Source organism: Melopsittacus undulatus, chromosome 5 (assembly GCF_012275295.1).
Source record: "Melopsittacus undulatus isolate bMelUnd1 chromosome 5, bMelUnd1.mat.Z, whole genome shotgun sequence".
Lineage (NCBI taxonomy): Eukaryota > Metazoa > Chordata > Aves > Psittaciformes > Psittaculidae > Melopsittacus > Melopsittacus undulatus.
In genome coordinates, this window is record NC_047531.1 from 76,041,635 (window position 1) to 76,095,896 (window position 54,262).

At 42.8% G+C, this 54,262-nt stretch overlaps 1 protein-coding gene and 1 long non-coding RNA gene across 2 annotated transcripts; one reads left to right on the plus strand and one right to left on the minus strand.

Moving 5' to 3' along the window:
• The first annotated feature begins 428 nt into the window (after window positions 1-428).
• Window positions 429-14,158, plus strand: LOC115946337 (uncharacterized). The gene is made up of 4 exons (XR_004080431.2): window positions 429-705; window positions 3,545-3,827; window positions 4,422-4,566; window positions 13,089-14,158. It is a non-coding gene; the product is annotated as an uncharacterized lncRNA (long non-coding RNA).
• Window positions 14,159-22,999: 8,841 nt separating this feature from the next.
• Window positions 23,000-27,539, minus strand: LOC101870495 (zinc finger protein 239-like). Its single transcript, XM_034063172.1, has 2 exons — window positions 27,438-27,539; window positions 23,000-26,963 (listed from the first exon to the last, which is right to left on the minus strand). The coding sequence occupies exon 2, from the start codon at window positions 26,950-26,952 to the stop codon at window positions 25,972-25,974; it is 981 nt and encodes a 326-aa protein (XP_033919063.1). The 5' UTR covers window positions 26,953-26,963; window positions 27,438-27,539; the 3' UTR covers window positions 23,000-25,971.
• Between the last annotated feature and the right edge of the window lie 26,723 nt (window positions 27,540-54,262).

Below are 54,262 nucleotides of genomic sequence, written 5' to 3' on the forward strand. Positions count from 1 at the left end.
TGTTACAGTGTATGTCCAGGGAGAGGTGGCTATGACAGAAAGGATTAGGAAAATGCAGAACGGGGAAAGTCCTTCAGGTAATATGGCTAGAGATGCTTTCCTATGTGAAACTAGGTATAAACCCGCATTTATACAACATAAGCTGAGTTAATAACAGTAGCTCCAAGACAAAAACACATATTGTCAAAGACCACATACATGCTGAGAAGAGCAGTTACAGACCAAAATGGGCTTTCTGTCTTGGGAATTCCAACTAGTCTGCAGTGACCTATTCACAACTCTTTGTTTGCTCTTACAGAATAAAACCAGGAGAAAAATAATTCACTTAAATTAGACATCTTTATAATCCTTATTCAACCTCATCCTTTTGTTTTGATTTTTTTTCCCATAGAAAAAGCAGCAGGGACTCTGTCCAAATGCATACCTATTTGCCATGGAGTAAAAGATTTACCTCACTATGAACTGCGTGCCAGTTACAATGAAGATCTACATTGTCAGGATGGATTAAAAACTAATGGCCCATTTAGTGTGTTGTACAAATTTCTCCCAAAATAATAGCAGTGGGATTGCCTGATGTGCAAATAGGGCCATTGTCCTTGCTTGCTAAACCCCACTTCCTTACAGGTGCTGCCAGGAAAATATAAACAAATGGATGAGACTTCAGACTGACAGCCAGAGACAAAGGCTGCTGTGAGAGGCACAAGGGTAAGGGCTTGTCTGGAGAGTCCCTGCCTGTCAGCCACTTAAGATGCAAAAGTGTATTTTGTTTGCATACAGTCATTTAGCCTGATGCTGCCCAACAGTTCTCTTGATTATAAGCTACTGCCTGTTTTAAAAGGCAAGAAACTAGTTCTTTCTTTGAAGATGAGTGCTTGGTGGAAGCTGTTGAGTTTTCCCAGTTACAACCACAGCTCTTTCGCTGAAATCTGGACTGTTGTCAAGGGAAATGACTGCTCATGCCAGGGTTTCAGAAAGGTGTGGGCTTCACAGTGCAGATGCTGGTTTCCTTGGCCTTCCCTGATTTTGGTTGAGCTGGAGCTAGGAATGGCAAATCTCCAATAGCAAAAGGAGGCAAAATAGCCTCACATATTACAAATATTGTCAACTGAGCAGGGGGCAGGACAAACTAATGTGAATGGCTCACAGCATTAGGTACAAACCAAAGAAAGAAGACAAAGATCCACACAACATAGCTTCTGCACAGGATTTCATATGATTAGCTACAGCAAAATACAACATAAAACTTCAGATTTATTGCCTTACATACTATTTGAAAAGGCAGAAGGAAATAGCATAAAGCTAAAGTCCCATTCAATGTTACATCCTTTTTTTTTCAAGATTAATAAAATATGGACTTCTTTTAAAAGCAGGAGGCTTCTTTGAATAAATTAAATATATAGCTCATTTTTAAAAAAATTAAATATATATCTTTTTTATTTTTTGGGGGAAAAGGACCTATAACTAGATGGGGTATATTCTCTGAAGCTGCTGCCAAACCTTTAAAGATACATACTGTGGTCTAAGTTTTTACATTTCTAGAAAGATTTTCCTCAGCCAAAATTGCAAAAGTTAACATTTGATATACCTAATGCAATAGGATATCACATTCCTTCCTGTTGAATATATGGCTTTTCAAGCCCTATTCCCACCTGATTAATATGTGGACATCTACATGGGAGTGTCCCTGCAGCTAAATAACATGAGCTTGAGAAGCACTTTTTTCCCAAAATGTAGAGCTTAAAGTAGTGCAGGGAATAGATGGTTAATGACCGAGAACAATCACGAGAGCATTCTGTGGTACTTTACACTGAATGTTGGTGTATGTGTCTTTTACTGAGTAAGACTATTGCAGTAATTTTTGGTCTGTTGTACACACACATAAGGAGGTCCATGGGCTACCTAAAGAGGATCTACAAAAGGGAGCTAAGAAATACAAAGGCAATATCTGTGAACAAGGATCCTAAAAAACCCCAACAGATGAAAAATGGTGCTATATATTATTAAGGTGCCTCCAAATGGACTAAAATGCATTATGGAGAAAAACAATTTGTACTGGGGAATGAGCAGACAGACAAGGAGAAAGATAGGAAAGCTTTTAATGGGCTTTGCCTCTACTCTGTCATCAAAGTGTTAATTCCTGTTAATCCAGAACACACAGCGTTGGTCTTGCTATCCAGAAATACCACAAACAACTTCTGAAAAATCTTAATGAAAGTCAGTTATGCAAACATTTCCAAACAGCTGTTCTTTTACGCCAATTGACACAGGAAATTTCTAGCTCAGTTACTTTTTTAAGGAAATCTTTCTTTCGGCTTACACTTCCTCCTCACCGAGATGCTCTATGAAAAGGATATTCCGGTTATTGCTTGTTCCTGGCAGGTGCCTCTCACAGCCTGAAATCCTCTGTTGTATCTCCCAGGGAGGCTTTAGGAGGCAGCTCTTGGTTTCCTGCAGTGCTTTCAATTTCTGTGTGTGTAATTCTGCAAGAGGAAAAAGCTATTTTTTCCCCAAATCCTGTGTTGATCTCCAATACACTTGGCCTTCAGAGATCTGCAAGAACAGCTGAGAACATTGCAGGCTGCAGTGCAGGGGAGTAGCAGCTTCCTGAGGATACTGCAAAGTCTGGTCCAGACAGTGAGGCTGCAGCTGCCTGACTGTGATCCAGTTCTTAAAAGCCCCATCTTGGTTATTGCCTCCCCTGAATAGGAGACTAATTTGCTAACAGCTTTGCTCTTATGTGCTTTTTCTTCCACAGCTCTGGCTACATGGCTGTAATTCATAGCCTGGAACACTTCAAAGGTGTAATTTCCTCTTTTTACTAATGCAGTACTCTTGATCTATGTCTAAGAATCATATTCCTCCTGCAGACTGGCAGGATGGATGGCCTGTGAACTTGGCCTCTTGGGATGGAGGAAACCAGTGGAGATCAGCATCAGCAAAGAGGCAAAAGGGAATTTGTCAGCATCATGTTCAGCTGCCCTTCCTGCATGGTGGCAGCAGAGGGGCAGAGAGGGCAACTGTGCAGAAATTAACTGCTTGAATTAGGCACAGCTTATTCGTTGTGCAGACCTGAATCAAAGTCCTGATGCCGTGTCTTGGTGCAGTAAATTGTTTCCCAGCCCACTTCATACATGTGTCTCTCACATACACATGCACTAAATGCTGGATTGGAGTCTCTTACCAGCCTTGCCCTTTACCTGGACTTCACACACTGATGTTTCTCCCCCTTCCTTGGAAGTAAAAAAAGGCCTATACAGAGAAGATCAGTGACAGTGGCTATTTTCCCCTTTTCTCTTACCCCAGCGCCCTTTGAGAAGCCTAGTAAAAGGCTACTGGGACTCTTATGATAATTCCACTCCTTTTGCCAAGGCAAGAACTTGAGCAGAGCCTTTGTACTATTCTCATATATGGCTTTCATGGCAATAATATAAGTTGGGGGGTATGTGACATTCAAAGCCCTCTGTGATCAGCCTTGCTGACCACAAATAAATCAATTTGCTATCAGAACAACTAGGAAATTTCATTCCTCCTTTCTGTTCTCCAGGTTCAGGTAGGACAGCTATCCTGTGGTTGTTTCTTCAGGCTTTCTGTGGAAATGGGAGCTACAGAAATACATCACTGTAAGGGAAATGCGGAATACAGACAAAGTCACACCACTGCAGAAAATTTTATTGTAATACAGAGCTGCTCAAACGCTGAACTATAGTTAGGACCTCAGCACGGAGAACAAAAATGAAAGCAGAAGCATGCTGCCTCCGAGGGGCTTGCCAAATAATCTTCTGGTTCAACCTGAAAGGGAGGATCTTGCTGCGTAGGAGCTGGATACAGTAAGTACTGCACATACCCATGTGCAGCTTTTCACCCTTACAGGCAGTTGCAGCATCTCAGTGTGTACAGTGCAGGTGGGAGGATGACATTCTAAAGCCTTCCCCTGTGCTCCAAACAGCAGCACTGCCTCTGCCACAACCCCATCCTGCCCATCCATGCTCACTTGTAAACCACAGTGCTGGGAAGCTACTTCTTCCTAGCTGAGATCCTCTTATGATAATGTCCGTGTGTTGTTGCTTGTGGTATAGGTCAGTAGTAATGACTCAGACCAGCCCTTCACTTTCCTTCCTCTTGTTGGCTAGACACAAAATCCAGCCCACAAACAAATTAATCTGTCCCATGCACCAATAAAGATGATTCCCTGTTAATTAACAAATTGCACACAAAAGTCCCTGGCTTGTATTAACAGACTCTTGAATGCCGGTGAAATCAAGCACTTAAAAGTTCAAGAAGTCTGAATTCTCCCTGCAACCTTGACATAGGTTTGTGGGTTTTGGTTTCACTATTTTGGTGGATATAATTACATATAATAGTGTAACTTCTAATGAGATAAACAAAGTAATTCTTCATCAGCATATACTTTTTTTTTGTAGGGGAGGACAAACAAAGATGAAATGTGCTCCACATTCAGTGTCTTCGCATGTGGGGAGTCCTTGAGGTGGAGATCTCCAAGCCTCTATATGCAATAACATAGTGCCCCCTGTTGGGAAGCTGTTCCTGTCTCCTGGCTGTGTTCAGGTGAGATGACATTAACACAAATAATGGACTGTTTCATGTGATCTTGTACACTGATGAAGTCCGTATAGCATCACACCAACAGGTTTAAAAACACACCTTTTCCTCCCTCAGATATTTTTTGTTGGGCTCGAACAAGCAGTTGCACTGGGTGCTTATTAAAGCTTTCTATGAGAGTGTTCCAGAAAGATCTACTGGTTTATTATCTTTTCAGCTTTTTAAAAGCAAAATCTCTGTGATTTCAGCCACTTGAGATGAGAGCCCCTCATTCAGCTCAAGGCACATAAGTCAAACTGGCTCACATCAGCAGGGAAGTGCATGGGGCTGCAGACTGGTTGCTTACTCTGGATCTGTGGTGGTTTCCTTAGCCCAAAGAAACAGTCCTCAGTCTTTGCCTGGACAGAGAGGGGTTATTGGGCACAGGAAGCAAATCCTACTACCTGGGATACCCTCTCCTGTACTGCAACAATTATTTCTTCCATTTCTGACAGCAACAGGAGAAACCTCTTTTCTCTGGGTTTTGCCTGAACCCTCTCCCTCCCCTACACTGCAGAAGCAGGGCCAAGGTTGGCCCTTTATCTCCCCATCGTGCCACTCTCATCATGCAGTCCGAACCATACCCTCACCCTCCTTCAGAAATTGCAGTGAGATTAATGCTATGGTTCTCCAAAACACCTGCATGGTGTTGGCCCAGGATAACACCCCTTGTCAGGGACTACATGGAGAGCACTGCCCTGGTCACATTCATTTTCTGTGGGACCAAACCCTTACTGTAACCCAACTCTCACTGAGTTTCTGATCCTCAATATCAAGTGACCTTGCTAGGCCTTGAAAATCTTAGAATCATATAATAGTTAGGGTTGGAAAGGACCTTAAGATCATCTAGTTCCAACTCCCCTGCCATGGGCAGGGACACCTCACACTAAACCATATCACCCAAGGCTTCATCCAACTTGGTCTTGAACACTGCCAGGGATGGAGCATTCACAACCTCCACCCTAACAGTAAAGAATTTCTTCCTTATATCCAATCTAAACCTCCCCTGTTTAAGTTTCAACCCGTTAACCCTTGTCCTGTCACTACAGTCCCTAATGAAGAGTCCCTCACCAGCATCCCTGTAGGCCCCCTTCAGATACTGGAAGGCTGCTATGAGGTCTCCACACATCCTTCTCTTCTCCAGGCTGAACAGCCCCAACTTTCTCAGCCTGCATGTTCTTTTTGGCCCATGGTAACACAAGACCAAAACCCAGCTAGGCCACCCCTGGTGGCTTTCCTGAAGGCCCTAAACTTAACATGAATCCTATAATGGCCCACAAATTTAATAACAGAGAATGAGGTTACTGAAATCACCACTTCAATGGTGAGGTGGTATAAAACCCATTTTATACCAGAAGAGGATTTCCCCAGGCCCCTCACTCACCTCAGTCATGAAAAACTAAATCCCATATGATGGGTTGTAAATATGGATGTGAGCTTGCAGATTAAAATACAACAGTCCACATTGGGGTGAGGAAGAGTTGTTTGTCTGGAGCTATGATGCTGTTGTTGGAAGGGCAGACTGAAGAAGGATTGTTTTCTATGAGCACATTTTTCATGAAGTAAGCTTTTGTCCTTAACACACAAAAGACCCTTTTTTGTGATTCACACTGTGTGGTATTTTTAGTTTTCTTTGCATTTAATTAAGAATGGCACAAGAATAATACTGAAAAGTAAAACATAAAAGCAGAGTGACCCTATAAAAAGAGCGGGGTTTTTACCTTAGAAAAAAAACCCTTGCTACATTACAGGCTAAGCCTCTAAAGTAAACTGGTTGAGGTAGAGACCATATGCTTGTCCTGTGTTGGCCATGCATTTGTCACAGTCAGAGTCTCTTCTATCTCTTCTGAAATTTTCACATCTGCTGGTGAATTCCAAAGCATCTAAGAGAACAAAAAATCAAAGACCAAAGACAACAAGTTGCTTGAAGTGTAGCTTATCAGAGCTATAAGTTGGTAGACATGAGATCTAGATATTTGACTTCTGTCAAAGGACAGAAGTTGAGAGAAACAAATCCTTGTAAGGTCTTATGTAGCCTGGGATCTGAAGTACTTACAGGGTACAGCTAACAGTGACTAATGAAGTGCAAATAATGATTCATAATAACTCCAGAATATGTTGTACCATGCTTTTTCAGAACAGAGGAAGCATAAAGTTAACTTCTTTCCTGTTTTGGGCAGGTGCTTTCTTTGCTTACCCAGCACCCAGATAACTTTCTTAACACCCCAAAGATGCCATTTGATGTCCTGCTGACTTCACTCAATCTGCTCCTTTTTTTATCTCTTTCTCTATCACTACTTCAGGGTTCCGCCTTCCCTGGACCTCCTCCTCCCTCATTAGTGATTCTCACAGAACCAACATGACCTCCCAAGGCCTATCTTCTTAATAGCATACTCACACCCAGCCACTGTTACTCCACTGCACTGGATCACTGTCAGATTCTCTGTCGTGTCTGGGATTGTGCCACATATTCTCTCCAAGACTCCCAACAGTGGCTTAGGTATCTTCACCTTTATCCCATCTGTGGTGCAGGAGTGAATGCCTGTCTTGCAGAACTCACAGCACTCCACTCAGGTGTTGATTTCTTTCTGATGTGTGTTCATTGATGCTGAGTAAGGGATGAATCCTGGCTCCAGCTCTTCCCACATGGAGTACCCAGATCAGGCTTCCCTCCAGTGTGAACCAGCTGATGCTGTCAGGTCAGAATTCCTATCAAAACCCTTCCATGTTCACAGCACCTAAGGGGTTTCTCTCCTATCTGGACTCTGTTGGTGAATGTAAAGGTCAAAGTGTGTTCATTTTCATATGAACTTTTAGATGATAGGTCTCCTTACTTTCAGCTGGGGCAACACTATCAGCTGGAATAGTGGGGTAAAAACTCATCAGATATGATTATTCCCCCAAACACTGCATGAAGAACAGCATTTATGAGAATGAAAATCATGAACCAATACATGTAGCACTGTGCTTGAGCTCACAAGATATGTGGATATCAAAACACTGGTGAGACCAGTGTCTCACCAAATCACCCAAATCTCTATAAGCCAGAGTCACCAAGCTCTACCAAGCCTATTTAGTCATCCCATTGTCACTGCAGCTTATTTCCCAGCAGAGGAAATGACTTGGCTGTGTCAAGGTAGTTCACATTATCTGCATGGGATGGACTGAGGATCACCTCCTCATATTGTCCAGGGACTGCCAGCAGACTGCCCAGTCAGCATGTAGCCCTAAGCAGGTGTGCCATTAGCATTAGCTGGCTGGCTATCCAAGCTTTTCAGTTACTTAGTGGCAGTGGCATCATTTGATGGTGAAAGGCCAGATTGAACTCAGTATCCGATTAGACAATTAGCATTAGACACCCATGCAGCATTTCAGGAAACTCCCCTCTATAATTCTGTGTCCTTTAGGTAATGCAGCTAAGATGTCCAAATGGATTAATATCCCCTGATGGACTGGGAATGTCTGCGTGCCTCGGTATACTCTGTATGTTGATATTATTCTGCACCATGATGGGTATCACAAGAACAACACAATCTGGTTTATCGCAATGCCTGAGGTATCCTATGGCCCCATAACATCAGATGGGGGAGAAATGACTGCGGGCATTTCAGTAGGAGTAACAGTACCCCGAAGAACACAAAAGTGGCCAGTGCTTTTCTGCAGGACACAACCCTGCAGGCTGCTACATGTGAGCAGGAGATAACAGGGCAAAGCACGAAGGAGGTGTGATGAGGTTAACTCATATGACAGAAATAGTGCTAAAAGACCTTGCTGGTATTTACCTGCCCCAGAACTTCAAGACAATTTCTTTGAGAGGTAAGATCAAAGTTTGCTATCCAAATGTTATTTTCAATTTAAATGCTTGCATTTGTAGTAGTGTTCTCAGGATTTGTAAGTCCAAATGCTGAACTTTTTATTTATCACCCATACATTTAATGATCCACATGATATGTATGGATGGACTCCTACTTTCCAAAGTCTGAGAAATAGCACGGTAGTCCATTCTTTACTGAGAGAGCACTTCTTACAGTGCTGATGTCTGATTAACTTCTTACAGGTTCCGGTGAAGTGGGTTTCACAACCTCCCCAGCTAGTAATCTATTGCAGCTCTGCCTTACTCAGAGACAGCTTTTGTAACATCCAGCCATTTTCTTTTGTCCTTTCTTCCTTTCTTTCTTGCAAATTAAACTGATTAGATCTTATCTTTGTCCTTCTAGCAATGCAATCGCTCACTGCCTTTCTTCACAACGACCTCTCATGCACTGCAACTGCATTATCACGTCCTGCCCTCCTTCCAGCCATTTCCTGTAGACTCAACAAACCCAGTTCTCCAGCTTCTTCCTGGGAACTGTTTTCCAAACCTCTTATCTCTTCAGAGGTGCGCACTGCCTGGGCCAGCTGAGCTGCTTGCTGTTGTCCTGTGTGGTTTCAGTGGTGGATTCCTGCTTCACTCCGCCCTGTAGCCCACCATCTGGGCACCCTGTTCCACAGAGCAGGGCTGGGCTGGCTGAGATACAATGGGATGGGGTGGGATGGGAGGGGATGCCTGCTGGGGCCAGGCGAGGGTGCTGCGTAGGTGCTGGGGCTCTGCTGTGCCAAGTGCTGGGAGCATGGGTGCCAGGGCCCCGGGCCCTGCCGAGCATAGGAACTGGCATGTGCACTTCACTCCTCTTCCCTGCCAGGAAGCGGCCTCTTTGGCTTACAGGCTCATCCTGGATTCCCAGGTCAGAAAAGTCACCAGCTCTCTCCTCAGGTGCTCTCAAATCATAGGAGCACATAATGGTTTGGGTTGGAGGGGACATTAAAGATCATCTAATTCTAACCCCCGTGCCACAGGCAGGGACACCTTCCACTAGACCAGATTGCTCCAAGCCCCGTCCAGCCTGGCCTGGAACACTGCCAGAGATGGGGCAGCCACAGCTTCTCTGGGCAACCTGTGCCAGTGCCTCAGCACCCTCATAGTGAAGAATTTCTTCCTAACATCTAATCTAAATCTCCCTCTTTCAGTTTAAAGCCATTCCCCCTTGTCCTGTCACTACAGGCCCTTGTAAAAAGTGTCTGTGCATCTTTCTTATATGTCACCATTACATATTGAAAGGCCACAGTAAGGTCTTCCTGGAGCCTTTTCTTCTCCAGGCTGAGCCCCAACTCTCTCAAACTGTCTTCAACAGAAGTCAATTATATTTCTGATTAATTTCTGGTAATTCTCTTAGGAGGCAGAGTTCCCCATGTTCTGTGGTATGTAAGCATTCGAGGAACTTCTAGAGAGAGCGGGCTACAGAACCCAATCCTCTCTATCCTAAGAGCACCAGCTTCCAGGTTCATTTGGAGTTGGCATAGACCTACATTTAGCTATTGACAAACCTTGTATCAGCTACTTCAGTAGACAGCAATGGAAATTCTGGTCATGTGCAGCGTTACAGAACCGAATCTTTACTGTCTAAAGACCTCAAGCAGCATATAGTTAGCTTTTTATTACCAATGTTCCCATTAATACTTAGTTAGAGAAGTGGCACATTCTGCTGTTGGTTATTAGCACTCGCTCTTCCCAGCGCTCTGTCCCTCCCAGTAATCCTTATATCCTTCCCACATTCCCTACAGATTCAGTGTCCCTAAACCAAATATTTTGATCTGCTGCCTGGACAAGATATGACATAAACTGCCAAACAACAAGGGCCAGTGTCTCCCTGCTGATTCTCACATGGGGGTACCAGTGAGAGCTCTCTGCTGTACCCATCAACTGATCTCTGGCTATAGGAGCTTGCTCATTTTTGATTCCTCTGTGTGCATGTTAACTTTGAAATGAGCCAGTTCATCCCTAAGTGACTGATTGGGGACTGACAGTGGGATAAAAAAGCCTTACTTCTTCAAGAAACTACAGAAAAAAACTTCCACGAGCCTGTCAAAAGTATATCATAAAATTTGATCCCCAAGTCTGTAAATATGTATTTTAATAAAGATCAGATAGAGCGTTTGAACTGCCTTCTGATTTTGAGACTTCAGTCTCACTCTGAATATATCTAAGTGGAAAGCAAATTTAGGATGAGCAGACTGACCCAGTGTTCACAGGGAAGAGGGTGTAGGAAAACACTTTTTCATTCTTTTTTCTCATTTCATCTAAAACCTCTTGAGGGAAGGGGTGGGACACAAGAGCTTTCCCTGCGTGCTGCAGCAGCTCTCATTAAATGCTTCTCTTGAGAAAGCTGGAAAAGAGCAGGTGAGCAACCAAAGGCACCAGGCAGAGCTATTGCTCTCTTTCTGTCAAGGGCCTGCTTCCTTTGGGTAGTTTCTGCAGAAACTGGGGTGCATTTGAGGCAGGCAATCTGGGTGAAGACTGGGGGTGGTGTTTGTTTGCTCACCTCTTAACAGCTGCAGTATGGGTATCTTCACCTGGAAGTGTTCAAAAACCATGTTGACAAGGCCCTTAGTGACATAGTTCAGTGGTGGACTTGGCAGTCCTGGGGTAATAGTTGGACTTGATGATCTTGAAGGTCTTTTCCAACCTAGATGATTCTATGACTCCATGATTCTATGGTTCGGGCTCCCTTCACAGTCATTGGAGGGAAATGGACACTGTTAGGCAGTGATTCATCTGACCTATTTTAGATGTTCACCCTAGAAGTAGATGAATCATGCCCTAGAAATGCTTCTTGAATATTTGAATAAGGAGCTTTTCTTGTTTTGTTCAGTGGCTTATTCTCAGTTTGTTATATTCAAGATGCCTTGCTCTTAAGTAATATTTTTTTTTTCTCTTCATTTTTAGTAGAGAGTTAATTTTTACTCAAGATGAGGATGTGCTGATAAGACATCTTCCTCTGAGAGCTGGGGTTTCAAAAAATCAGCAATTTTACTCCTGTGGTTTTGTGGCTTCTCTCTGTAAAGGGTGCGTGAAATAGAAATGGTGAAGTATTAAAACCAAAGAAGATAGAAGCCCAGAGGGGAAAAAGATGAGCAAGTCAGAATCTGAAACAACACAGTCAGGAAACACAGATGATGTGGTTTCTGTAAAAAGCTTGTTTGTTCAGTTATAGAGGAAGGGAATTTGTGTATGCATAGCTGCAGTTTAATTAACTGTAGGAATCACTGTGTATATGCAAAAAGGAAGATTTATTTTTTTATAGACTACCCAATATCATTTTATTACAATGGACACTATAAAATGTAGAGATACACTCTGATAGATTTCATGTGTTTGTGTGTGTGTATATATATTGTTGTAGACTCCAAATCTATCTGCATAAGGCAGCAGAGGAGCTTGACAGAGAAGGGTCTGTGTATGGAAAATGGAAAGTGATGGAATAAATGATTTTTTCATTAACTCCAATGATCCAGCTAGGTCTTCAGGTTTTAAAGTTGCATTTCTAACCTTCCAGTATAGCTAAGAAACACTTGAAGATGGGACCTAGCTTCAGAAATGGTCCCCAGATATAAAGATGTCTGTCTGTAGAGGTTAACAGTGGCTTTTTTCAGTTATCTGAATTTTCCCCCTAAATCCCTTCTGCACTAGGGCAGCATGTGCAACATCAGCAGCTGCTGTATTTTGAAATCAGTATATAGGGATGCTGTGCTATTGCTCCAGCCTCTCTGAAGAGGTCAAGAGTTTGGTGTTACTTTCTCTTCTTGCTTTTCTTGCTTCTGGTTTATTCAGTCAACATAGGATCAATCAAGTAGCAATGTGGGAAGTGGTTTAACTCAGGTGGGTCATACATCTGAGCTCTAATTCATGTTCCTATATAAACATGGTTGTATCGCAGCCACAGGCCAGGATTAGAGGTGCTATGTCACAGACACTTTATTCTCTCTATTGAGCTGTTGTCAAGAGCTACCAATGAGCTGCATTAATTGTTTTTTCTTATATGTGTTTGTATGAAAGCTGTGTTTTAAAGTATGTCACCTAAAATATCGTTGTATAAAATGTGTTTATAAACTTGTTTATAAACTTTACTTATGAAAGGGGTTATAGACTGAAGTATAAAAGACTGGTTGGCAGCCTTAGGCAGTTGACAGAACTTCATTTACGATAGATAAATGCATTGTTGTTACTCAGACTAAGCAGCATTCAAGCTATTCATGGAATGGCATTCATCTTTAATAAATATTTTACATAATACATGCAAGTTATTCATGGAATGGCATTCATTTTTAATAAATACTCTATGTAATGTTGACTGCTTGGGACTCCAAGGAATTAAGAGTCTGTAACAGTGTGATCTGTCATCTTCCTTGATTTTTATCTCAGTGCTATAAAAGTGGCTGTAATGAGTAGTTTTCAGCTCCAGACCCTCTGAACATTTCCAGTGTATTGGTCAACTGCTGTATAGTACATGCCAGCCTATTAACAGATCTTTGCTTTTCCTTGTGACCTTTCATAGCGTCCTTAGTACTTGTTTTAGAACACACCCCCTAAAAGTCAAAGTGACTTCTATTTTGGGGGGTATAGGATGCTATTTTAAAACATAATACAATTGTGGGTGCTTTCCTTGTTGCAGTTACTGATGGCAAATCACCCTGGACCCTTCACTAGTTCAAACACTAATCTTTGGGAAGAGAGAGTGCTGGAAGCCTGATTAAGAAGCTGTGGGGCCATTTATCAGCTGTGCTTATGTGTGGGTCATGGCAAGCTCTGGTCAGGAGGAGCAGAAGATGTTTTGTGTACAAAATGTGCCTTTTAGAATTATTTACAGTGAAATTAATTGTAAGAATGAATAAGGTCATTGGTATTTAATCTGAGGTAGAGTTGTGAAACTTCAGATGACTGTGCAGGAGTTTTAGGTTGCTGTGATGACATGTTTCATCCAGGGCTAAGCAGCTCTTCTAGGCAAAACATGTCTTTGTGGTTACACCTTTTCTTGTATTTCTTCTTGCTTATGTAGAAAACCTGTATGTGTAATAATTTGAAAAATTGAAAGACTTTTAAAATTTCATATAAAATGCTTGCTTTATAAGATTTCTCAGTGAAAATATAAGTATTTGATTATAAATACAAATGTATAAATGTGTAATTACAAAACAATGTAATGGTCCATTCTCAATTGTTTTATTTCTGTAAGAGGAAGGAGTATTCTGAACGGAGTTTTGTGGTGGCCGAGTTTACAGTAATGTTTATTATGTGCAACATTTTGGTTTATACTGCAGGGCAGGGGCAGGAACACTTCTATTTTTAATGTTGTGGTTTAATGCTATGGATAATTCACAATGCTTTCTTTTTGTATTTTTCTCAGTTGCTTGTGCCTAATGCATTCATGTTATGAAATACATGTATTGTGGTGGGATGAGACCTTTGCAGCATGAAATAGGTCATAAGTATTTTATATCAGACCTCTAGATTTGATAAAAATCTTAGATCAGGTGTTAACCCGCAATGGTAATAATATATAACATACAAAGCTGAGCTTTCACTCCTTCTATCAACTGTATAATTACAGTTTTCTTAAGAGTTTCTTGCTTTCAGAAAAAAAATATACCTGTTGTTTATTTGCAAAGGAAAATGTGAGATTTATGAATGAAAAAGATCATAATAAAGAATGGGAAACAGACCCAAATGCACCGTGCAACCTAAGATGGTTTACAGTTTGATTCTATGATCTTAAAGGTCTTTCCAGCCTGAATGATTCTGTGATGGGTTGGGTATTGTTTGTTGTTTTATCTTGTTTTGGGGGGGGGGGGGGATTTTGGGTTGGTTTTTTTTTGGGAGAGGGGAGGTGATTTTTTCCCCTTGGTTTTAAAATATCAAATTTTCCCCATTCCAGTTCTGGTTTTCCCATTGCTGACGAGACTAGATTGTTAATCAAAACCTGCAGAATGTTAAATTTCCTCTGCTAGATGCCGGGTGACGTCCCAGCTTTTGACCTGTGCAATACTGGAAAAGGCCACAGGAGGGATGTTGCAGCAAGGTCTTCGAAGTGCTTCATCAGAAAGCTGTGTGGTACTGGTGGCTGACGCTGGGTCTGGAAGAGTCCTGGCAAAAGTCCGTATCAACCCTAGCTAACCCATTAGACTTTAATTTTGTTCTATGAGGGCTTAATTAGGTCTCTTGTAATAACTCCACAGCGCTCACATAAAGCTAGAGAATGACCCCATGTAGTCATTAGAAGCCACAAAATACCTGTGTGAGTCAAAAAACCTTACTTGTGGATGAAGAGTTTTCCCTTCCTTGAGTAATTTTTAAACGACTTCGCATGAATGTAGGAAAATAACTCATTTTTCCTTGGCAATTTCTGAGAAAAGTCATGGGTGTCTGCAGTTTCTCTTAGACTAAGAAAATAGGTGCTGCAGCTGATGGGAGGGTCTCTGCTAGAAGATAATGGGCCATTGGAAAAGATGGTGATCAGAATGCTAAGCATACTCTTGCAGCAAGGGAATAGCTGCCACCTATTTCTGGCACCAGCCATTTGGGGTTTAATGCTTTTTTGTTGCTGGAAGAACAGATAGAGCCTTAGGCTAGTGAGGTAGGCTTTAGGTGTGACTCCTACCCATGATTGTTTGAATTGACTTCATTGTAAAACTTTTCAACTTTTCAACTTTCATTTTCAATTGATAGGATAAATCAAGAGTTAAAACAAAATGGGGGCTTATTACACTCAGCGCATTGCCTGGGAAAATATGCAGGATTAGGCCAGCCTGCTTTATCCTGCATGTAAATGAACCAATAGATCCTCCTGTGTTGTTTTAGCAGCACCTAAATGTGGTACTGGCACTCCATAGAATGGACACAGCCAATTTATTCCTCTGGCCTAAAAGTAATTCTGGGCTGGTTTACCTTTGTCTGGCAACCTGGTTTCTTGGGGACCATTTTTCACCCCCTTTCCATTCAGCATCTGTGACAGGGGCTGTGGCTCCATGTTACAAGTTCTTCTGGAGTTTAAGGGGTTCCCTTTTCAGTTTTGTCCCTTTCCTCACATTCCCCTGCCATGTTCCACAGCTGAATGCTGTCTTAGTTACAGTCACTCAGTGGTCAGTATAACTGCCCTGTTGTAAATAGTTCCCTGTTGAACCACATAAGGGAAAGAATGGATGCTGATGTGCTGTTGCTCGGAGGTAGGAAGGATTAGTTGGGGTTAGGTAAGGACAGAAAGCTTGCTGCCAAAGTGATTGCACCATAGAGTTCACCTTCAGTAACACCAACATATTAAATAAAAAGATGCCTCATGTTTTCCCTTTTAATCCCATTTTGTGCCGCTAAATCCATAATAAATCACCTAAAGAACAGGGGATCACCTTGGATGCCTTCTGCACTAATGCCTGCAATCAGTCCAGCCCCCAAACAATTGCCATGCCAGTTTTCTGCTTTGTCTTTGCTCTGGCTTCTCCCACCTATCTGTGGCTGGGCTCTTATCATGACATTTCCCTTCTGGCTCTGCCCAACCAAGTCTCCAGCAGCCAGGCAAACAGTGACATTCCTGCTACTCCTGTGCTTGCTGCAAAACCTCTCTCCCAAGAGACAGGCTGCATTTCTAAAGAGATAGCATGCCAGTATTCCTCATAACTTTTTCATTCTCTTCTTGGGAAACCTTTTTTCTTAACAGGAGATGAAATCACGGGGTTTTGCATACCCTTTTTTTCTGTAGTCTCAAAAGCAAATGCTGTAGGAGGTCAGGTGTTTTGCTGAGCCAGCATTGCTGTGGCATTTCTTCTTTGGCTGCCAACTTGACGTCTTATTTTGAGTGGAATCTAGGCAGAAGTCACTCCTGTTGCATGAGGTGGTGGTGAAATACTGTTTCCCCAGTTCTCAGGTTGCCCAGAGAGGTGGTGGATGCCCCGTCCCTGGAAGCATTGAAGGTTAGGTTGGATGAGGCTCTGAGCAACCTGGTCTGGTTGAAAATGTCCCTGCTCATTGCAGGGGTGTTGGACTAGGTGACCTTTGAAGAGTCTTTCCAACCTCTGCTATTCTATGATTCTATAAATCATTTCTGTACTTGTGCCTTTGGGTGGAACAAAGTCTTCATCTAATAGTATCTCCATCATTCTATTCCCACATCAGCAATTGCTCATGCACTCTATTGGAGAAGCATGTCATGTACCCCAGCAAGTTATTTTAATTGACTAAGACGTCTTTTTTTTTGGTTTCTGAATAAACCTCTAGATTGTTAATTATACTTTTCATCTTTAAATTATGCTTCAGAATTACTGTCTTTTGGTAGTAGTCAGTAAATACCATATGTCTCAGGCATGTTATTTGACCATTGTATAATGTGCCAGCAGGAGCTGGATAACTGGGATTTAAGCTTTGTGTGTGCGTGTGCATTTTGGTATAGTATCACTACATAGTATAAAATTAGCATCTTGGTCCACTGAGTCCAGCTCTGGACCCATGCTTAGGTTCTGGCAGCTCTATTTTTTCCTCAGCATTTTGCAGTGGAACAACTTCCCTCCTTTTTTCTTTCAGTCTCTGCCTCCAAGACCATAGAGGCTTTTGTCACCTTCATGAGCTTTCTATGAAAGCCACGAATCAAAACACATGGTCCATCACATATGCTCCTTCTGACATGTTTTCACTGAGTCACTCCTCCAACCAAGGTGAGTGTGCCGCAATGCTGTACTCCAGACAGAGGACCTAATTAACTCCCCACTTCTAGGTGCTGGAGGATGTACCAGCTCTCTGTTTTTAACCTGCTACTAGAAATGCAAAGAGAAGATGCTTTTCCCAAACCAGGGCAACAGTCCCCATAAACACAGGAGGACATCAGCCCTCACTCCCTATCCCTTCCCTTGTGCCATCAGAGCATGCCACTGGGGAAAGACAAAAGGAAGTAGGAGAGAGCATCCCAGCAGCAAAAAGCTCAGAGCAGAAGGCAACAAAACCCAGAATCTATGTTACATAAAACCACTTGCACCAAGAAAAATAAACTTTCAGGTTAGGGCAACAGCACATGAGAGAAATCCAAGCTGCCATTTGGCTTGAAGGGCTTTTCTTTGTTTACCGAACCTGCAAGTGTCTAAAATGTGTACTAGATGGAGGAAGGGAGCAGGAAGAGAGCTTGAAACAGCCAGTTACCTTGAGCCCCAGGGTATGAACCTGAAAACGCCAGTGTTTTGCAGAGCAGAGAAGGTGCCACTTATGTTTTGTGCTGCAATACTTAGCATTCCAAAGCAAGACACATGTTGCTTTAAAATACCAGCAGATCATCTCTAGAGCATTTTCTAAACACATTTTGCACACGTCCTGATAACTGCTCATGGCTGGTGTCCAAACAAACTACTCAGATCACAAACTTTGATCTCTGCAGGACTTGACATTTTAGCACACAGGCTGGCAAAACAACAAGCAGGTAACCAAGTTATGAGGACTCCTCACTGCCTCGCATACCAGCAGACTTGTTTAGACTCCCTGCATTCAGCTTCCCTGGATTCACTGAGAAAGGTGCAGCTAAACCAGGCACACAGTGCCATCTCATTTCCGTGGCACAGACTTGTGAGGTTCCCTAGGCCTTATTTCTTGCATAAGGAGTAAGGCATGTGGCTGTAGAGAAGCTGAAATGATTGCTGCTGGGCATTTAAAGCAATCATTCATGATTGCAGTTTCCCGTTTGGTACCAGTGATGATTAAACTCATCTAAGCCTCTCCTCCCTTTCCCTCAAACATTTTCTGCCTGTCATACTGACACAGCTGTTTGTGTGTCTGTACAGTGGATTGGATCACGAACTGATCTGGCTAAAAATAACCAAGGATAGAGTGGATAACTATTACTCTTTAGCCACTGAAGCTTTGCAGTCTGCCTCATGATGCAGTTGCACACACAGCTGCACTGCCACAGTGAGCACAGCAAGGGAGTACAAGTACTAGTACTTTTTAGAAGGGCATGTAGTGACAGCAGGAGGGGGAATGGCTTTAAACTGAAAGAGGGGAGATTTAGATAAGACATTAGGAAGAAATTCTTCACTCTGAGGGTGCTGAGGCACTGGCACAGGTTGCCCAGGAAAGCTGTGGCTGCCCCATCCCTGGCAGTGTTCAAGACCAGGTTGGATGGGGCTTGGAGCAATCTGGTCTAGTGGAAGGTGTCCCTGCCCATGGCAGGGGCTTGGAACTGGATGATCTTTAAGGTCCCTTCTAATCCAACCATTCTATGATTCTATGAGTAAATGACCAAGAGGACACACAGAAGAGGTGAGGAGGGGACAGTCATGCTGACTTGGAAAGAAAAGCAGGGGGAACCATAGCTTCAGTGGGATGAGCTGGGTAGTACAAACCTGGCAGCTTCACTCCTCAAAGATACTTAGCAAGAGATGAGCACTGATTCCAGCTGCATAATGTACATTTGAAAATATTAATTTCGCGGTCCTTCTCTGGAAGTACTCCTTGTGTGCAAAAAAAAGGTGGATTTCTGTTTAATGCTTTTGTCCTGCTTTCTCTTAACTCCTTGCTGCTCCCCTGGAGCTGTTGTTTCATGAAGTGGACTGCATGGTGGAAATACCAATTTGAGGAACCGCTGAGTTCTTTACATGTTTGTTTGCACCCACCCCAGACTACAATTTTTCCCCTCCCTTATGCCAGCCCTGCTGTTTGTGGAGCTGTGCTGAGCGCTGGATCAGGGAAGCAATCCGAGTTAAAAATAGCCCAGGGTGGCTGGGGATGGCAAGTGCTTCAGCCATCCGATGTAATCTGCTGTCATAAGTCAGCGAGAGCTGCTTGCAACTGCAGGAAGACATGAAAGCCCAGCCTTGGGGACACCTATTTGCTACAAGAAATATGAACTTTTCAGCCATCTGAAGGACCCTTGTGAACAACAAGGCAGGAATCCTTTGCTCGTGCTCATAAGGGGCAAGAGAGCAAACCTCATTGTGCACAGATGCCTGCAGAAAACCTCTTCACACAAGCTTTACTTCAGCAGTTCTTCATATGACGAGCTAATGGCAGTGTATGCTATTCAGCTGATGTATATTGTTTATTCTGTGGGTTAAGAAGGAAGTTACCATATTTTTTCAAGTGCTGTAATGGTACTGTCGCTATGGGGCTATGCTAGCACCAAGGAAGAGAATAGGAGTATTCTCCACAGACATGAATTTAACAGCTTCATGGTACAAAGTGAAGTACCAGTCTGTTCATGTGTTCCAGAAGAACACCTCTTCTCAACTCTAGCAACACAATACCACTGCTGTGATGCACCAGCACTAATCTAAATGAGCACAGCAGCAGTGACATGATTTTCACCCACTCATAGGCTTGGGGGGGTGCATTTATAATTATTTATTCTCTCGTATTACAAGCCAATACCTGGGTTTTTTTTTTTCTGGCTTTTCGTTTTGGTTCATGCCTCCTGGGTTGAGTGTTTCTGAATACCAGTCATTTCCTTCTCCTGTCTCTCCTCCTTCTGACTTGGCATTTCACTGCTTCCCTCTCCAGGAATGTGCCCGCTGGGAGCTGGCTGGCTTGAGCACTATGACAAAGAAGGTGAACCATCAAGAGCCTCTGAGCCTGAGGGATTTCAGGATATTCTCAAGTTACTTTTCTTGAGAAAGGAATTCACCCTTCCTTCACATGCATTAGTGGTGCTGTACACACAGAGGTGAAAGATGCAGTTGAAACCCACAATTACAGTTAACATTAGCGGCTACATCACATATTAACCATATGAAAGCAAGTGCCTGAGGCTTAGGGCAGGATGTGGCTGCCCTAAGGCGAACTGAATGCTTCCACACCAACCTCTGAGCTTGGAATAGGCCTGAGACATAACATCACTGTCAACCATGCCAGGTTCCTCCTTAGATTTCAAGGGCTCAAAACAAGTATCATTGTATTTTGCCACCTTCTTTCACCTTTCTAAGTATATGAGGACTCATGTTCAGTGATTTTAATTCTTTTCTCTGTACACACAATGAAAAAACCTTATATTCCACCCCTTTGCTCCCTGCATTCCCGTTGCTGCTTCCTTCTTGTCATAACTATTACAATGTTTTTAGTTTATAATTTTTGTTTTATAAAAGAGCTTGGGGCTCCTGCTTGACCCCAGGTTCACATAAAGGTTTGATCATATGTTGAATGAATTGGGAAGATAATTGCAATCTCTCTAATGCATCCTATATGCAAACTCTGCTTTTCATGTTTTGCTTGGTATTTCTGTGGGCCTGAAGGCACAGAGAGAAATCAAAGGTCAGCTGTTAAAGAAATCAGGCAGGAAAAGGAAGCAGTTGACCAGCAGATGTGTCTTCTTAGCAGAACAGTGAGGTGCAGAGTTGTGGGAAGCAACTCCTCAGTCTCTATCCTAAGAAAGATCTTCTGCTAAGGGTGGGAAAAGGCAAAAAAATTACATAGGCCTGTCAAAAGCTCTGCCTTCTGTAAAGGCAGACGCATGTTATATATGCTTTGGGCTGGTGTGGGGTAAGCAAGGAGAGACTGCTGTTTTGTGAGGGGAAACACTGACAGAATAGGGACACAGAGAAGCCTCCTCTGTGGTTCTGTGCCTAAAGATGACATCTGAACCATAGCTAAGTAGGGTTCAGCAGTATTGCGGTGAAGGTCAGCTGGAGGTAGAGACATAGCAGGCAATGGCCAAAAGCAACCTATGACCAGCAATCAGCAGCACAGTTGCAAGAGCTCTGGAAAGCAAAAAGCCCCAAGTCCAGATATGAAGGAGCAATTATTTGGGAAGGGGGCCTGGAGAATGGTTACCCTTCTCCTATGCAGCTTTTACCATCTCCAAATCACCTTGTCTTCCCAGCAGCTTCAGGAAATCCAACTCCTCAGTCTTTCTTCCTAGCTGTCCATTCCATTTCAATCTCTTCTGCATATCCTTTCCCTCACATGGTGGGCTTGTTCAGCCAGTCACCTTTGTGATTACAAAATGCCTTGTAATACCTTTACTTTGTGCTGTGCTTGCACCATTATCAGAGAAACCTCTCCAGGGAAGCTTTGTCAGGTATCAGACCAGCTGCATTCCCAAGCAGCTTACTTGGTCTGGCCTCCTGAGACTTGCTGCAAGTTCTGTGAGTAGCTTTGCTTTTTTAGAGGAAGGTTACTTCAGTCAATTCTTACAGGCTGTGCACCCAAGGTGTGCTGTGGTGGGGTAGTTATTTCGAGCTGCATGTCCATTATGGCTGTTGAATAAGTCCGTTGTAAGCAATGCTGACTTACATCCATTCGGGCTGTGCTTTGTACAGTGATTGCCAAAGGGAAGGAAACAAAGGAGTTTGCATATCTTTGCACTCTCTACATCCATGAAGATGTTTAGACCTGGTATGTCCCGCTTTAATCAATGGGTGCTTTCACTTACCCTTTAAGAGTTACTGTATACTGTCCCACCCAACCCAGCATGTCTCCCAGGCAGAGTTAGCGACCTTCACATACAGACACCTCCACAGAAGTCTCTTCATAGCTTCCCTTATGAAGTCATGCTCTGATGCTCTCTGGTTCTTAGGCTCTCGCATGTGAGAGCATCCCTGTCATGTGAATGAGCATCCCAGACAGGCCAGGCCTCTGAGAAGAAAACCAGACATATGTCAAAGTCCATTAGGACTGCAAAAGCAGTGTTTCAGGTGGATTCCTGCATTTTCTGCTAAGCAAGCTAGCAAGGACTTAAATGAGAAAAGGGAGGGGACAGTGGGGAGGTTTATCAGCCTACTTGTGAGATATATCAGGTTTGGCATGGAAAGGACAAAGGTCCTTCAGAGTTTAGGATACAAAGGCATAAGCAGCAAAGCAGACTATTCCAGCACTGCCTCTTTGGGCCTCTGTTTGCTCCATCTCCTGAAATATTCTGTATTTCCCTTTTTCAGAGATGGGAGGTGGTGCTGTTGTGTCTCTGGCTATTCACATCACTGTTGTTGTGGTAAAGGGGAAACATGGACAGAAGTTTGCTGTGCAAGCAGGAGCACTTTGATAGATCTCAAAAATGCTTTAGAGATTACACATAAAATATTCCTAAAATTTTATTAAGCACACAAAACACACCTCTTCTCCAAGATCAAAAGCAGTTTGGTTTCCCAGTCATACACAGCAAAGGGCAATGTAAAAGAAGTTGTATTTCAGTCATCACTATTCAACATCTTTTTTTTCAGCAGGGGACTGGAAAACTGGACCCCATACAACCCAGGCAGCAGTAAGATAATCTCAGACCAGCTGCAGCAATGCTAGAACCAGGTTCATCTACCAGCAGCAGAGTGGGTCACTGCACAGTAAGGTTCTGTCACTTTCTCTCATAAAGGAATAGTGAGCACTATGCGTGCCATCCTCTGGCTTTTCAGATTCATGCAGAAATGTTACATGAACATGAAAGCCCATTCTGAGAATACCCCTCACCTCCAGATTCTTATTTGCATTGCATAGCAGCTGTGCTAAGTATATACTCATCCCTCTGTGAGGGACAACACATGTATTTCCAAATCTGGTCCTGCCAGGGGCCAAGAAACTGATGCCAGAGAGGTCACTCTGGGGAGAGATTAAAAAAGATGGGATAACAGACAACACGAGAGTGAAAAAATTTATTTCAGAGATGTCATTCATCCATTTGCCTCAGGTATTTCTAAAGTGCTATATCTCACTGCACTGCCTAAGCACCATTAGCACAGCAGGAATTTACATTAAGTGTTTTACAGAGCTCCCTCAGCTGGCAGGAGGACCATGGGTCTGGGATGGAGTGTGCTAGGGATAGTCTGCCAGAATTTTAATAGCCAATAAACTTTTTATTCCAGCTTTTTTTCCTCAGTGGTCTCCCACTATAATCCTAAGGGAGGAGATGGCTGGTAGAGCGCCAGGGAGCTAGCTGCTGTGAAAGTAAACTTTCTGGTTCTTGACTTTTTGCACATGGCCGTACCTCTGCCTTCTGAATTTGGCTCACAAGTTTGTGCTGCCTATAAAGTGACTAAATTCCTGGAAGAAGAGGAACATACCCTGTAATTTCTGCAACAGCAAAGGAAGGGTGGTGCCCAGATTCTCTTCTCCAGCTGGATGATCACAAACAGTAAAGGGCACACAGGCTAGGGGAAGTGAATTATTTCAGCCAAGTGACACTGAACGGGGAAAACTAACAGTGGCTGTGGAAAGGAACTCCAGAAATGTGCTTACACTGGTGAGCGATCCAATCCTAGCCACTAAGACTACTGCACTGGCAATGTGCTATGAACCCTAAGGCCACTTTGATTTGGCATACGGTTTTAAATAAGTCCATAAAGATTAGAAATAAATGCATCTCAACCCTTTCATTTACAGACCACTGTTAAATATACACAGCACTTCACAAAGCATGTAGAAGGAAAAGAAATGCTCTGAAGACTACTGTGAAGGCATATTCAGGGGCAGCTGGCCTCACCTTCTCAAATCAGTCTTGATGCGAGGGTTTCCCTTTGAGTTGAGCCCAACTATGTGCAGACCTGCGCTTGATTTCATTGATCTGCTAGAACGACTCTGTTCAGACTGACAGAAGAAAATCTGCATTCACAAGATTCTTTTCCCTGGCAAGCAGGGCTTCTCAGACAGTTTTAGTGCTGTAGATTTCCTTTAGGAAACTCAAAGTTGAATGGGACAGACACACACAAATTGATCAGTTCTACAGCTGGAGTGCAGCATAACCTTTGAATTCAGTTAAAAATGACCCTACCAACAGAGAACTGTAGTATCCCTTCTGAAAGTCTGCTAGCAAATAAAAATCTTGATGTTTCTGGAACCAACTAGATGACCACTAGTCACATCCCCAAACCACTTTCCAGAAGTGGCAGAAATTAATAAGTCATTGGTTTGAAGCTGTTCACAGAACAAGAAAAACAACAACAAACAAACAAACAAAACTAAAAGCGAAAATGTGCATTTGCAAACAAAGGCTTTGGTTCCTGTGTAAACAAAGCCCACCCCATTTCTGAAAGCTCCTTCTACTTCCCTGAGCAGCTGCACATAAAGGTGCCTTTTTCCCCTAGGAGCAGCAAGTAATTTCATGCTCCCCCTACAGCTCTTTTTTATTAAACTATATGAAAATAACATTTTATCAGCAGTTGAGTGTCAAGAAAGGCTTACAGAAAGGATCCCTGCAGTCTCCTGGGGAGTAGCAAGTTCTGTAAGGCAAATCATCAAGCATCCGTGGCCAACAGCTGCTCAAATCCATGGATGTTCTTAGCATCTTTATTTCCTTCATCTCATCCCCACCACAGCTCCAGTCCTTTCACTGGCTTCAGTCTGGAATCCTTTTTCCAGAGACCTACTGAAGCCATTAAGCCAGTTGCAGGATTAGTAATGTACATCACAAAACCACAAACCTTTTTCTAAGCTCCAGCAGTGCTGGGTAAGCACACCAGTCAGTACCACCACTAAAACGATCAGCAGCAGAAGTCAAACATATAAACAATATAAAGTGTTGCACTGCAATTCCTTGTAGTCAAAACTATGAGGGGAGGTACATCCTACAACTGGCACCAGTACGTACCTGTGTAAAATGAGGAGGAAAAGTACTATACACTGGGTGACATTTGTAAGTTATTACTTGCAACCATAGGAGCCACAATTTTTTTATAGATATATAAATAAAACAATTCCAGATCTTATACACACACACACACAGAGTATTCAGTGTAAAACTGAATGTCCTGATATGAAAATTCAGATGTTTTGGTACAAAACCTCTATTTCCCAGCTTCTTATTGATAAATGCAAGCGTATACAGTATGCTTCATGTCTTGAGAAGTACCGATATGGCGTACTGTTGTATAGCTGGTCATTTTTACTACTGCCATGGTGTGTGCACACACGATTGCTCACATGAGAGTGTGAAGACACAGTACGAAAGCTAGTTTGCATGTATGTGAATACATACATATAGATGTTATCTACACACTTGTGCACACACACACTGGTCAAAACAGAACTTGAGAAATACTGGTATGGAATCATGTCAGTCCTAGTACACTGTTATTCTGTCCCATTTTGCAATACAGCTTACACCAGCCCACTTGACCCATACAAGTGAAGCCAAATTATGCAGAATGAGGATGCTACCAGTACAAACTCACAGGCGACTTCCATACACCTGTCAAGTTGTGTACTGCAATCTCAGCAGCAGCAAGTGTAATTCTGATTAATGTTTTTTAAAGTCTTCAGGTATGATAGTTTTCTACATCAGTTACCCACCAGTTCTGCAATTCCAGAACAGGCCATGCATCTATCCTACAGTCCTCTCATTCCTTCCATCCAAGCAACACCTTGCAGAAAATCTTTACAGGCATGCCTTCTTTCTCTGGTTCAGGGTATGTCTACACACCCAAGGTGTGCTGAGGGGAGGAGCACGTGAATGAAATAAGCAACACCGACCGATGGCATTACTTTGGCCAGCTGCCTATAATCCAGGGGCCCTGGTATAGTCACATCCTTGTCCACCCCTTGTCCCTTAGGCACATTTCGGACAGACCCAGACCAGGAGCTACATCCTAGATCACTCCCAGACAACATCTAGCTGCCTACCACACATGTACTCGCTGGTGTGAGACTAAGTAGGAGTTGCGACTGAAACTCTTCCCACAGTGGGAGCACTGGAAAGGTTTCTCCCCCGTGTGGGTACGACGATGACGTATGAGAGTAGAGTTGTCACTGAAGCAGGTACCACACTCGGCACACTTGTAGGGTTTCTCCCCAGTGTGGGTGCGACGGTGCTGGACAAGGTGTGAGCGCTGGCTGAAACTCTTCCCACAGTCAGGACACAAGTATGGCTTCTCACCTGTGTGGACACGCCGGTGGATGACCAGCTTAGAGCTCTCGCTGAAGCACTTGTTGCAGTCAGCACACTTGTAGGGCTTCTCACCTGTGTGCAGCCGCTGGTGAGCAATGAGGTTGGAGCTGTCACTGAAGCGCTTCCCGCACTGAGAGCACTTGTAGGGTTTCTCGCCTGTGTGGAAGTTGGCATGGCGGAGCAGGCCTGAGTTCTGGTAGAAGTTCCTCCCACACTTGGCACAGACATAAGGCCTCTCGCCAGTGTGGTTGCGCTGGTGCTGCACCAGGTGGGTGCTCTGGCTGAAGCTCTTCCCACAGTCCTTGCATTGGTATGGCCGCTCACCCGTGTGGACGCGCTGGTGCTGGATGAGGTGGGAGCGGCGGCCGAAGCTCTTGCCACAGTCGGCACACATGTATGGCTTCTCCCCAGTGTGGATCCTCTGGTGGCGTATCAGGTCGGAGCTGCGGTTGAAGCTCTGCCCACACTCAATGCAGATGTAGGGCTTCTCTCCCATGAATGCCCGCTGGTGCACCACAGTCTCCTTACGCTTCCGGAAGCCACAGCGAGTCTTCTCGAGCCCCGTGTCTGGGGAGGGAGGGTCTGGCCTCCGATGGGACACTGCCTGCTCACAGCCTGGAGAAGCTTCTCTTATGAAAAAGTCTGAAAGGGTCCCACAGCACTCAGCTGCCTCAGGCCCATCTCGCTGGTGCTCCCCCTCATGTTCACTCATGCTCCCATCACCTACAGAGGCAGGAGCAGCCAAACACAACCAACACGTTTAGTCACAAGCTGCACACCTCCCTTCTGCACCCAGCCTGGCCACCCCACACCTGTGCCTTCCTGCCTAGCCCGGCCCGGCGCTGCCGCTGCCAGGCGAGAGGCGAAGGTGTCGGGACCAGTTCCATCCTCCCTCGCTGACACCCGTCACCCTCGACCGACGCTGGCGCCGGGGACCGGGTGATCCCGCGGCAGCCCGAGGGGGCTGGGTCGGGGCACCGGAGGCCGAGGCGCTGGGCTAGCGGATGGGGCGCCAGGAGCGTGGAGGCCGGCAGTAAGCGGCGGGGCCCGGCGGCAGCACCCAACCGGCGCTCCAGAGCCCCGCCGGAGGGGCAGCACAGCCGGCAGCGCTACGGAAACACCACCCCCCGCCCCGGGCGCACCCCAGACCCCGGTGCCTCAGCTCCCGAGGCCAGCGACCCGCCGCACCCGCCTCACCTCCGCCCGGCGGCACGGCCCCGACCCCGGCCCCAGCCCAGCCCGGCCCGGCCCGGGGGGGGCTGAGGGGGCACCGGGCACAGCCCCGGCTGGCGCGGCGGGGCCACCGGCCGCGGGAGGGGAAGTTCCCCGCTCCAAGCCCGCCCCGCCGGCACTTCCTGCGGCTCCCGGGAGGAGGCCGGCCGGCCTCTATGGTTGTAACCCTTCCGGCCCCGGCCCGCCCTGCCCTCCGCGCCTCACGGCGGCGGCCGGAGGTTCCCCACTCCCAGCCGGCCGCTGGGCTGCAGGAGGTGACGGCATGAGAGGCCCGGCCTGGCGGCCGGTGGAGCCTCTCCCAGCCCGGGCGTCTGCCAGCGGCCGCTCCAGAGCTGGAGAGCACCTGGCAGCTCCCCCCGAGGCGGCCGCCACCCTGCGAGGCCTGACCCGCCCCGGCTGTGGCCGTTGCTCCTTTGTGCCCACCCTGCGGTGTGACCTGCCCTGTGCCCGGCCCTGTTCAGGCACTTGGAACAGAGGCTGGAGCGAGCCTGGGCATGGCACAGGGATACAGCTGTGCTCACTCGAAGAGCAGGATCTGCGCTTAAATGAGGGCAGTGGGTAGTAGGAAGCAAGAAGGACTGAGGTTTCATGGGCTCCTCAGTTGGCCGTCCGACCTGCCCTCTTGTTCCATGGCTTCCAGTGCTGTCCCTCAGCCTCACAAGCTTCCTCACATTACCACGTTTTTCCATTGTCTCAGTTATTTTCTTCACCTGACACTCCCCAGGTGTCCCCAGCTGTCTTGTATCACACCTGGCTCAGCTTGCGCCCTCATGTTTCTGGCTATGGAATAAAGAGAAGACTTTGAGGAGACCTTATTGGGGCCTTTGAGTATATAAAAGGGGTACATAAAAACCAGTTATTACCAAAGTGTGTCATGACAAGACAAGGGACAATGGCTTTAAACTGAAAGAGGGTAGATTTAGATCAGATATAAGAATGACTCTTTTTTTATCATGACAGTGGTGAGGCATTGGAACAGGTTGCCCAGAGAAGTTGTGGCTGCCCCATTGCTGGAAGTATTCAGATTGGACAGGGTTTTGAGCAACCTAGTCCAGTGCATGATGCTTCTGCCCATGGTAGGACTAGATGATATTTGAAGATCCCTTCCAAACCAAACCATTCTCTGATTCCAAATTTCAGCACCTGATGTGTTCCCAAATTGCTCTATAAATGAGGATGTTGGTTGTTCTGATTAAAGGAAACTTGGAGCACACAGGTCAAAAAAAGGGTTTACCAAAAGGTAACAAAGAAGCCTAGATTTTCATGAGACTTTTGTGAAGTTGAGTCACATCTTTTTCAAGTACCAAGCCAACCAAGAGAACAGGACACACCTGCTTTTGGCTCAGGATGCAGAGGTTTGCAGAACCTAAACTGACACTTGTCTTTGTATGCTTAAATACTGACAGGAATATTCATTGAAAAATTGACTATGATTGTTAAACAATCAGTTAAATGCTAGTATTATACACAGTTACTCAAAGCAGAAGAAACAAAAACTTTTTTTGTGCTTTGCTGCCCTTGAACAAATGTACCACAACTTTTCCTTCTGACCAAATATGGTGGGAGTACTGCTCTGTTGTCCCCACTGTATATCCTGAATTATTTTCTGGTGTATTCCCAGTCTTTTTTAAACAGCTCTGTCTAGTAATTGTTTTACAGACCTTATACCCAAATATTGCTCCACTGAGATAAGTGTTGTTGACCAGGAGAATTAGCCATTGCAAGAGAGAAACTAAGTTGTGTAAATAAGATAATGTGTTTCATGAGATGGAAAAAAAGAGGGAGGATCAGTGAACTACATACCATCAGAGTGCTAGTATAGTCAGCGGGAGGAGAATAAAGCATTTGCTAATGTCTTTTTTTCACAGGGGCTGCAAGGGAGCACCAGCTTAAAATCTTGAAGAATAAATTTTAAGGAGCAAATGGTACATGGGGAAAATGTGGTAGTCACTGTGTTCAGCCTGTTATCTGCAAGTGGAGATCTGGTATTTGGGATGGATACCTGGAAAATAACCACAGATAGGGAAGATGGAGCCTGGGATCATATTGTGAGTAAGGCAATTAGTAGTACAGCACAGAGGAAGGTTCTCTTAATATTTACATGCCAGTGCAAAAGAAGATGCTGATCCTATTACAGGATAACATCAACATCACAGAAGGTGGAGGCACAAAGAAAGTGGGTATGAAAAAGAAAGAGGACCAGTAGCTGTTTGGGAATGTGTGTTTTCTGCTGCACAGTACTTCCGTATCTTCAAAGTGGCAAGGCTGAAGGAAATGGAAATGGAGCCAGTTGCTCACTGGGTAAGAAAAAACTGGGAAGATGGCCAGGGACACATTGCTAAAGCTTTGAAACATAATACTCACAGAGGTGAGCATCATAAGAATAACAGCAATAAAATGTTGGAGGATGACAGCAAGATGGTTTGTTGTGAATAATTTATAGTAGTTTAATTCATACCAAAATAATTTATAATATGGATTTTAATCATACATTTAATCACCAAGTGAGCAAATTTGGATTAAGTAGGTGATGTTAATAATATTTTTTAAGCATACCTTTAAAGGGTTTTCTTCCCTAAAGGAAACACTGATTCTTGTTTTTTGATGAACATTTAGAAATCTTAGTTTAAACTAAGAGTAATCTTTTCACAAAATAACCCCCCCTTTTTTTTATTGAGGAGGATACATATGCATACAATTAGTTGTATAAGTTAACGTGTTTGTTTAGTTAACTCACATAAATTTTCAGTGCCATGATTGTAAACTGTTGAATTCCTATATATTAAATAAATCCTTTGTTTATTCCAGGTCTGACAAGATGCTTGTGGAATTGGAATAGCTGAGAAGAAAAAACCTAGAATTTTGAATTTGTCTTGTAAGTGAAATATGACGAATAGATCTAAGAAATGCTGTATGTTTAAAGTTGTGATATTTATTAACCAATGCTTAAGAAACTGAGGTAGTAATTGTAATAGGTCTCACACCTAATGATTATTCAGGTTGGAAGGGGAAATTAAGCTTTAATATTGTATGTTTGTGGATGATCTTCTGTAAGACTTTTGCAACAGGTGTACTGTGCTTCAATTTATTTTTTAATTATAAGCCAAATTATTTTTATAGGTTACTGTAAATCTGGGCTTAAAAATGGATGGTCATCTTTTCATGTGTAATTTAAATAGGTTTAACCAGGGAAAAAAATTACATTCAGATTGAAGATTTAAAAAAAAAACAACCCAAACCCAAAACAACCAAAGCCATTAAAATCTTTCTAGTTTAAAATTAAACAGAACCACAAGAGAAAACATTATCGTCTTGGCTGGCTGCTTATGCTTTCACACCATTCCCTTCACAGACTCTCTCCCATTTCAAGTGCTGTGTGTCCTCCAATATGTTGACAAATAATATGCAGCCTTCTAGTTCCCAAATCAAACTCTCTTTTTACTAAGATAAAATCTTACAGAAGGACTGGGTCACAGACACTGGCTTCTTGATAGCTCCCCAAGTTATTCCTTTCTTTCTCCTTTGAAATGCTGTGCAGATTCCTTTACCTTTCAGCAGTTCATACCATGTCATATGTACCAGTCTGAGATGGTCAGCCATGAGTCCCAGAGTATGATCGTTACACATTCATGGCTATCAACAATATTGATATGTGGCTCTCCAGGTCTCACCGACTGTGAAGAATAATGGTCTGCAAACTGCTTTCTGTTTTCTGGTTTGCACTGATGGATAATTTCCTTCTGCCCTCTGCACTTATGGTTGCATTGGGAAGTGTCCTGTTGGTTCCCTGTAGACTTAGATATCTCATCACCTTTGGGGCTTTGAAGTCAGGTGACAGTTGAGGCTTTTTCAGCACTTGGTTTTATTTTGGCATGGTCCTATCTGCCCAGGTGCTTACTGCTAGTACTTTGCCTATTTCAGTCCTAGATTTATAAGTACCATTTGCCCTGTGTTGGTTTGCTGAAACTGTGGTGCTTGGTGGTTACTAGTCTGTAGCTATTTCAGGGTTATATACAGATGTTGCTCATTTGTGCATAGTGTTTTGGATCTGTTGCTACAGAAGGCACCCTAGCTGAGAAAATTCTATCCACCTTGTGGTATTAGCCTTTAAATCTATGTGGATTAGTGATCACTCCTCTTTAAACAAAACCACATATAGTTTTTACTTCACACAGAGGAGCAGGAACACTTGCTTCTTATCATAAGGTGGAATGAAAAATGTGTAATTTTAGTATCATCTTATGCTGTTTGAAATGTGGTCTCCTGCACAATAATAATCTTGTCATCTTCAGACTTGATGATTGAGAGTCTTTCTTGTGCCTGGGTTCACTTTTCACATCCAGAGTTTAGCTGATACCATTACAGACAGATGTAGCCAGTAAATGATTACCAGCTGCATAGATGTCTTATGTAGCTCAGGATGACAGTTACATTTTGAGCTCACAGGCAATCAACACTTTGCACCGGATACATGAGGTCATGGGTTTTTTTTGTCAGTCCTTGTCCTTGTTTCCTTCCTAGAATATGGATCTGGAGCATTACTGTGCCTAAGGTAAAACACTCAACAGTCTTAGATGAGTTACATTCTCACAATCTTAGACAAATTACCTCTTCCCTGGGAGGTAAGGAAATGTGATTTTTACTAATACCTGAGTGGGGAACAGACACTAAGGTCTAGTTGCACCAGTGAACAAATGGCAGATAGTTAAATATCATCAGCTCTGGCACTGCACAGCTTATGCAAGTACCACTGGCAGGACAGGAAAATGAAGCTAGCACTTTGGAACCTGGAGGGAACATCCCAAAACATTTACTTAATTCGTGGATATGAATATGTCCTGGTTTCAACTGGGATAGAGTTAATTTTCCTCCCAGCTGTTACAGTGCTGTGTTTTGGCTTTAGAGTGGGAACAATGCTGATAGCACACCGATGTTTTAGTTGTTGCTAAGTAATGCTTACTCTGATCAAGGACTTTTCATTCTCTCATGCTCTGCCACTGAGGAGAGGCACAAGAAGTCAGGAGGGAGCAGAGACAGGACACCTGATCCAAACTAGCCAAAGGGGTATTCCATACCACAGCATGTCATGCCCAGTATATGAGATGGGGGGAGTTACCTAGAAGGGGTATTATTATTATGACTTTATTTCAGTTGTTTAACTGTTCTTACCTCAACCTACAGGTTTTACAATTTTTTCCCCAGTTCATCTCCACATCCCACCAGGGTAGGGGATGAGAGCGAGCAGCTGTGTGGTACTTACTTGTCAGCTGGTCTCCACCAAAATCAGTGGTAGTTTCAAATAATTTTCCTTTCAATCACTTACTTTAAGCATGAAAGAAGAGGCCCTTTTATTTGGGACTCTACATCCATTTATTGGCTTCTTCACTGTGAGTCTGGCAAAGAAGTCTTTCTGGTCTTCATATTCCTGGTCTCACAACACATGGGGTAAGTTTAGGATGCTAGTGCATCCCTGCTGAGAAGCCAAAGGATTCTAAAGACTTTAGATTCCCAGGTCCCACTGAGATTTACCTGAGACATGGGACAATTTCTAGAAACCTTAAGTGATGGACCTAATGCTTTCAACACAGGGGAAATTCTAAGTGGCTTTTCAGAATTTACCAGTGTTTTCAGCCTCTGGCTTTTCACGTGGGACATTTCAGGATTCTCCCATGGCTTCAGTGTTAGGTTTTTTCCTGTCACATCCAGTAAGACTGAGAGTGATATTTCCTAGATTGCCTGGGTGGTGGCAGATTTGAAGGCTATTAAACCAGCCTTTCAACCTGCTTTGTAACAGAATTGAATTGTTTCCTATGTGTTTTAAAGATGCCCTCTTCTGAAATTTTACTTTTGTATTCTGAAGCCATTTAAATGCCTTTCATTTAAACCAGAAAATCTCTGCTTTTGAGTATAATTAATCCTTAACACAAGTGTTACATGCTGTTATAGTTCTTATTAAATTTCTGCTAAATCAAAGTTTTAATGACTAAACTTGTTGGGAAAGGGCTTTTCGTTAATTTGTCTACTTACTTAAACTAATATAGTGCTATGGATTTACAGAGTGTATGGGTAATTAACTCCTGCATCTGTTGTACCACCCAGAAAACCCACAGACTTCTTCTCTTTAAGTTTCTGGTGGGGCAGGACTTGCTCCTAGAAGGAATTATCTGCCCACTGGTGCTGGGAATGCTCCCTGAGACTTTTAAATGAGAACCTCATGTAGCCACACAATCTCCCAGCCTCATTCCTTGTTTCTTGTAGGCAGAACTTTATATCTTTCTGCATTTTCACCCTCTTCCTGCTCCTAAAGTTTACTGAAGCCTTTATTCAAGGTTCTGATATTCTTTACTAATATTTGCATTTGTAAAATACCAAAGTACAGCCATGTCTTGGTCCAGTACAAAGTCACCAAGCAGCTAGCCTATAAATGGAGTGCAATGGTAGATCTCCATCTGCTGGGTTTTTTCATGCACTACAGCTAAAATAGGACAACCACTGAACTTCGAGAGGAAAAAGCATATTTTGGCTGTAACTTCTGCTTTTTCATTTAAGGAAAGAAAGAGCTGTACATAATACTCAAACTGCCAGATGTGTTATCCTCTAGTTACCTGACAGGTGCCATTGAGATCCTGCACACCTGCACATTCCAAATAGCTCTGCACTGCTGAGATGGAAAAGCAACCAGATAAAGCTTTTCATGAGGTAAGATAATGAGTTGCAACACAGTTTTGATTATGTTTTCTGTTTAAGTTCTGTGTAAGCAAAGAGCAAATACATGGGTCTTTCCTTTGTGACTGTTTTAAGCTTTATGTGGGTAAAAAAAAAGTTTGTAGGTTACAGCAGGAGAATCTGTGGTGGTTGTTATGGCAATAATTATTTGCAGGTTACTTTTGGATTGGTTCTCTGACAGGTCAGTTATGATCTCTACTTACATGGTAGATGCTTTATTTCTTATACAGATGATGTTTGCCTTTCAGAAAAAAAAAAGGAGAAACTGTAAGGGAAGAAAAGGCTTCTCTGGAGAAAAGGATTGTGAGCAAGATTTAGTCTTCCTCTGAACCTCTGCCTTGAGAGTTAGGTGAACTGCCACCTCTTGGGAGAATTCCTTATTTTTTTTTTCACTGAAAATAAGGGGATTAAGAAATTCAACTGTCATGACCTTTACAAACAAATACAATAATACTTTATGCTTTAACCTATTTTTTTGAGTTAGGCAATTATATTTGACTCTCAGGTATAATTACAAAGAGGAGGGCTTACAGCAAGTATTTATTTTTCTAAAATCTGTTTCAACAAAACCCAAATACTTTTTATTATATCTGTTTTAGAATCATAGAATAGTTAGGGTTGGAAAGGACCTCAAGATCATCTAGTTCCAAACCCCTGCCATGGACAGGGACACCTCACACTATACCATGCCACCCAAGGCTTTGTCCAACCTGGCCTTGAACACTGCCAGGGATGGAGCATTCACAGCTTCCTTGGGCAACCCATTCCAGTGCCTCACCACCCTAACAATAAAGAACTTCTTATATCTAATCGAAACTTCCCCTGTTTAAGTTTTAACCTGTTACCCTTTGTCCTGTCACTACAGTCCCTAATGAATAGCTCCCCCCCCCCCCCCCCCCCCCCCCCCCCGCACCCTTATAGGCCTCCTTCAGATACTGGAAGGCTGCTGTGAGGTCTCCACGAGGCCTTCCCTTCGCCAGTCAGAACGGCCCCAACTTTCTCAGCCTCTTTTGACAGACTTTAACTATGTTTTGTAAAAGAGTGTCTGTCAAAAGCAAACAGAATATTATGTTATTATGTGTGTGTTGAGAATATTTTGTTTCCATATTCGAATGAGAGGGTGAGCCCTTGATCTGCATACTGATACAAGGAGGCACAAAATGTAATCAGTTCTAAGTAATGATAAGTTTGATGGCTTTGTAATGGAAAATAACCGTGGTGCCGGAAGGTAGTTGACATAGCTTCAGGTCCTCAGAACCTTAGTACAAAAGACGTGAGAAAAGCAGAATGGAAAAACAGGACCTGGGGAGTATCTGGGACTAGCTGATGGCCAGGATGGGAGCATTTAAACTAATTGATAAGTAGAAGGACAGGATGATTGCTATGTCTGTAATGTTAATTAAGCTGGGAAAAGTAAACGACCCTTAAAGACCACCATCACATTTTTGTATAAATACGGGAAACTTGTTGGAAATGATGTAATATACCCTGTGACCATATAAGGATGGCCTGTAGAGCAATACGGGAACACGTTAGGAGGAGCTGTCCCCCGTGTCTCACGGCGCCGCAATAAAGAATACCTGCTTGTCAACTGGAAACTCTGCTGGCGAGTTTGTTCCTGGAGTTTTCTCCGAATCAGTACACATGGTATGAAAATGGAAGTAACTGAAAAAGAACTGACAATATCCCAAGGATAAGATGGGGAAGCAGAATTATAGAGAGTTCAAGGTGTGGAGAAGTCCAGATTGTGAAAAAATTGGATGAACCTCAGTACCCAGGGAACCCAGAAAAGGAAGGCGCAGGACCCAGAGGTCCCTTCTCTTGCCCTGCTCCGCTGCGAGCCTGAATCATTAGATATGCAGCATATGTAAGTCCATAAACCAACACCCATCCAGGCATGTTTCTGAGGAAACGCGTGCTGCTAGGGAGGTGTGAGTAATTCATGCAGCTCGAGGGAAGGGTGCAGAGCCTTCCAGCATGCTTCCTTACCCACAGCGTGTTTGCCTTCCAGCATGTTTCCTTTCCACAGCTCCTGCCTGCCGGCGAGGGAGCTTGCGCGCAGAGGCACTCCTCGGCGGTTAGTTGCCGAAGCTCCACGTGAAAGCGTGGCCACCACGTCTATCTCTCTGGCGTTTCTGAGCCTGTGAGAGCATGGCCTTCTCTTCGCCACGGTATCTGCTGCATGTTCTGCGTTGCAACAGGGCAGGTCTTCCTCTTTGCCTGCTTTCCTTCCTTACCTTGCCAGGCTGCACCCCAGTGGGCATTAAAGCCTGTGGAGAAAAGTTCGCACTTCTATAGGGAAACACTGTTCATTCACAGAGCCGGCACGATGCCCTATGTACACTGTGCTACACAGGCGCTGAGCAAAGCAGCCCCACTCACAGCAACGCCTTGGTGAGGATTGACTGAACCCAACGAAGTGAACACGGCCAGAGTGCAAAGGAATGGAACCGCAGAGTCACCCAACTCTACCACGGGACGCTTAGGCCGAAAACCCGTCCGTATTTTGAGGGGTGCCGGTGGGGGTCGGCAGCACTGGCTGGGCGGCAACCTCCAGGGGAGGGGCGCGGCCCCAGGTCTGCTGGCTCCATGTGGGAGGGCGGGGTGGGCGCATTGCTGCCCCCGGTGCCACTTGCTGCCTGCCCCGCGCCCCGGAGAGCCATCAGCGGGCTCGGGGAGGAGCAAAGCCACGGCCTCTGTCGTAACAGCCCCCCTAGGAGCCCGCGGACGGGAGCGGGCCAACCGAGAGCAGGTCTGAAGGTGCTCCTCCGAGGTTTTGGAGAGGGGTAGAGCGGCTCTGGAGGGAAGCGGGGACTTGACGGCGGGCGGAGGTGCTGCTTGGAAGAGATCGGTAAGAAGCGGGAGGTGATGAGGCTAAGGAAAGAGTAGGACCCTGGCTCTCAAACAGACCTTGTTAGTGCTACAAGGGAGGTTGAAGTTGGGTAAGACCGCTTGTTATCACAGTGATCTCTCGATTAAGTTTCCCAGCTGGCAAGTAGCTGAAATTCAGGATTTTCTGACAATCTCATAATTCAGTTTAGATGGTGTTCAATAACAAATGTAGGTTTGCCCTTTTAGGTAGCCTGTGGGTAGTGCCTGAATGCACTGCACCTGTGTCTGTTCCTTCCCTTCTGTCTGTGCAGGAAAGGTTACATGCTGTATGTCTTCTCTCTTTTGCTCTCCTAGATGGAGCCAGGGATAGAGTCTGTACTCTCTATTCTCCAGGAGGCTGGGAAGAGTGATATTGAAGGATACACAGGTGAGGTGTAGCTCTGATAGTTAAATTTCAGAAATTTGAGGCTCTTGTTCCTTATTCTTAGCTGGCTGCTCTGGCCTTGGTTGCTAGGATGGTATGGCATGCTAGGTTGGGGCAAGGTGCTCAGTGGTATTTTGTCTCTCTTTCTGCTTCTTGTGCCAAGCAGCTGTTTTAAAGTAAGATAATACAGTTAACTTGGGGTGAAGGAAAGCCATCACGCTTCTATGCAAGCTTTTTCACCAGTGAGGAAGGTCTCAGGGAGGTACACAACTGCATCTAATCAGTGTGATTCCTCAGCACTAGCTATAGGTGGGAATAGAGGGTTGTTCAGTTCTATTTCACTGTTACAGACTTGGGGTCTGCATGGGCTTCTGGGAATAGTCAGCTGTAGAATGAGGGAATGACTGCTCCAGTGAGATGGAGTCATCTTCATCCCTCCAGGAGAAAGCTGTCTCTTGGATGTAATTCCTTAATGTAAGAGGTGGGACTCCCTCAGTAAGTGGATGTTTTTGTTTTATTGTTGGTATTTATGTCTTGGCATATGTGGCCAAGTAAATAGCATTTTGTCTTTTGAAGGGCATGTTACTTGTAGAATTCTGTTTCTTGGTGTCATAGAGGTAGGACTGAAATTACACTGCAGAGTTTTACTGTGAAGGTAGAAAGCCTGGTTTTTGTTAGTGGAATAATGAAATTTAATGCTTTAAGTGGATGTACATTAGTGTGAGTAACTGAATGTTTTAGTGATAGATCAGAGGTATTAATGGCTAAGTCCTGTACTTGAGTTAATAAATATCTTAAGATGCCTGCAGAAATCAAACTTGGATAAGCCTGTGTAAGGTGATCCTTACAATTAATGATGAACTAAATATAAAATTTATTCAGAAGAGTAAGAGAACTAAAGCTTACTGTAGGGTGCATGGTCATACAAATTAATTTGTGAAATACCTGGGATGCATTTTTTAGGAAAGAAAAGACCATGTTTGAATGTTTCTTGTGAGCTTCCTTGAAATGTCTTTTATTTAGCTTGTTACTACAGGAAAAATAGGCATCTAGTTATTAAAGACATACTAATAATTAATTGACAATTAGTTGTTTGTGGTTTTTTTTATCAAGAAATAATTCCTTTGACTTCTGATGTATGACAGTTTCCCTGTAGTAATTTCAACTGGTCTTATTTAGGGAAAAAATGCTGATGTGCCAACCTATAAAAGAAATAGTTTAAATGCTGTTAGTAGATATTAACTAACACAAGTGAGAAACAGCCTAACTTCCCTGCTAATTTTGCCTAATGAGTGTTAAGGGGACTTCGTGTTGAGCCATCCCCACCCAAATGCACAGCTGTAAAACAGAGCCTTAATCCTAATTTAGCAGGCCGTGAGGCATCTGAGTGAAGTCTCAGACAAATAGCTAAAAGTAGGTGTTCCTGACAGGTAAGGTGTTTCAGCATGTTCCTTTGCCTTTCTTAATTTTGGCAGTCTTCCTTTGCCATTCCTTGAGGGCAAAAGGAAGACTGAGGAGAGGAAGACCAAGGAAATGGGGAGGGGAGGGAAAAGAAGAGGTAGGTTTCCTACCTCTCTTCTTCCTTGTGCAACTTTTTCTTTTTGTCTCAATCTTCATAATTTCCCTTCATCTTTGGAGATGGGGACTCTGGTGCAAGTTGTTGCTAGGCCTGGGGAAAATAACTTATTTTAAAAGGAACAGTTTACCTGCATTGGTGAAGGAGGAGTGTCAGACTGCTCTCTTACTCCATCAGGTGACTGCATTTTGAGTAACTACGAGGAAGAGGAAGGAATCCCTGAAGAGCTAAAGCAAGATGTACTGCCTCAACTACCAGAAGCACACAGCCCAGACACGGGGCCAGCCAGTCTGCAAAGGCAGCAGAAGGAAGCCTGTAACAACCCCTCTCGCCAAAAAAGAGGCTTCAGGAAATCCACACCCATTACTGGTAGCCAGAAAGCACCCACAGAAGAGAAACCCTACAAGTGTACAGAATGTGGGAAGGGCTTTAAGGGGCGTCCCAGGCTCCTGAACCACATGCAAGCTCATAAGAGAGTGCGGATGTTTGAGTGTATAGAATGTGGGAAGAACTTCAGCAGGAAGGCCAGCCTGATGGTGCACCAGAGAGTGCATACAGGGGAGAAGCCCTACAAATGCAAAGAATGTGAGAAAACCTTTGGTTGTGCCTCGAACCTTAACGCTCACCATAAAATCCACACAAAAAAGAAAGCCTTTTCCTGCACCACGTGCAGGAAAAACTTCAGTGGCAGTGCAGCTCTCTTCCACCATCAGAAAGTCCATATGGATGAGAAGCCCTTTAGGTGTATTGAGTGTGGAAATAGCTTTCGTCTATGCTCCAACTTCATCAAACATCAGTGGATTCATTTAAAAGGAAGACCCAGTGAACAGACAGCAGGTACCTGAATTAAGATCTGTAGAGTTTTATTTCAAGCTGTGCAGATTCACAGGGGATGTACTGGATACTCTGGTCTCCATTTGTTCCTAACCACAGCAAGAAGGGAGAAGTGTTTATGAGTATTTTCTGTTTGTTTGGTTAGGGTTCCTCCCTCTTACCTCATTTTTTTTCTCCTTCCTATATTATATGTTTATAGCTGTCATTGAACAAGTGCCTTGAAAATGCCAAAGTTGAAATGTAGGCTTTGCTATGAAGGCTGCCTGGGACTTCAGACTCTCTGAAGCTCTTGGATCCCATGAATTCCTGCTTCCTAATGTTGCCTATTGTCTAGAAACAGATCTTCAGAAGTGCTCAGCTAACAAAATACTAAGTTTAGGGAATCGGAAGGAATTTAGGCTAAGAATCAGGGCCTTGGTAATCTCTTAGTTATTTTGTTATGTGTGGATATTAAATGGGCAGCTTTTAGTTGCCTGCAGGGGGAAGTCTCTCCTGGCTACCCCTCTGTAATACTGATTGCATAGTACAAGCTGTCAGGCAAGGTGATTGATTAAGTAGAGAATTTTGGGGATTTTGCAGTATTCCAGATTTTTGTAATGACCAGAAACTCTGGGATAAAAACTAATATTGTGGGTTGTTTTCTGTTGTACCTTTACGTGGGTAGTCCCTTAATACTTGGTCAAAAATGTTTTAATTTTTCATCCTGGGTCTTGCCTAACTACCCATAGAATTGTTCTGGATGTTGGGGTCTCAACCACATCATGTAACAGCATGGCAGTTGAGACATGAGGTGGTATGTTTTGTGTGTGAGGCTTTTCAGGTTTGGTTTGGTTTGTTTTCATTAGTTTTATTTGAGTTTTCCTCCTGAAAAAAAAAATTCTGAGCAGGAGAACCTTTCATCTTAACAATGGAAATTATAATGAACTACTACTGAAATGGCAAAAGTGAATTCTTAAGGTAGAGTTTGAGAACACTTACTCCATAGATGTAAAAAGGTGGCCTAGTAACTCTGCTAATGAGCTCTAAAGATGGGACCTTTCACTTCTAATGCATTTTTTCTTCTGGAAATTTTTCTTCTGTCTTTTTTTTTTCCTTTTTGTTAGATTGTTTTCTTCTTATGAATTATAAACTCTTCAATCTCATTTTTACAATTAATATCAGATCAGCCTAGTAGTATACCTGCATCAAAAGAAAGTGTATAAACTTATCCTGGAGTACCTACTAGCTACTGCATGATTGTAGTTGCAGCTGTATGATAAAATTGCTTTTGTAGCAAAATCAGCCTTGTAATGTGTGGATTCAGAATGAAATTTGATTTCTGCATCTGGTACTATTTCAAAGAGGTTTATGTATTTATAAATTGAGTATTTTACTTAATCTCAATTGTCTTATTCCTTGCAGCTTGTGCTCCAGCCTTGCTTCCTTTCCCTGCTTTCCCCCAAAATAATAAAGGAGGGGAGAAGCAAGAGGAAAGTATCTCGATTGTGATAAAACCCCAGCTTGGGACATTTCAGGGGGCTGTATCTGCCTTATCTTTGTTCTGGTTTGGTTTAATTTGGGCCAGCATCTGACTTCAAGTTTTAAGTTTAAAATGTGGGTGAAAGGAAGGGTTGTTACAGAGCTGCCTTTTCCTTGTGTGCACACATATTTGAAATGCTGACCTAGTAATTGGTGATAAAGTGGGCTCTTGACTTACACTGTTTTGCTTTTAGATGCAAACTGTTCTGGATTTACATCTCTGCATCATAAAGAAGAGCAAAATCGTAGTGAAGGGAAACCTGAGAACGATCACTCGATTCTTGTTCTTGAAGAGTGTAAGTAGAAGGCTTCTAAATTGTTATGTAAATTATTCTTACATAGCAAGCATTAACATTCTTTTCTGTTTGTACAGTGCAGAAAATGAGGGAAAACATGGATATGCTTCTTCTAAATCAGCAAAGTCAGCTGAACGTCCTGCAAGAAATTCAGAAACAACTGACCATACTTCTCTTGGGCAATGATCTCATTAATTCAAATGTTTATAATTTAGAACTTCTGCTAGAACAGCAGGCAACTGCAGCAGCATCTCTTTTATTGCCACTTCTTAATCCCAGCAGTCTTCTCTCTGAAAATGCCAATCTCTTATCCGAGTCATCACCTGGAAGTCTACCTCCCAGCCCCTTCTCAGTCTCTCAAAACCCTGCCTCTTCTACAACTTGATCAGCTTTCTGCTGTGAATGTATCCAATGTAGACAAATGTGACTATTGTTTTGTGCTGTTTTATCACTCAAACATATCTCTTGTGTTGTAATGTTGAAATTGTAGTAGCTGTGAAGATGCTGACCATACACTCAAACCTGGAAAGATACATGCCTCGGATCCATAAGCAAACAGTAACTGACCAAATCCACTGCTCATTCATTTGTTGCAGCACGTAGACATTTTGACCAGCAATGTGTTTTGTAAGGGCACCTCGAGATCTTTATCACCAGAGGGTAGTTAAGTGCAACATCCTTTTACAAGATCATGCATAAAACTTAAGCATGTTTTTCTACCTGATATGCCTTCAGTATGTACTTGGGCAATTGGACCTCTCCTAACAAGCTGAAGCTAATGATAAAAATCATTGTGGGTGGTTTAAGCAGCTCCTAGCAAGTCCAATTTGTGTAGAAGTCAGCAACATGCAAGAAGTTCAATTTAATTGTGCTTCTGTTCCCAGCATCCATTTGTGAAAGCTTCCTTCATTCAGGAAGGCTTTAGTTTAGGTGACTATAGCTGTGTTTTAGGCCAGCATCACTACTGAAACTGCAAAAAATATTTTACGGATTTTTGCTTAAAATGAACAAACACCCACCCCTCTCTTCCCCCCAAAAAACCCTAAACCAAACAGAAGCCCACCAACCAAAAAAAGATAAAACCAACCCCAATCAGACAAACCACCCCCCCACCCCACAAAAAAGAACCTCAGACCCAAAACCTCAACAAAATACCACCATTAAGGTCTACTTTGCTTATTAAGAGTTTGAGGAAAAGCCAGATTGGCTTATAGAACCCTTGTTCTTTTCTTCAAAGGTGAACTCACTTGAGTCTGTTCTTTATATATTCTGTTACATCCTATTTGGATTATTATTACGAATTGTTAAGTACAGTGTGTTGGTTCACTGGTGTTAAGACTTGATAAAAAATTAGGTGTTGGTGAGGAACACTGGGAAGCTCAGGTGCACCATCTTGTATGCGAGGAGATGATGTTTATTTTTTGCTTCTGTTCCTGCAGGACTCTCACATGGGTCCTTTTAAGGCTAATAAGTAAGGGTTTTAAGAAGTGTTAGTTCTTTCTACCTCCTTTTTTCTCTCAGTGACTCAGGCTAGTAGCAGCATCAGAGCCTTTGAGTGCCAAAAAGCTAATTGTGGCTTAATCTGACAACAGCTGGGATAAAGAAACTTTGGGGCTATGCCTGAGTCTTTCTCTTGAACTGACATTGTGTTTGTGGATTGTTGGTTTTGTGGTTTTTTTTGGTAAAAGGACTGTTAGTAATTACTAAAATAGGATTTAGAATACAAGAATGGGAAGCACTTCTTCTCCTAACAAGTTGTCTTGTTGGTGACAGTGCAGTGATGCCAGATTTTGGCCCAAAGATGGAAGTCTGTGGCATGATACGTGACTCTTTTTCTCTGTGTGCACGCAGACTGTGAAAATTACACACTGGTTCTTAATTATGTTGGATTTTGTATTAGCCTTAACTCAGTAGGATATTCATTTAAGCCAAACTGGGAGGCCTTAAAGGACAGTCTTCTGGTGTGAATTTGTACTGAAGTGTTTGATGTGTGTTTTCCCTCAGTTGTGCATATTAATTGTGTGGCTCTAGACTTAAGAGCTCCAATAAGAGTTGCTGATGTTCTATGGAAACTGGGATGCCTGCCATTCATAATGTCTTTAATATTTAATGTAATTTTGCTTAGAAGCTGAATCCCCTCTTCGAAGCAAAGTTTTGTATTGTGCGTTTTAAGATGTTCAGTATTAAAATGTTGTGTTTTTGTTAGAAATTAGTCTTTCTTGAATGTCTGTTCTTTATAAAATAGCACCAGTGTTTAGACGTCGATACCCAAACCAAAGTTCCGTTACTCTAATGTATGTGCCTAGCATATGTGGCTCCTCATGCTTTCCTCTTTCTATCTTGCCTAGATGCAAGAAGATGTAAAGGTATCTCCTTGCGTTCTTGTCTTTGGAAGCTCCTGAAAAAGAAAAACATAGCTTAAGTCTGCCACTTAGTAGTCTGCCACAGTGTAGATCAGATAGGAGGAATCTCTTCAAGGGCTTAGGTTTAGGAGGATTTTTGCCTCTCAGGAGGGAGTTTTTATATGATGTTTCTCTTTGTAGGTGATAGGCTTGGGAGCAGTTTGTAGCAAACCAAAGGTGGGCTGCATCGTTTTGTATTGGTGCTCTCTAATATGTTTGTTGGGTCCCATCTGAATTTGAGGATTAAGTCCTGAAATACCTCTGAACTGCAGATGTGCTGAGGACTGAAGGAAATATTTATAGAGAGAAGCACAAGAGTCCAACATACTTACTATTTTTGTGTCACACCTCTCTCCTATGTGAGAGTGGATGCTATGTCTTTCTCTTCCTGTCCTTCCAAGCACTTAAGTTGTTCTGAAAAGCATCTCTGATGCTAAAAATACACCTGTTCCTAAGTGGAGTGGGGCTGGAGTCTTCTTGCCCATGTTGGAAGGTATGTAGAATGTTTCTTGCTTCCTTTTCTCCCTTGCAGGGTTCTGGCAATGATATAAAAGAGTGTGCGGGGCAATATCAGATAGTATGCCAAGGAAACTAGTGAACTTTGGAGTGTCCAGGAATATGTAAGAGGATATCACAGATGCTCTCCTTGCGCAGGTGTACTTGATGCTGGGGACTGAACAGTGTGTAGGCAAGTGAAAGGTAATCTGGCAGAGATGTGAACTCTGACAGCTGTCAATTCCTAGGACTGGAGGTTCAATATCTTGCATCATAGAATCATAGAATAGTTAGGGTTGGAAAGGACCTTAAGGTCATCAAGTTCCAGCCCCCTGTCATGGGCATGGACACCTCACACTAAACCATGTTGCCCAAGGCTCTATCCAGCCTGGCCTTGAACACTGCCAGGGATGGAGCATTTACAACTCCCTTGGGCAGCTTGTTCTAGTGCCTCACCACCATCACAGTAAAGAACTTCTTCCTCCTATCTAACCTAAACTTACCCTGTTTAAGTTTTAACCCGTTACCTCTTGTCCTGTTGTTACAGTCCCTAATGAAGAGTCCCTCCCCAGCATCCTTGTAAGGCTCCCTTCAGATACTGGAAGTCTGCTATGAGGTCTCCATGCAGCCTTATCCAGGCTGAACAGCCCCAACTTTCTCAGCCTCTGCTTCTCTTAAGACATGTTAAAAGAAACCCAAACTCACTCTCCCCTCCCCATCCCAGTCCATATGCAATGAAAGGTCTGGAATTCATTCATTCCATGCTCAAAATGTTGGAGTACTGTGGGCAGGAAAATGTGTTTTTTACAGTCTGCTTTCTAAAGGAAGACTCTACTAAAACATCCTGGCTTAGCCATGTGAAGGAAGTGGGAGTCTAAGATCACATTTAAGTATTTCCATTCCTTTTCTGTTCCAGCAGCTTGGCACCAGTGAGATGTATTTGGAAACACAAGTGCTTTCAGTGCTCTAGCACTGCTCTTCTGACAAACTGTAAATAGCTTCCTCAAAGCTTATTAGAGTTGGGGATTTGATGTTTTACTCCACCTCAGTCTTCTGTGATTAACTTGCACTGCTCAGATCTTACTGCTTTAGTCAAGTAATGATTTTGTTTGTTTTTCCTTAAGCTTTTATTGTTGGTGGTTTTGTGGGGTTTGTTTGGGTTTTTTTTTCTTGTTCGTGTTTTTTGTTTGTATTTTTTTCTTGGTGAAAATGCCTGATAGTTGCCTGATAGTTGCCTGACATCAAGCAACAGATCAGTACACACCAAAATTCAGGACCTGGAAGTGCTATTTTCAGTAAAGTCTCAGAGCAGAGCTGCTGTGTGTGCAAAGTTCCTAAAAAAAGACTCTGTGAAGAGTATTATGTTAGAATTTAGAGACACTTTTTTGTCTGAACTCCTTGGAGAAGTTCATTGCCATATCCCCAGGGACACTTGCACCTGGCTTGTACCTGTTCTCTGATCAGGCCTATATCAAGTGAGTAATCCTGCTGTACCGTCACAGGCAGCATGAATATCATTGGCAGTGCAGTAGAGAGCAGTAAATAGCTGACCCAAGTATGTCTCTCACCCTGTTTAGTGCAGGAAGGTATAAAATTGGTAGAGGAGGTGAAGAGTGAGAATGGGTAGGGTTGTGTCAGATGCAGAGGAATAAAGACAAGAAAATACCAAATACTGATGGTTTAAAAGAAGCCAGTTAATTATGGGGAGCAATGTCTTCCTGCTTCACTGGTCATCCGGCCACGTTCTTTGCTGCAGCACAGCTCAGGAGCACTCTGCCCTGCTCCTTATTCTGAACTATTTTGGGACTATGGTTGTCCTTTTTATTAAGTTCCACTTGCAGAGTGGCAGAAGTGCATTAATCTATCAATCCCATTGTCAGTTTCTCTACCAGCAAGTGGACTTGGCACACTTCCTGCAATCTGAGCCTGGTGGTGTCCTCCTGATATTTCAGAATTGCAGTCTCAGGTAAGTGAGGGTGATGGCAAGAGCCTCAAATGTGATCCATTACTCTCTCTGGATTCAGAGTAACCTAACAAATAAAAAAATAGTAGGTTATTAGTAGTACAGTTACCCAAGTTTTCTGTGATAAATAGAGAATTTACTCCACAATTTACTGACGGCGCTCTCGCTGATTTCACTCCTATAATCTGTTATTAAGATTAGTGGGTAACTTTTATCGCCATTACACAATCCCTTGGTGACTTATCTGGAAATTGGGAATAATATTAACATTGTCTGCATTTTACTTGTATTATTCAGACTGGATACCACACTTAATATCATACTCACTAACAGTTTTCTGATGAAAGCAATGTTTTTGATAGGTGATTTTTGCATAATCTGAAGACAGTTTAGTTATTGCACATGAACTACACTCCAAGCCAGACATGCCAGAGTAGGTACTAGATAATCTTGAGGGCCTTCTTCAGTCTTATTTTCTCTAAGATTCCTCAAGAACTGCAACACTTGTCTTCATCAGTGTCTGTCTTCAGGAATTCTGTTGAAAGGCAAAGGAGATGCCTGTCTTATGTTATTATGTGAGTGTTCTTTATAGTCTAGCTAGGTGTTAGGGCTTTACTGCTGTTCCCACTACAGCAAAACCAGGAACTGGTTTGCCCTCTTTTTCTAAGCTCTACAAATAATTAATAAAAACAGTAGTTCTTGTTTTGAAAAGAAAGCCATTCCTTACAGTTTTGTGGAAAATCATGACGAAGCAAATCTGGGGAAAATGCACTTTCCCTGTTGTGTACAACAAAGCAAAGAAAGGAAGCGAGGGAAGAAATAGGAGAAGGCAGCATAGGAAGAATGAATGGTTGCAGTGATCTTTTAAGCTACTACTGGCACAGCTAGTACTGATGTTTGTATCACAGAGGGTCATTGCCCAGACCTGGACAGGGGTGTAATACTTCTGGAACTATTGCTGGAAATGTGGGCTACAGAAAATTCCTGACTGATCCAGCCACCTCAAGGAGGAGCATGCTCCTTCTCTCTTTCATGTTAGGGGATGGTACGCTGCCAGTCCTAGAGGCTGAACATGGTTAAGGAACATTAAGTGGGCAATTTAACAGAACAGAACCTGTGGACACACTCTCAGAAGTAAGAAACTCCTAAGGTGTTCTGAAATGCAATGCGAGAGACCTCTGGACAGTGCTTTCCAGCTGGGTCCTGGTAGCTCATTGCATTTGGAATGAAGGATTCTGGCAGGAGTCACAGTCCTTATTTCCCAGTCCCACAAGCCCACCTCTCCTGTGCCAGCTTTTTTCTGCCCTGTGGAATCATGTGTGATCCTTGCAGCCTTTCTGTTTATGTACAAAACACCACCATGGTACAGCTCTGCGACGGGTGCATCTTGCAGCAGAGTAAATTGTACTGCTTCTGCTTTTAGTAGCAGCCTCCCCTTGGTGCTGCTCTAAACTAGAGGTTATTGTTTTGTCCAATTTCTGGTTTTCAGAGCATTGTCCTCTGTTTGTCAGAATAAAGTTTGAATTGTGGAGGATGTCACTCATTTTATGGCAGCTTTAGGTGCTGCTCATCGATCCAGCTTTTCCAGTCCCATTTTCTGCAGTGGCTAATTCCCTGTGTACTTTAGAGGATCTAAGTATCCCATTTAAGGTTTGCAGGTGCTACTTTGCAGTAAAACTGGATGACTTGCCCTGGACTTCATAGTGTATAATATAGGAGTTAGTGAGTGGTGTTGGACACTTCAATGTGTCTGAAGTTGTCAAAATTATTAATGGTTCCAGTATCTCATTGAATCTAGCCTATTGGTATTGCAGTAATGACTGTCACAGAAAAATGAATAAAGAAATTAGTTATTTTATTGGCTTAGTGGAATTTGAAGTCCGTGGCATGATAGCATGTAAGACCACATGTAGGTAACAGAGATGCAAAAAAATCTTTCAGTTATCTTATTCATCTGTCAAGTTCACTGAAGAAAGTAGTGGTTCTTCATGCAAAAATAATATGCAAGTAATTAAAGAGCCTGTCATAATACATCAGTGGGATAGAAAGCTTTGATATGGCATTTTATAATTTTAAATTCTCAAGTTTGGAAAATGAACAATGTTCATTTCTATAAAACCTTTTAAAACTATTTCTGAAATTAGCCTAATAAGTCTATATTAGATGTCCATGCCAGTACCTTTAATTTGAAAGACATGATTTTTGCTAACTTCAGTAGGAGCTGTGTGTTCTAATTCAACAGGAATGTTCAGAGTTCTAAGTAACTCTGCCCTCTGCAGTGCTTGCAGCCTTTCCACCTCAGGGTTAGCTGCAGTTTTAAAGAACATTCTCTGTATCCCGTCGTTCAAATCATTCATGAATCTGTCAAATCCTTCTGGTGTGTGGTAACACATAATACAGTTTTCCAGGTTAGCATTAAATTGCAAATAAGTATTATGATTTTTCTGACATGTTTTGCATTAATTTTATGGTATTCTTGCCTCAGCAAGAGCATAATCATGTGCGATAGTATCAAAAGCCTTTTAAAGCATTGACTATATGCCTTGTTCAACTCCTCTGTTTTTAACAATGCTTTTCACTCTACTGTAAGAGAAAAATTGATATGACATAATTTGACTTTGGAAATCTATACTATTATTCTTTTTAACTGCTATGTGACTGCTATGTCTTGTTTCAGTATTGTTCCTGTACTGAAGTCAGGTTCACTAAAAATAGTTCCCAGGTTCTTTTTGTATTTCCTGCAGTCTGTCTTTTAGAATCCTGTCATCCTTCCTGAGCAATCCGTGACATGTACCAGCCCGCCTCAGCTTGCTCAGGTCTGTGGGTGACAGTAAAAATAATCTAACCTGTGTGCTCTGTAATCTCTTATCTACCTGCTCTAACCTGGGTTCTTACCCTTGTGTTATTGACATTGTGTTAATTATGTCATTTCTGCAGTTCTTTCTAGCAAAGACTCACATCTTGACTTCCTTTGTTGATGCTACCCCCAGCTTACTGAACAGTCAGCTCTTATAGTCTTTGACTTCCAATCAATAATACAGAATGCTTTCACACTATTCTACTTTCCATTTACATTACCTTTGTTGCTTAGCTGTACTTGCAGTTGCCTTTTATTTTTTTTCACAGTATTTTATGTAATCTGACCTACTTGTCGCCTCCTGTGTGGTTCCTGTGTGTGACTGCAGACCAGTGGGGAAATTTGTGGCTTGTCAGATTTACTCTCTTCCCCTTTTGTCCTTCCTCTAGTTTAAGATAGTGCATACTTGTATGCATAATGTTATTGAAGAAACTGCTAATGTTACCACTACCTGTTTGCTAAAGATTTGCTTGCTTTGGGATCTTACTGTCATTCTCTAAGCCTGCAAGTAATTGATTTCTGGAAATAACGTGTCCTTACTTCATTGTTCTCCCTATCTGTTGGTTTAGGCATATTTGCAAATATCACTCAAGCACTATAATAGCTATAGGGTAGGGTTAAGAGAGCCAAATACTACAATCTTGTGGTGAGGGAAATGCAGCTGATTTCATATGCCTTGAAAATGGAAAAATAAAAACAACACCACATAGGTGATTTTACAGTACAGCACTTAAAGACAACATAAACTGTCCATTTAACAAATACAGCATCTAGTAGCCAACTTCCATGATGTCACATGAAGATACAAAAACTTCCCATGCTCTAGTAGCTTAGTAATCATTTCATTTCCATCCTTCTATAATGTGCATTGGATTCTTTAGATATGTTTGTGTTTTAAATGTTTCCTCTGTTATTTCTCTGTATGAAAATATTTATGTGTGTTACACCTGCTCTATTTTCCCATATCCTTATTTGTATATTCATTATCATGCAGCCAAGTATTCAAATGACTGCATCTTTAAATATGTTCCTCAGGCATTTACAACATATTACTGTATATAGTCAGGCATTTACACCATGTTTTGTGTGTGTACATATATATACACACAGAGAACATAACAGCATATATATTTTCCTTTTATCTGTTTTATAGGGAACGCTTTAATAATACACAGTCTTTTCAGTGGCAAGTTTTCCTTTTGCAGATACCTTTCTCGGTTTGTTTTCCATAAGATCTGGAAGTACAGATAAAAAGATCTTGAAAAAGAAGAAAAATAGGCAATGAAATATCTATTTTTACTAAATGTATTTGAATTCTCTTCTGTTTTGCCTTTCATTTAAAATCCACCAAAGCGAGGCAACATAATCATCTCTGGTTATTTTTAGATTAAAATAGACTGTTTATATAATAATGGCTGATGCCAGCATTGCCTGATGTGTTCACAAATGTGTATGAAGTCTGACATATAAATGCAAAATATAGCAAGACTAGAAAATACAGAACTGTCAAATGTAACTTTTAAAATGTGTATTACCACAGATGGACAGATGAATACCAACTTGTTAGTAACTGTGCTGTTTCTGCAGCTGCCCAGCTCTGAGCTGTCAGCCCAGTGGTGTTCTTGCCTGCTCTTTGCAAAATATATCCTCCTTTTACCATCCTGAACTGGACAAACTAACTTCTCAGAAGGCTGCTTTCTGTCCCTTTTTCTTAAATACTTTCAAAATGCTTTGGAGAAAACCAAAAGTAGTCCATCTGCTGTTTGGTAGGGAAAAAGCTATGGGAAAACAGCCCATCATTATTCATTTCCTTGCCCTTTTTAGTTTGGCTTTTCTCAATGTTCATACCACTGGTTCACAAGTCTAAATGTTGAGATCGGTTTGAATTTCCAAGGTCTAGAATTTTGAATAAGGAAATTACAATTTTTGGAAACGTGTCATGCTTCACCTTCCCACCTCACTTCATAAATTATTTGGGTTTTAAAGTCAAACTTTTTTAAGTGCTTAAAGATTTAAAGAATTAGAATCACCATTTTATAAACTGGTCACTTTTTGCACACAGTGACACAAAGCCCCTCACCTTGGCAGAACTAATACTGCCACAGAAGAAGAATGTCATCTTGTTAAAAATATAAAGCACTTAAGGCTAAGGAGTTCAGTGTGTAATCATGACTATACAAGGCAGCATTATCTCTAATGTAGGCATTGGATCAAATTCAAAATCTGAAATATTATCGGTACATTTCTATAATTCTACAAGCCAAGTAATGCCCTAATTTCTTCAGTAATAAATATAGATTTATATTTAAAAATTAGCTAAGTTTTCAGAATTATGATCAGTGACTATTCACTGGCATTATTCACATTTTTGTGATGATGGTAATTTAAATCTTGTTCGCAGAAAACATTTTTGAAAAGGTCCTTCCCACCAGCTATACACAGCTCTTAAAAAGAAGAAAATTAAAAGAGAAAAGGTGGAGTGGGAGGGGAAGAAACCCATCACAATTACCAGATAAGCCTTCTCATAGAGCAAATAATTCATGCCAGATTTAAGATTCTGGAGGGCATAAAGGACTGTCACATCAAGAACTTGATTCAATTCACTCATTTCTCCTTTGCAGTAGGAGGTAGGTGGCAAGCAGCCCTTGCTTTGGTGAATATGTGTTTTGTATAGCACAGAAACATAACTCATTCACTGCTGAAGTCGGTGAGAATTCTGCCATCAAAGTGTAGATGCATTAAGTGTACATGGATGTGACAGGTTACTTGGCTGCAATCTGCAGAAAAAAAAAAGCTTTAAAATAAATAATCGACTTGACTACCTTTCACTGTTTGTGCTCTTTGAAAGTCCTGTCACTATAAGGTTTGAAAGATCATTTTATGTGTTTGCTTTTTACAGTAATCCCCTTTTCTGCTGAGCAAGTGAATGTCTCTGAATATTACTGGGATTATAAGAGGGCTCTTGCTCAACTCATTTTGTGAGAATGATTTCCTGTATTCCTTATCCCTCAGTAGTTCTATCACTAATACTCATCAGTCATTCTCTGTGTCAGCTGCTGCATCTTTTCTACCATATCACAGGAAAAGACAACATGACATTTTCCTATTCCATAGCTTTCCTTAGCCATGTTATCCATTTGCTGTATAGATGACAGCAAATGTAGGAAAGAGCATAACTCAGTGTGAGACTTTATGGGAGGGTCGTTTTCTGTTGGTTTTGTTGTTTTACGTTTTTAAATGAACTCTAAGCAATTTGCTTTTGCTCATTCACATTAGTTCTTGCATAGATTTAATTCACTCAGACTCTCACATACGAAACTATACGTGTGCGTGTGTGGCCTGGCCCCAAAAATGTGTGCTCAGCATGGATGCAAAGGGGTGGTGGATGTTAAGTTCTCATCATGTCTCTTGGGTTCTTGTTGAGCAGAAGCAGGGAATGCACTTTTGATTTGCCTTTTGTGCCCTGTGGCAGTGCGTGTTGCCTGGGATCTCTTCACTCATCTTTTTTGTCTCATAAGTCATAGGGAAAATTCTTGATTTTCACAGTTCTCCTGTTTCTTTATGTGGACATCTGGTGGATCCAGTCCTGTTCTCTGTTTTCTTGTTATCTCGTCTGTAGGTTAAGTTTGTTCCTCCTCTTTTGGCTGTCATTTGCATGAAAGCACACAGATGGCGCTCTTTATTAAAACACACCAAATGCAGAAGAGGAGGCTTTTCAAGGACCTAAAATTAAACAAATGCACACAGTTTTTAAAGTAGTTTTTTTTTTTTTTTCTGGAAGTGGCATTATAGCTTGTTACCATGCATATTTCTTTTCATGAGACGGTGGCAGTATTGGCATGTAGCCTCAGGAGCAATGGAGTGATGTCAGTACAGAGACTTAAATCTTCTAGTGAAGGGAATGACAGGTTTTGATAGAATACATTAGAATCATAGAATAGTTAAGGTTGGAAAGGACCTTAAGATCATCAAGTTCAAACCCCCTGCCATGGGCAGGGACACCTTACGTTAAACCATGTCAACCAAGGCTTCATCCAACCTGGCCTTGAACACTGCCAGGGATGGAGCATTCACAACCTCCCTGGGCAACCACTCTTAACAGTAAAGAATTTCTTCCTTATATCTAATCTAAACCTCCCCTGTCTAAGTGTTAACCCACTACCCCTTGTCCTGTCACTACAGTCTCTAATGAAGAGTCCCTCCTCAGCATCCCTGTAGGCCCCCTTCAGATACTGGAAGGCTGCTATGAGGTCTCCACGCAGCCTTCTCTTCTCCAGGCTGAACAGCCCCAACTTTCTCAGCCTGTCTTCACACAGGAGGTGCTCCAGTCCCCTGATCATCCTCATGGCCCTCCTCTGGACTTGTTCCAAGAGTTCCATGTCCTTTTTATGTTGAGGACACCAGAACTGCACACAATACTGCAAGTGAGGTCTTACAAGAACAGAGTAGAGGGGCAGGATCACCTCCTTCAACCTGCTGGTCACGCTCCTTTTGATGCAGCCCAGGATACAGTTGGCTTTCTGGGCTGTGAGTGCACACTGAAGCCGGCTCATGTTCATTTTCTCATTGACTAACACCCCCAAGTCCTTCTCTGTAGGACTACCATGAATTTCCTTTTTACCCAACCTGTAGCTGTGCCTGGGATTGCTCCCACCCAGGTGTAGGACCTTGCACTTGTCATGGTTAAACTTCATAAGGTTGGTATATGCCCACCTCACAAGTGTGTCAAGGTCCCTCTGGATGGCATTCCTTCTCTCCAGCATATCAACTGACCCACACAGCTTGGTGTCATCAGCAAACTTGCTGAGGGCACACTCAATCCCACTGTCCATGTCACAGACAAAGATGTTGAACAAGACCGGTCCC

Excerpts from the sequence above, each read along its gene's own strand:
- LOC101870495 (XM_034063172.1), bottom strand. The coding sequence starts at position 26,952 with ATGAGTGAACATGAGGGGGAGCACCAGCGAGATGGGCCTGAGGCAGCT.